We start from the raw sequence: 69,581 nt of genomic DNA, 5'->3' as shown, positions 1-69,581 counted from the left end.
GGCTGTTTGTTTCCATGATTGTTCTATTTCTTGATCGCTTCATATTGAAACAGAGTCACGACCTTGCTAGTAATTTACAATCTTGATATTTTCTCATGATTTACTGACTTCAAATTAGAGCTGAAAGTTTTCAATGTACGTGACAAAGTTGTAGCCTTCAGCAAAAAATTTCAATGAGTTTATCAAATAAGAGAAAACAACTTTGATACATTTATACCCCTTGACCTTTTTAGGATGAAAATGAACAAACTCAACAGCCTGATGGAAAAGACTACGGAGGGGAACACTTGATAGGTCTCAGTTGTCAGTTTATTCAATACACCTCTGAATTGAACAAGGGGAATGACAAAGTCATTCACAGACATCTGCAATTCCAGTTTCCAATTAAAGGACATATAGCAATTCTACAGATCACCTTGTTATCATGGAAGTAAACAGGAATTCATGCTAGAACCCACTAAACAGGAAAAAAGCAAGCAGACTGGCCAAGGCAGATATGGCTGTAACAATCCATTCAGGAACAGGTTTACTATCAATAAATGAAAAATGAATTATGCACGTAAATGAAAGAAATACTTACCTGTACCTGTTTGATACTAAAAAGCAGCTTTCACAATTTCATTGGAATTAATACAAAAAATTGTACATTCACAAAATTTTAATGGCACTTTTTTTTTTCCTTTTTTTTTTTTAATGTACAAACCTAGTAGTCAGATTTACAGTGTTAAATTTACTACTTGGTATTGAATTTGCATCTGCCACAAGTGAATTTTAAGGAGACCACAACTCGGAAAGCCTTTAGTTCTATAAATCAAGATTGCCAGGGCATCTTTCTCTCAGACCCTAAGTTAAGGAACCAATAACCTGGTATATTGCCTGGCATATATCCACCTCAGTTCAGATGTATTTAAATCACAACAAATAAAGACATAATAACATCTGACTTTGCCAACTTAGTTCATTTAAAAATAGTTTAAATAGTAGGGCTGGAGAAAATGTTTACCATGGTTACTATGTTCAAATTGGGAAAACTATGCAAAATAGTCAATACTTTTGACAGTGGTTTCACAGCACAGAAAGATAGTGCTCACAACAAACCTACTTCCCAGGTAAAGGCCAGGGTGTTAGGACTCATTGAAAAAAAAGAAGGTGGGGATGGATTCATTTAGCCAGAGAGTAAGAGGCTGAGATGGGCATAAGTCAAAAGTGAGAAGTGGTACACGTGTGTGGTATATCGAAAATAAGGACATTTGCAGCTCCTGTTGTACAAAGTGTTCCTATTACTGCTGTGGAATATAGTGTGGTGGTGATGAGGAAATCTATGCAAATGTGTGAGAAGAGAATCTGTTTAGAATTTTGGCTCCTAAAATGAAAGTCTCAGAGAGTCTGGGAGACTTCCCAGAGGCATTTGGGCCACAGAAAGCTGATGTTTCACATTTGCATCACAGGCTGTTTTGCCCTGAGAGCTTTCTGTGTTGTTTTTAATGAAGAGAACAGACAAAGGCAGCACTGTAAGTCAAATTCCCCTGAAGACAATGTAACTAGGCCAGCTGACACACCGAGACAAGTGTCTCTGCTGAACAGAGACAAGTGCTGCTCATCCCCCTGCACACTAAAAGCTGTGTCAAGTACCTAAAAGCTTTGTAATGCCCATGCAATCTTAATATAGATCATGTTTGTGCATACTGTGTACTTGTGCTTGATGAGATGGACACGTCAGAAGATCTAGCTGCTGAAAGATGATATCTACTTCATTTGCAAACTGGTTAGGTTTCCCTGAAAGCTGAAAACTTCATGATATTTGGTGCACTTTCAAAGACATAACTAGAACTACTTCTTCATACAAACTTGTCCTCCTGATCCTGCCTGCAAAATATCTAGTGCATGATCCTGACCATGAAGCTGCTAGCCCCCTTCCAAGGGATCTGGGGGCAAATGTTTGAGAACTTGAACAGTTGACAGTCTGCTAAGGCTTTTCTGTGTGTGTCCATGTGTTCTGCGCATATGTGGATTTCTGTTTCAGCTGTTCCAAACTGAGTAATGACTTTTCTCAGCTATCAGACAGAATTACTGCTTCAAGACTAAAGTTGCTGTTCAGTTCTGTAGAGAACAAAATCTGTTGCTGAGACTTACCAGAGTAAATGCAGCAGAGTACAGCAAGGAGTGCACCCCATTGAGTTCACTCTAGGCATTTGCTAAAAAACATATATTGTAAAAACAGAAATGTATTTTCAAGTCTCTTGGGTTCTGGTTAAATTCCTGAAGGGTAGGAACGGTGTTCCCATTGCATTTGCCATCAGCCTCTTTCAAGAACACATGTTTGATTCAGAGCAGAAATTCCAAACCTAACTCCTTAATTCAAAGTGCACAACTCTTATAGGGTTCATGGCAACACTTTGCATACCCTTAGTTGTTCAGTAGGTATGACTGTGAGCAAGGTGCTGATTTACAATTGTGTTATGTTTGCTATGAAATATAATGTAATCCAAAATGCTGAACTCTAGTTTTCACGGTCTGCCCTGTGATCATGAGTCCGTACCTGACCATAGCTCTACATTGTAGCAGTTTTGCTGACAACTGCAAAATCCGGTGTAACACAGTGATAGGACCACAGACAGAGGGTATGTCTAGATTAGATGTTTGGAAGACATTTTTCACTGTTAGTGTGGTGAGGCACTGGAATATGTTGCCCAGAGAAGTTGTGGATGCCCCATCCCTGGAAGTGTTAAAGGCCAGGTTGGATGGGCCTCTGAACAACCTGATCTAGTGGAAGGTGTCCCTGGTTGGAACAAGATGATCCTTAAGGTCCCTTCCAATTCAAACCATTCTATAAGTGTCCTGGTATAAAGCGTAAGCAAGAAAAGACAGTGAGTATAACCAATACAATGGGAAAAAGTGATTTGGTTCTGTGGCAGTGAACTAGAAGTGTGGTACAGAAATTAATCAAGTCTAAGATTCCACCTATCTGTTTACACACATACTATTGTATAGAGGATATGCTGTACTAACACTTGGAAGCAGTGAGCAAGGGATTTAAACTGCAAAAGGGAACAATATATATTCAAGATGTATATAAAATGAAATGGGAGAGTTTCTCCTAGAGGCCTTTCAACAGAGCATTAATATGAATAACATCAGCAGGTTAGAAGTATTTTAGAAACTAGATTATTGCTCTACTGTGCCTTAACCAAGCAACTTTAAACACTGTTGTTTGAGTTGGAAGGGACATTTAAAGGTCTGGAGCTGTTACTGTAATTAAGAATAGCTTTTTTCTTTTTTAATTGTTTTTGTAAGTTGTATGTAAGTGATCTATCAAGTTTGCTGGGTTTCACAACATACCCTTAATCTTCACCTTCTTATGCAAGCTACTAGTTATTTCCTTTTTCATTACGGTCTATTTTACAACCTTTGCTAAGTCTTCACTACAAGTCTTCACTTTTCTTCACTACCAGACTGATATCACAGAGCTTGTGTTCAAGTAGAGAAATTTAGCAGAGAAAAACAGCATTATTAACCTCTGACCAATGTGCAACTTTAGAATAACAAAGATATTTGTAATTGTATTAGTCTAATTTATTTTTACAGTAATGGAATTCTTAAATTTTCTCACTGACAGAGGGTAAGACCTATGTCAACATTTAGTCTGAGATTTTCAGAAAAATAGAAGATAACTTTAGGCTCTGATGTATCTTAAGACATTCCAATTCATACTGAATATTCGCAGCAGTCAAAAATAGCTCACTTGGAGTACAACAGGAGGAGCCCCACAGCAGCTGTCAATATTGCATAGCTTACATGGGCTTGGACGAGGTGACTGTTCATCACCTCCAGCTCTGCACATATTAAGATCCTTGGCATTGAAATACTTTTGATTTCACTAGGTGACAGCATGCCTCTGGTATATCAGCAGAAAAACACAAGTATTATATAGAGACCTTTCTCAGATTGGCATGGATTATATTTTGCACTAATAGGTAACTATTATTTTTAAAGAGATAAATTGCTGGAAATTACTCTTAGCAAAACAACTCAGAGTAAAAAAAGAATTAGAAAGGACAATAATTTGATCAGAAAGAGAAAATTACTGAAATTGGACATTTCCCTTTGACAGAATAATCACTGGGATGTGGGATAATGAGGTACATCAGTGTGCCTTCCAACAAGGCTGTGATACTTCCCTCCATGACAGTAGAAGAGCACAAGCATAAAATCACTACACCACTGAGCAGCAATACTGAAAGATGAGTTAGCAAGAGCACTCTGACAAAGCATGGTGATGCCTCAAGGGCAATGCCTCCGGGGTACATAGAGGCTGAGATTCTGTTCAGAATACTGATAAGCAGCACTGCTTAGATGAGAGTCTATAGTTATTTCAGCAATAAAGAAGTTCGTTGTGAAAACCTTAGCCTGCACCTCAAAGCAATACGAAATTCAGGAAGATTTGCAAAATTAAATGCTTAGATGAGGTAACTCACCCTCAGAAAGACAAGTTAATGAAGCTGTAGTACCACAGGAGAAAATTATGGTGATATTCGCAAATAAAAAATTAATATCATCCAACAATGTAATATTATTGCACAGAAAGAAGACTATTCGAAGATACGCTAACAGAGCTGTCATATAAAATACATGTCTGAAAATTTCAGAGATTGGAAAAAAATTACTTTTTTATAACAATGCTACTTTGTTTAGTACTGCAGTCGAAGAAGGGAGTAAGTCTTCTGTCCTGTGAAAACATGTGTTCCCCTGTTGTACAAGTGAACAAACATTACCCTGTATACTTAAAATTTATGGAAAAATGTACAGTACAAATAATCTGAATTTTTGCTCATGGGGAAATTCCTACTTTGTCAGGATACAACTTCAAGAGGTCCACTTATTTGCAGTATTTTCATGGGAGAAGCCACTCCATACAACAAGGACTGAACTATAGTACACAACAATCACTTTCCCAGAGGGATACATAGCAGCAATGTTTTTAATACCATATAGATCATCATCACAGTGCATTAAATAGCTAGTGACAGCCTGTTTTGTCAATAGAGAGATTGTTTGTAAATAGGACAGCTGGAAGCTGACTGTTATTGAGTCAGGAGTTACAGAAAACTTCATAGTGAAAGACAGAATTAGAGTCCTTGGCTCTTAATTTAGCCTTTATTCATTAATCACATCCTAAATTGCCTTAAAAATGGAATTTAAAAATCTAATGTGATTGCTAACAGGCATGTCATTTCAAGCTGCAAATAAACTACATCAGACTAAAGCAACAAGGTCGCAGTTTAGGTGCAGTGTGAAAAATAGGCCATGATACAGAAAGCCTGAAATTATCTTTAAATACTTTCAGATGACACAGATTGTTAATTGAATCAGTGTTTTGCTGCATGTAATTGACAGGGCTTTTTCAGAATAATAAAAATAAAGCATTGCAGAGGCCTGTGGAATGACCCCCTCTGGAGAACTGACCCAGCTTTTGAGAAATCTCTTTCGGTGTTCTTGATAATCAGTGGAAAGGGGATTTTAGGGAGTAAGTTCACTCTTTGTAGCCACTGACAGTGTAAATGTCATGGATGTTTCAGCAAAGTGTACAGAGAGTTGTGCTAGCATCTACCAGGCTTTCCTAATAAAAACTAAGCACCGGGATGAGGATTGTTTTGCTTTCTTAATGCTTGGGAGAGTAATTATTGCTCACTTGCTGGTCAGGATATAATCTTAAGTATTATCTCCTGCAAGTAATGACAACATAACCATTATAACTGGTATCTCCATAAATGACGTTCAGACAAGTCTTCTTTTGAATCAGGTCAGTTGTCTTTTAACAGACAAACCAGCACTCATGGGATATCTCACATGTAACTATGTACACAGTTGTCCATGAGCATTATTCAGTATCAGATAAATGAGATACTAGCTGAAGAAAGGGACAGTGATAAATGAATTGAGCCTGAGGGCTGACTCCCCTCACCAGATGAACAACAGGTGAAGAAATCCAAGAAATTTTCCCTATTCTTCATCAGTAGTAGGGGACAAAGTTTTCACTGTTTTGCTCGATTTGCATGCTGTTGGAAAGGAGAAGGTGATTTCCTAAACAAGAGATTAGATGAAGTTTCATGAAATGAAGTTCCTCTCTGCATTTAACAGGATTGGGAATCCCAGTGTCTCAGTGGCTGCAGTAAATGATGATGTGAGAAAAGACTCATGAATCTTTGTGAGATTTAAGGTACTTTTTAGTTTAGTACTCCTGTCTGATATCCATGTGGCCCTGCCCAAAAAACACAGGTATAATTTCCCACAATTACATATAATTCTGCTTCTCCTGTAGTGTAGGTACTTTGCCTAATCTGAAAAGATGGCTCACAAGTTTTAAGGGCAGTTAGTCCCTTAGAAGTATAAACTTTATAATATCTACAAAGTTGTGCTAGAGAAATGCATATTCCTTTTATTAAGTTTATGGTTTCTGTAGTGACTGTAAGCACCTAGTACAGCTGGAACAAGTACCTAATTTAAAATACACTTCCTGATTAGAGATTCTCATTAGTACACAGGAACCTTAAGTGTAGTGTATGCTGAAGCCAAGCAAGGTTGTTGTGGCTTTAAAAAAAAAAAAAAATATTTTAAACAAATCAGCTGTCATAGGGTCTGGTTTCTCTAAGGTTTATGAACTTCATTCCTACAACTAATTTTCACAACACTGCCCATGTTTGTGCCAAACAGATCCTAAATTATGCTGTATGCACAACTGAGGCTATTCCCATAGCAGTAGTCAGTCTACTGCCTACAGGTATCACAAACTAATTTGCAGTTTCTTCACAGTCAAAACACAGTATGGATATTCTTTATATATTTATACCTCAAAGAGAATGGTGAGGCTCTTTTTCTATTTGAAAACAACCAGTTATTAATATTTGCAGATTTTCCCATGCCTCATTCAGATGTCTCATGAAAGAGTACCATCTGCTTTTGCAAACGATATTTAACTCTGTGCCTAAATATGTGAAAAGAGGAGTGAAAGAGGGAGAGAAAGTCTCTTTTCCTCTCTCTCCCTTCCTTTCTCTCTCTCCCTCTCTCCCTCTCCTTTGTACTGCTTCCCAGTACATCAGGATTAGCAATGGTCTGATAATCAATGACAGTTCATACAGGTTACCAAAGGGAGAGCAATGGAAAGGAGCACAGGGGTATAAAATTTGCTATGTTTACAATACCCCGATAACTTCAAAAAAGCTGAAATAACAATTGAAGAAGGCAGCAGCATTTAAATGGGATGTCTTGTCAACAGCTTGTCCATAAACTACCAGTTGGTATGACCCACCTAATAAGATACTTAGCATATGCTGTCTTCCTCACACAGTTATATTAAACATATACTATCGGTTGTTTAAAATTTAAATTTTGTCCTTAGTAAAAGGCATTGAATGTCTCTACTATTCAGAAAGGGGGCCTGTGAGGCTGCTTTCTCTCCTCCAGATCTTCGTTGTTACAACCCTAAATAATGTGTCATGAGGAAAGAGAGGTTGCTGTCTCCTTGTTAGGCCTGCCTGCAGTGGTCAATGTTCTTGTCAAGCTTTTACCCATCCCTTTCCCTAGCTAGGCAGTGGCTCTGTTCAGCTTTGAAATCTTTTTATGTGCTGAGCAATGGGACATCAAGCCCATGGCATTAGTGTAAAGGATGTATGTCTTCTAGGAAAAATTAGATTTGATTGAACATCTAAGATGGGTAGATTGCCATGTATGTTGTTCCATTGATACTTACCTTTGCTGTTGACTGTTTAACTGTACCTAAAGTAAATTGGCCAGCTTTAGCTTCCTTCTGTTATATCCCTTTATACTTTTATCACTATCTGTGTCTTTATTTAAGTACACTAAACTTCCATCAGCTATCTTTCCTTGTATGCACTGGTTCATTGTGACCAAGTTATCACCTAAATGTTTTATGGTAAATTAAATAAATGAAAGTCAATTAGTATTTATTGGACATATCACCCCGCAGACTTCAACTTACTCCTCTGAATCCTGTTAAATTTACTGAAGTCCTTTTGAAATTGAAGACCACAGAACAGGATGCACTAATTCTTTGAATGGTTTCTGAAACCTTTCAAAAGTGTAATGTCATGTCTTCCTGATTAGGCATCCAATGATCAAGATTGAATCCATAAATTTGTATGCATGTAGTCTGTTAGTTTATAGTCTAAGTTATGCTTGTTTAGAGAAACACTGTTCTATGATTTGATGTGACGATGTACACAAGGCACACACAGGAATAACCAAACTAGTCTTAGTCTAGGGTGGGTAACAATGAGACTGTATAAAGAGTTGCATCTGCATAACCACATTTATTTGTCTTCTGAAACCATGACATGGCAGCTTCATGGCTTTTGCTAACTGAGCTGGATAGATCATATTTGACTCTTCCAATCTTACTTTATTTTGAACTTTACATTTGTGAGCTGCACCAGCTGTTAGAAATAATACTGCCACCAGCTAGTCTTTATGCACAGTAAGGTGCAGAAATATAGTGTCTCAAATCACTGTGTCTCTGTAATTGAGGGGTAGGCAGCTGAAGGATTGTAGAGATGTTTTACCTACACCTTAAAATGAGGCAAAAGTGTCCATAAAACCTTAACACTAACTGTAAAAATCTCATTTCTCAATCACAAAGTTTTAGTATGCATAAAGAAGCTCCCTGGAAAGAACTGAATCTTTCACCAAAGCTTTGACAAAATCAGTGACTAAAATCAATCAAATAATTCAATCACCATATGAATGGGATGATTACAATTGAGGGATGCTATAAGAACTTGAGGAACTACAAATAAAGCTTTTTAGCACTTGTCTCTTTTTTTTTTTTAAGTTCACTCCTCTTTACCTCATCTTCAATGGGGTTTTTTTGTTTTATTATCTCTTTGCAATGCACAGTCCTTTTGTGGTTAGTGTGAAAGATTGGTAGCTGCTACATGTAAGAGAGAAAAGAAAAAGCTACAAAATAAAGCACATTGTTAGAAGAAATTTGGATTTCAAAACTAAATCATCAGGGCAGAGATAGGTATTAATATCAATTATCTGATTCTATGTTGATTTTTTAATGACATATTCAGCTCTGGCCAAATCCCTTCTCGGCCTCCTTCATCACAAATTCTAATTAGTGAGAAATTTAACAGCCTAGTGAGAAAGATAATAAGGTTTGGTGATAGAGGGGACATGTGTAATACTTACCTGTCTAACACAATTCATGATTACCATATTGAAATGCTCTCTCCTCCCTACAGATCTTCTTCTTGGAAAGCTGAGGAAGCTTGACTGAGCTGCCTCACTTAATGACTATTTCCTTATTAAGTCTTTGCAGGCTCTGCAAAGCTTTGCCTGTGTTTGTATTTTCATTTATGGTAAATCTTTTGCATTAAAACATCAAAACTGGACCTTTGACGTGGTGTGTGGGGACATATCTGTGAGAAAGGGACTCAAGCTGGAGCAAGAATTGTGTACCCGTTTTATACATCTCAATGGAATTTACATCCTCAGCTGTTAAAGAGATTAAATGTTCCTGTTGTGTTTGAAAGGCAGAACTGAAAATGCCTTTGGTTGATTTTTGTTTTTTAAAAATACCTTAGGTCTCCAACTTTCAGATATGGGATGTTAGGACCCAAAGGAATGGCCTGAAGTTGTGTCAGGGGAGGTTTACGTTGGATATTAGAAACAGGTTCTTCACCCACAGAGGGTGGTTGGGCATTGGAACAGGCTCCCCAGGGAAGTGGTCACAGCACCAACCCTGACAGAGTTCAAGAAGCATTTGGATGACACTCTCAGGCACATGGTGTGACTCTTGTGGACAGTCCTGTGCAGGGCCAGGGATTGGACTCGATGATCCTTTTGTGTCCCTTCCAACTCAGCATATTCTGTGATTCTATTCTGTGATTCTGGGAGATATGCCTCCCTCACATCCTAGAATAAGGCTTTATGGTGAACAATATGCTCTAAATCCCTTCCCCAGGGACCTCATTTTGAGGCATACAGGAATTTAGGGAATGTAATTTATTTTGAGAAACTGGACTGTGACTGACAGGCACCTAAAAGGCCTATGTATGTAATAATGAGAAATTTGAGCCCCTTGCTTGACTCCAAGATTAATTTCTCCTTCTTTTAATGACTATGTAATTATTGATATACTACTCAGCAGAGTACTATAGGACAACTTTTGTCCTTCATGGACCCACAGAAATTAAGTATTTTTCTATTCTATAAGATACTGATTTCTGGAACAGGAGAATTTTGTTACTAAAACTCTAGTAAGTCCTGCTGTAAACATCAGATGATTCTGAAAAAGTGGTGTTACTGAAAATATTCTATTTATTTTTACACTGTATAGCACTATATAACACACTGTATTCAAAGTTGAGACAAAATGAAAATGAAATTAAAATTTGTCACTGCTCTGATAAATGTATATACATATGCTGTTATTAATTTTATAGCAATAAATACACACACTTTTCTTTAAAAAAAGATAATCACTTTCTTGGACACATAATTGTATCAATTTTTATTTCTAAATTCTGTGTTTCTAAAAAGAACCTAAACTTTCTTTTGACAAAAGTAAGAATGTTTCTTGAAATATGCTCCTTTTCTAATACACAGTGACCATCAATGACTTCATGAATGCTGCTAAATAAGTTTTTAATGTTATACCTTATGGAATGGTATTAGTGCCACATACTTCAGCTGACATCACTTCAAATTATACTGACATTTAATTAACTATAACTCATTCTTAGAATATGAAATACTTATGTAGTTCAAAATAATTTATATAGTACTTGAACAAAACAACTCCTTCCCCATACTGTTCAAATGAAGAATGCTGCAAATAACAAGAATCCGTAACAAAGATTCAGATATTAAAAAATGCTCTAATGAGATCAGAAGTTTAAAAGAAAGCTAAAGGAATTAATTTGTTATCAGGTAACTATGGATCACTTTGCACATTTCTCTTATTATACATATTGACAGGAAAAACTAAAAATTTCTGTGTTACACATCAGGAAATGTTACTATGTCAGTTTTTAGAGATGAATCCATCTAACTGACTGAAAAAAGTTTTGGAATTAAATGACCAAAAGTTGGGGGTTTTTACAAGAAAACTTTCAAACCTCATAAAAGTAAGCATCAGCAAATATAGGTATTTATATCTGATCTTCTAATTTCCCCCATTTTTGGCTTACCATATTATCTAAGATGAAAAACAGTTGGCAAGACTGTCATTTGTTGTGGATTGCAGTGGATAGATAAGATTAAAGATTAAAAAGTTTCTCCAGCACCACTGTTCATAGTTTACCAAGTTACCTGAGGATAGTCACAGTGTTTAGATGTTTAGGCTGTGCTATGTTCAGAATTTTTAAAAGATACCTTAGGGCCAAAGTATTAACTATGTTAGTCAAATGGTGTATCAGCTGAACACTTGATTCAGTCTTTCCCCTGCTTTTTCTTATGCTGCTCACAGCTTGCAGCTGGTTCATGATTTAGAGCAGATTTTGCAGCTGTGTTGTCCTGACAGGAACAATAGAAAGGTGCCTCAGTAAGGAAGAAGAGCGGAATAGCCCTCACCTGTACTCAGGATGGTACAGGTACTGGACCCCTTTGCTTACATCCAACAAATATGCAGATGCTACGTTTAAAATCCAGCTACTGAGCACAGTGTGTGTTCTTCAAATGTCCTTCAGTTTCTGATCAGATATTCATCAGTGAATAAACTATAGGACTTGAAAGATCTGAACGGCTGTAATGTCCCTGTGTATATATAGGTTGAGGAAACTACTAAGAATGTCATGGTAAGTGTAATCAGTTTCCTTCATAAGAAAATGCAAATTTTTGCATTCTTTGTTAAGGTAATTTTACATACTGCCATGTGCTTGTTTGTGGTAGCTCACTTCCTTCAAAAGATGTTGAAAGCAAGCAAGCTGATCTGAGTAAAGATCATCTCAACAAAAAGTTGCAGAGAGAAGCCATAGTTTTAACCATGGTTTTTATGATTGCACAGAGAGAGTTTGCACATGAAGGCACTCCACGGAGAGAAACCAGAGAAGAGATACTCAGTGACATGGAGTTGGCTGCCTGGGAGACCAGGGCTAGTGACCAGCAGAAATCATTAAATAAGGTCTGATTAGTAGCTTAAGAGATATGGCAAGCACAGGTAAGAGTATTTGCATGCCCATATTGGTTCCTTTGAATTAGCAGACCAAAGAATTAAGTGTGGTTTGGCCAAATAAATCTGACTTTACCTTATTGCAGACTGGTTTTGCCAGCTGATATTTAAAGGGAAGTACTAGCAGCTGGCTAACTCACAAGGCCTGCTGGTGTCATGTCTATTACTCATGGGGTAGATCAGTCTGATCCTTCCACTGCATCCCCAGAGCAAATGGATTTTCAGAGTGCATGTTACAAACAAAGTTGGAAAAGGTTCAATACACATGTGAACTGAACAAGCGGGTACCACAGTAAATCCTATAAACCTGCTGTGCACACAAACCTGGCTGTTACCACCTCTACATGTGCTGCATGGGGATGGGAAATGAGCACTCTTTTCTACCTGTGCATCAGGAACCGGCATGTGATTGCACTGCATCATTTATTGTCAATCGAAATGTCCATTTTCAGTTCCCAAAACAGCCTTGAAAGTAGTTAAGAATAACTGTGAAGATGGCATGTAAAAGTAGTCTGAAAATACTGGTCCTTTTTTATGACCCTCAATACATGCTACAGATTAAAGATCTGCTTGGGGGAAAAGATAGCACAGGGGAAAATACGTAACACTGTGTAACCCTATGCTCTGAAGCATTGTAGAATTTTCTTCAGATTTACCATAACTAGTAGCAAGTAGTTACATATACGAGTAAGCTCAAATATTTCAAAACAATTTCGAAATTAATGGATTTGAGATTGAACATAAAATATACACAACAAAATCTTTTTCTTCCTTTTTTTTTTTTTTTCCCCTGTAGGGTGAGAGGCATTTTGGAAAAATTCAGTTTTTACTTTTGAAGTTTTGATGAGATATTTTTCAAGAATAGAGTAATATAAGACCTACAACCCATATAAATAATTTTTATACCTGAGTTCTCATTTTCTATTGTGAAACCTTATTTAAGTTAGTTCATAGTTGTTTCTTATTTTGATGACAAACAAGATTGATTATTTTTAAGTAAGCTGAAATATGAAGTCTTCTTTGTTTCAAATTGAAGTAACTTCGTTTTTAGTGGTTTTTTTTTTTCTGCTAATAAAAATAAAACACATTACTTTTTAATGAAACTGCTTTCAATTTATTAGCAATGTTTCTGCAAGCAATTAGTATCGCTGCAACTAGAGGATCACTATAATGTATAGGAATTGAATTATATTATATTATATTAGAGTCAAGTTGTATTTCTCTTCCAGAGAACACAATACAGTCAGGTCAATTTTGTGATCCAGTCATCTCATGTTTATGTCAGTTAGCATTTTTTTGACATGTTCCTACCTTCTTACTGTCAAAGGTTAAAGTTGTTCTGCTAACCTTTCTGTGGGTATTTCAAATCGCAGAATTCAGACACACTTCATCCAAATAAAAAGAGTCTATAGTTCCATATAAGGTCAACCAAGGAAATAGAAACCCCATGAAAGCAATTCACTTTGAAAGCTTGAGCTTAGTTTACAAAAAAAGTCCTGCTTCTGCCCAGTTTATATGCCATGCTTGGAATAAGCCCTATTTTTTGGAGCAGTGTACAGTCTGAACCTAAGAGAAGGTCAAAACATTCAAAGTTGGCTTATTTTAACTGCACATCAATCAACACTTTAGCCAAGCAAACATATAACAAATAACTTATTAATTTTAATAATTGATCACTATAATAAATAAAAAAAAATATTGTTTTAAGAGTTAGTTCCATTGTTTTTAAATTAAAACACTAAAGAAACCCACAATGCTCTTACTGTAGGAATTTGTGAGGTAAAATTTGTAGAAGTAGGTTTAATGAAATTATTTGGCTTGCTGTTTGGCCTGGAAGAAATAGTGCAGCATTAGTTTTCACAATGATTGTTCCCTTCTGAATTCACCTGTATTTAAATGTGCCTCTGGGGCTTCTGAGACTGGGCTAATACCCAATCTAATGAACTAACTGGAGTCTGCACCTAGGATGAAATTTACCTCTAGGCAGAGTCAGCCAAAGGTCTCTCTACTGTTTAAAAGGAATTAAGAGTTTATTCTGACCCTCTGCACTGTATTAATCTTACCTTGAAAAAAAATCCTTCTGCAGTCTTCACATTTCAGAAGTGGGATGTATATTTCACTAAAAAACCCTCAGGTGAACTCTTTTAAGATTGTATTTCAGGATTTTGGTTTTCTTTTCAGATTAAAATAATTGATTAAGTTAAATGAAATTAAAACAACCAGAAAACTGGTTTTTGTCTTGCAAAATGTGCATTCAGTTAAAACAGATAAGACAATAATGAGTCATGTTTGCCAATATCTAGTAGATATTTGCCAATGTCTTTTCAATATCTGCTCCTTTGAATGAGAGTCCAGTGCTAGCCATACATCTGTTGAATGCCCCTATATTCATATGTCATACTCAGAAAAACACTTCCTTCATGGATATATTTATGTCTATAAGATGTCCTTTAAACTGCATAGCAAGGAAAAAAAAAATTCAACCAACCAACCAAAGAAGCCACTTTTCCAGTGTGTAAAAAAGATTTCAAGTGATGGCTCCCTTCACTGTCAAAGTGACAACTAATAAATAATGGAAATGGGTATTAATTGCTTTTGCATTTATTTGGTTTGTCTCAGCTTTCTAACATGTGAGAGCCTTCACTACTGCATTGAGCAATCCACCAAAGGCTTTGGTACAGCTGTTTCAAAGTGCTGCTCTATGCAGCAGACATTCTGCAGCCAAATGAAGGGGTCATCTTGGCTGTGGCCAACATCATGTTTGGCTGCTTGCTTGGCCCCTGGCTGAGGCACACATTTGCCGTTAAATTCCACTGACAGAACAAAAGGAGTAAAATAGTCTTTTTTTTCCCTTCATCCCCTGCAGCCTAGCTGAGGACATGACTCTACTTACTCAGCCATGTACACTTCAGCCTAGCATGGAATTGTCTCAGGTTGATGTCATTACTTTGCATGGGTTAATAAAACATCATATTGAGTTTGTAGCTTGAAAAACATGGTTGCATATCTAGAAATACTTTCAAATCCAATATAAACTATGTATTTTATTGAAACAGGGTTACAAAAAGTTCTACAGGACAGAAGAGATAACCAATACAGATAAAATACTGTATACTTGCCTAAATAAAATTTTGATGGTTTTCAACACTATACTTACTGTGCCACAGAGCAAACCTAGGAGTTATAGTCACTTGGTCCAAACCTAGCATCTGAATAATGCACTGCAAAAACCATGAGCCATTATATTATGTTTCATGTAGCTATAAGGAAAGGGAGAAAAAAAATTAGAGGTTAAGGAGTGGAAAGAAAGGAGAATCTGGAAGAAAATTATTTCACCATGAACTAGAGTAAAAGAGCCATTTCCAAAGCAAATATTGTTGCTGTTGAGGTAACAGGAACACTTGCCTTCCGTATTTATATTTAATCAAGCTCCTTGAGGTAGGCATCCTAAGAGGTAAAGAAATACACAAGAAGAGAATAAAAGGAACAGGTTTTCTTTGTGTCATGAGTGTACAATATTAAGGACACTGAAGTAAACTGGAGTAAAGGACGTTGGAGTAAATTTGTTTATCCAAAGGGAAAGCAAGCGAAAGTGAGCATGGAAAAAATCATGGCCTAAAGTTTTGTTACTCTTAAAGATGTCTTAACGTTGACATGTGCTTACATGAGTATGAGAAAAAAGGTGATAAAGAGAATATTAAAGGAAATAAAAGGGAATTGCAGTGGGCGTAAGCAAACACAGTTATAATGAAAAGTTCTTTGGAGATTTCAAAGGTAAGTATGTGAAAATCATGCATCTTGTCTTTTATATTCTAAAACATTTTGCCATGTAACAGATCTGATGGGCATCTGTTGTGACAAAGTGTTTGACAGCAGTCGAAAACAAGCTGACACTTTAACAAAAGGGCAAAATTATCACCTTCTCTTGCTGCTTGAGCTTGTACAAGCTTTTTTATTATGTTATGGACTGAAAATTCTTGTTTGCTTACTTGTTTGTTTTCTCAGTGAGAAATAGAGTGTGAAAAAATAGGTTAGAAGCAATGCCAAGTGCACAGGCTGTTCAGTCCTCACAGTCACATCTCATGTGGTTTCCAGGATTAGCTATACTTGCAGTGTACGAAAGACTACTAAGTACCACTAGATCACAGCACAATTCAGGCTGCCAGCTACCATAAAACTGTACTATGAAAGAGTGCTATTTACTTGTCACACCATTTTTGAAACAAGTTCTTTGGAATCGGTAGAAAAATAGTGATTTTAATGAGAACAGGATCAAATCTTACTGTAGTAGTTTTCATGACTAGCCCTGTGCATTTTGTATTTGAGAAGATGGGTGACACTGTGAAATGCTGAGGTGGTTTGGGTAGACAAGTATCATGTCTCTGACCTATCTAGTAAGTCATTTCCAGGAAGCTCTCACCCACTGAAATTCTCTAAGAATGGAACACAAAGGAACCATTTTAGCCCAATTTTTTGTTTAGCTTTGTGGTGGAACAAATATCATTAAGGCAGAGTATAAACTAAGTTTCTCCACATCCAACTACAGAGACAAAACAGGTCCGATCTTCCTTTTTTACATGAAAATAAATTGAAAAACTACACAGAAATAAAAGGAATCGTGGAAATGTAAAAGTTGTGTAGGGGAGGGGAGAATAAAAGCATTTAATTTTGATAGGGAACAGTTGCTTTGTTACTGCCCCAGTCTTCAAATTGAATGCACCTGCTGTACAACCAATTAAAATGACACACTCTGCTCGCCACTTTTTTTTGCTAGATGCCTCCAGGATATTTGTCTTCCTGAAGTTTTGCCATGCCACATGTTACCCAAACGTTTGAATGCATCATGTTTCTTACCCATGACAGTAACTTGCAACCTGCTAAGAAGGAATAAGCAGTCTCAGTTTTCAAGGTGGTACAAGTATGTCAGTTGGTTCCACTTCTGGAAAAGGTATGACAAAAATATCTTTGTGCCTCTCCTCTTTCTCCATTCAAGAAATGGAAATAGTCAAACTGCTAGGAATTTTCTCTGTGTTTTGTAAATATTCTAAATGTTTTCTTCTGGTACATCTTGCTATTTCATAAAAACAGATCTGTTTCATAAGTAATATAGATACATATTCTGGATATAGTTTTACTTGGGTCTAGAAAAACTTCATTCATTTATTCTTAATTTCTATTTTAATATCAAGAAAATTATTTAATCATCTAATTTCATAATGTACTTTCATTTGCTAAATACTCTGTAAATTATCTATTGTAAGCTTATTGCACCACCTGTCCTGCTGTAAGTCCTATATAGACATCAACTGTAATGTTATTTTATTTCTTTTCTTCTGTGAGATTTTCATTTTGTTAGTACAAGTGTGAGACTTTAAAAAAAGTAAATTCCTGGATATTTTTCATCCTTTATGGCCAATGTTGGGTAGTATCTTACAATTCATTGCTAAGAATAATAAAAATCCACAGGGAATTTTCTCCCCCTCAGATCTGCCAAAACCTAACCAGATTTTTTTTGCTAACAAATGATGTATTCCTCTTTGTTAGACTGGTAGAACCCCATAGATTTTTTTTTTTTTTGAAAAGTTATGGTAGTGTAACAAACTGGACAGCTTTTTTGGGGAGGGTGGGTTTATGTTATTACAACAAATATTTCTCGTGTCTTTTTCTTTGGTACTTGGTTCTGCTGTTGTATAGATGAACTATATTTGTATAAGAGCATGGTTGAGTCTATGAATCATTTTCTTTCAATTAGTTCACTGCTACTGCAGAGTGAAATATTCATGTTGTCCAATAGGAAAAATACTTTTTCACATCTCAAACTGAACAACATACACACTCAGAGGTATGTGTTAAAAATCGCTCCATGCAAAACATTAGCAAAGTTGTTTTATGAGAGCTGCTTCCTTTTATATTAAAACGGGAAGGTAACTAGTTCTAAAACTGAAAAGGGGAAAAAAAAGAAGTGTTACTCTGAAAGATGTCTGTTTCTTAATCTATATAGTTCTATATGCTTGGGCTTCATACAGTCTCTTTGTAATGAGTGGGCTAAATTAAGTAGGTATCCTTTGTAAACATGGTGTGGAATGTATGCATAAAAAGATTAAAATTTCCTACTAGTTGCATCATTATTTACTCATGTTCCTTTCTCACAGCACTTTCTGGCATTTAGTCATCCAAAGATGTCATATTTCTGTTGTTTACTCTTCCATGTGAGAATAATACTTCAACAACATTTGTGTTTTCAATGAACTGCTCTAGTTCCTCAAATCTTCTATCAAAATGTATAGAGAACCAATGTATTTCAATTTCCTGCAGAAATTTTCCCAGCATCTGAAGGCCATTTATTTGGTACCAACTGAGAAATTGCATGTCCACTTTAGTAGTACATATCTTCACCTCAAAATCAAAAAGGCTCAGATGGTGACTCACTCTCTAAAGTGATGCATTCTCTAAACTGATGCCAGCCATCTTCAATATGTTTTCTTTTCCAAGAGAAAACACTCAGTCCAGATGTCCTGGGTTTTTTTGGCATCAGGGTAGTGGTTACTGCCCTTGTCTGAATGTGCATGTGCCTCCCAGCAGCAGTGTCTGAGGGACACCATATATGTTGGATGCATTCTGCTCGGTCATTTAGCAGCTATGGACTTATCTGTTCTGGCATTCAAACTGGGAAGCATCAAACATACATCAACTTTATTAAGAAAAAAAATGTATTTGTTAGACAACACTTCACTCTATTTAATTCCAAACTGCAAACGAACAGTGTTCCTATTTCAGTCACACAATTTCTCCCTATCATGAGTTCACAGTGTCCATTTAAAATACTTGCCCTGTCATGTAGCTTTAGAAAAATATTTGATGTAATTCCCTCTGCTTTTTAGTCTGATTTAATATCAGTAACAATAGAGGAATAGCCATATAGTTTAAGCAGCCAGATATCTACAATCTATGATTGTCAGAGACCACAAACTGACAAACACTGCCCTGGGTTACTGTAACTAATTTTCAAGGTGAATTGCAATATTTTGTGATTGTCCTTTGATAGTGCATTTGAGAGAGAATGGTAATCCTTGGGCCAGCTGGCCTGTGCTCACACTTTTCAGTGAGAGCAGCCTGGAACTAGCTAGGTTTCACAATTCTTGGTCAAGGACTTCTGCAGGACCTTTCTGGCTCTTGGACACTGTATTTTCTGAATGGAGGTTGTGGGGTTTTTCAAGGTCAGAATTCACCAGATAATGATAAGGCAGTGTCACAGTCCTAACCACGGTGCTTTTATAGCCTGAGTGCTCAAGTAGGTGCTTCACTTTTGCATATGAGCGTGTAGTAGTAGGGGAAGCTGTGAGGATATGTTATTATTGAATTTACTGTTGGAAGGGTATCCCAACCAGAAAAAGACTAAACAATTTTACACTGCACTTATCCACAGTGTTTCTCTACAGAAGATCCTAGTAAGAAGTTAATTAACTTCAGTGCTGAATTTTGCTCTTTGCAGTTATTTTCAATACATGCATAAGAATCACACGCAATAACTATCTTAGACAAATGTGAGTTTTAAGTGGAGCAAATAACAATAAAAAAGTTTCTGAGAAGTCATTGTTAAAGTCTTCTGCCAGTATTTTTTCTTGTAGATACATGAAGCAAGACCTACAAACGCCAATCCATGTCACATTTCATTTAACAATATATTCCAAAGCTGTTAAAATCCATAAACTAAGGGAGTCTGAAGTTAGACTAGATCAAAACCACAGCCTCATGAAATTCCAGTTGCTAATATGTCAAAAATTATGCAGAGTAAACTTTCTTCATTGTGTTTCTGCTCATTCACAGGCATAAACAGATACAAAATCTTCCTAAGATTGCTTTCAAAAATCTACAAATCGGAAAATTAAAAGTTGGGGCACAAACTTACTATTTTTATCTTATATCAGTTGCTTTAACTGATTTCTGACATGATTTTTTAATGATGCTTCTAAGAGGCTGTTAAATGGTAGCTTCAGTGACATTATTAAATATTTAAACACAGTTGAAGAATTGGAAATCATCAAGAAATAACTGGAACTACAAAAAATAGCATTGCCCTGAGCAAAACACGATTCTTCATAATAAAATAGAAGTTATTTCAATTATGACATTTCTAGTCGATACTAGCAGTGAAAAAACGACCGAATGATTGTTAATAATTGTGCTTTGTTTCTCTTTATCAAAGACGATAAAACACATTAGCCACATTATTTCCATGGTTCAGATATAAAATGTTACAGAATTTATGGGGCAGAAAATTATGCAATAAAATGTTCTCAGAATTGTTGTTTTCTGTCTCCTGTGTTCAGATCTGGTACCAAGTTTTAGCTTTTAATAATCAATTAGGCTTGGAAACAGCCATTATTCATATTGCTCCCATTGCATTGTAGTTGATTTCTACAAATTTCTTTTCAAATAAATAAACTTGTTCTTACATCTATTCTCTTTAATGTTTTTTTTTTTTTTTTTGCTGTATTTTTATGATTCCAGGTGTACCTGAAACCTTGGTCATACTCCCAGGCTTTTTCCTAAGTTTGCAAGTCTTCTTTCTTGCAAGGAGTTCCAATCTGTTAGCCCAAAGTGACTTCCTCTGGTAGCAGAAATAATTTTTCATTCTCATTCACTCAATTATTTTCCTTCTAGTGTTTCCATTTGGGTTTGGCTTCTTTTCTGTCATTGATCTGAGAGAGAGGAGGAAATATCTGAGAAACTTTAATGCTTTAATCATACAAGCATGCCCTTTTTCACAAGGTTGACAATTTTGGCTCAGCTGGAGATATACATTTCATGAATGGATAATTAACAAAATAGCATTTGCCTCATGATGTCTTTAAGCAGCGGCAAATTGTATCAAATAAACTTAGAGAGCAACCCGTCTTCACATGTATACTGGAAAGCACCTGACAGAGAGCCAACAAAATGATAGGAGAAAAAGGTAATATCAGAACAATGTCTGTATTGCTTTGCCAGGGTTAGGGTTAAATATTCTCTTCATAATGTACAAAAATAGCTCCTCATTGAATTTATATGGTTCAAAATAAAAGCTGACCTGATTTCCTTATGGTCTGGTTTTGCTCCTCACAGAGGCCTGGTGTCACTAGAAACTGGGTTAGTTGGCAGAGCAGAAGAGATAGAAGAACCACAACATTATGACAGTATAAAATACATCTCCCACCTAGGAAACTCCCTGGTTGCTTGTACTGCCATGAAATGTACTTAGAAAAAGTTCATAATTCAATGATGTTGTCATTCAAGACAATATGGCAAGGAAATTTTCCATCTCCTAAGGACTGCTGTGGGTACCACCTGAAATAGGCTGCAAGAGTTGCAGTGGGGAAAGAAAAGCAGTTGTTCTGTGGGGAAAGAACAGCAATCCTATGAGGAAGTTAAGTCTTTGGCATTTAAGGCTGTAAAGCCATAACGCTCTGCAATTGAGGAAACAACTGCAGTACCCAAACAATACAGAAACAGCAATTTTTGTTTTGGTCTATTCCCCCTCAGTGTTTGGGAAAAGTTTTTTGTGCATTTTAAGCTATTCAGTCTGCAACGTCATTATGGTTCCAATAAGACAGAGCTATAATTGTCGCAATGTTATATCAGAGGTATCATATTGGTTGCCCAATTCTTCATTTCCTTCACTAAATGATTTTCAAATATAATGCAGTACAGCATGCATATATGTGGAAAAAGTTGTCAAATGACTGTATTCACCAAGGGGAAAAGTCCACCATAAAATTGCTCCGCAGGTTACTTTATTTGTAATATTTCTCCCTCTAAACATAGTAGCCTAAGACATTGAGGCAGCTGGAAGTAATGAAACATATTTTTCATACTCTTGCTTTTCATTTCAATGTATCAAGCAGCTCTTTAAACTGCTATTTTAAACTATTATGTCTTATTTTAGAAAGCCTTTATAATAATAGGAAATAATAAGAACCCAAAGTACTTGCTATTTGTAAATGAAAATAAATGCTTAGCCCTTCTTGCATTTAAAACATACATTTTAAAAAGCCATTAATTTTGGTTTGTACTACTGGTTTCTTTTATTTTACTAGAAATGTATTCCCATAATTCAAATTGGGGAAATCATTGAAACTACTAGTAGAGGTGGTGTTATGCAAAGAGGTTATATGTCTAAAAGAACTGGGATATAATTTTTCTACTCTACATTTTATTCTTACTTGCTAGTGGATAAGCAGAAAAAATGAAGGCCTTGATATGATCATTTCACTCTACCCTTAGTCCCTACTATCCATATACTTCTGGGTATTTGTAATGTCTTGGGGTGCAAGAAGTACCAAAGCTCACAGCCAAAACTAAAAAAAAATTAAGAAAGGCAATAAAATGTTGGTGTGAAAATAGTTCTTAGTAAAAAGTCATCAGAAGACAAATTATTCATTGCTAATTGAATAAATGTATGGAGATATTAAAGAATAGGTTTAAAATGTGTCATAGGCATAGCTCACCAAATAAGCACAGACACTGTCACAAGTAGTGGAAAAAGGCTTGACTCAGATCTGCCACATGAGGAATAAGTCAGCAGGAACATTATAAAGCCTCCAGCAGCATCCACTGGACACTGTTGAAGTCCTAGGACTTGTTCTCTGCCCTTGGGCTCAGTGCTGTTAGTTCTGGAAGCAGGCTTTCCTACACACAGAACTTGGAGACCTTTTTAACTTTTAAGTTCCCATTTATTATGGGACAGTCAAGCAACTGACATCATGGCCAAACACGTTGCTTTTATGAAGCAAAATTCTGAATACTTACTTTTGTCTTAGTGATTCCAGTGGACTGTACTAGCACAGCACTAACAATTTAGAGCTTCCAGGAGAAAGAACAGCATCACATCACAGTAGTGAGAAACTGAGCCACACTAAACCCTGTGTCTGAGCAAGCCCCTTGCATACAGCTGTGTTGCTTAAGAATGACTTTAATTTCTGAGGTCCTATCTCAGCCATAATCTCGGTGTTCCTGTGTGAGACATCTGCCTTTCAGATTGGCCTACATTCACTCCAGGAAACTACTGCCACTGTACAAGGTTGTTATTACCAGTATTTTTAAAGAAAAGTGGTACTACCCACCTCCAGTGTACAGTTTGGTCCTCCCCATCCAGACCAGGTGAATCAGGGTACAAAAATGAGACAGGTCTCACTTCTGCTTTTTTGACTGTCTGGCTGTAAACAATTTGGGGATATTTTCCTCTTCATCTTTTTTAAGATGTGTTTTTTAGTATAAGTTCTGTAATTATCATCTCTGCAAGAAAAAACAGAGCACATGTATAGTAACAGGAAACAATGACTAAGTGGTTGCTGTTGCCAGGGCACATTGGATACAGAAAATAGAGAGAACGCTGTGCTACACCTTATGCATTTGAACAGTGCAAATGTATCCTAGGACATACAGATAAAAACCTTAGCCACTCACAAGAAAATTTTGGAATATTTTCATTGGGTTTTAATAGACTTTTTCTCTTGCTTGTTATTCTGTTATTCCTAGTTCAAATGTTCCATTTGAAAGTGGACTCATGACACTTTAAACTGACAGATGAGGATTTTATTAATTTCTTTTTTTTTTTAATTAAGAAGCTTAGAAACACAAATGTCCTAGCAGCTACAAATTTCTCTATTCTGCGCATAACAACAGAAAATAATTGCAGCATCTTATATCTTTTATTATTATGCTTATATGCCATTTAATGTTATACTCATGCTTTAAAAAAATCCATGTTTCCTTAGACTAACATCTCTTTTATTACAATGAAAAATCACACATGTTTCTTTTTTATTCTAATATAAATATATTTATTTAGAAAGGACTGGTTTTCTGAGGCATAAAGTAATACAATATAAAGTTGCATTTGGTCTTGCTCATGTATTCTTCTACAGAATCAGAATCCTGGTGCCATGCAACAAGCTATAAGGATTATGAAAATAAAAAAAAGTTTTGGGTTTACAATTAAAGTAATTTTAAGGTATCTGTTAAAAAACCAGAGTTTGCAATAACAGCATATACAATTTATATGATACCTGCAGGGAAAAAATAATGCTAGATTTTTGTATTTTCCAAGTTTCTTTTCTTTAGGGAGTTTGTAAGATCATTGCTGAAGCAGAAAGTTTGTTCCAAGAACCAGTATAAGAAAGATTTTGCTACAGGAAAGAGTTATGAAGTAGTGTAGAAACAGTACAGTGGTAGAAATAAAGTTGTCACTGTAAGATTTATGGTTCTAGTTTAGGAGAAGTTAAGGCTTGTAAAACCCAAATTAAAATAAGCATCTATGTCTAGTGCAGCATTAGACATCTAGGTTCTCCAGGCGTAGAAAGGTAAGGCAGAATCCCTCTTCATCAGCTCTTCCTTCAGGGTATCTTTAGCATATTGGCTCCTGTGAATCCCTTCATTTTTCTGCACTATGAGGAGGTCAAATACCAAAAAGCGGTTTGTGTATTGCTTGTGGATATTTCTATGCCCATGGTTTGATGTGACAGCAGCCAATATTGCCATGCCTGAGTTCCACTGGTGACTCTAACACCTGCTTCTCACTTTCGTAGCTTTATTTGTTTGTTCACACAGCTGAATGAAAATAATCCTAAAGAAAAGATATGAGCATATATTTTCATCTTCAAAAAATCTTAAAGTGACTGTGCAGATAGGTTATCTTAGCTATTTGTTTTTTTCCTTAAAAGGAATTGTCTAGGTAGGTAGATAGGTTTCAAAGGAGGGAAAAAGAAACCTAAAAAACATGGTAGTTTGTAGTTCAATTCTGTACTCTTATGATGACAGTCTTTTCCTAAAGCAGAATAAGGATGGGATTTTTTTTTTCCTCCAGATGTACCTTACTGAGTGGAAAGCTCAGGTAAAGAGATTTACTTCTATGGGGTGGCAAAGACACACTCTAGCTTTACTTATGGTCTGACAGTACTTTAACTAGACATTAAAAGCATGGTTGTAATAAGAAACTGCTTTGCCTTTTATAATTCTAGCTATTGTATTTTAAAGGTACACCATAGTTTAGTTTTGCTAGTCTCCATAAAGACAAGGAAAGTACCAAAAAAAAAAATATAAAAAACACAGCTGTATGAAAATACATGACAAAGGCAAAAATCATAAATTCTAAAAATGAAAGTACACCTGGAGAAATTACCAGCAGCCAGTTCTGCAAAAAATAAGAGTGTACAGTCATTCCTCAGAACACTATTTTGAAAGCACATTTTGTTAATGGACATTTTAAAGGATTTGCAAATTGTTCAAGATTATGGGTAATAATCACAGTAGGAATTACTTGTGCATTTGGAAGTAATTTGTCTATGTCCTAAATTAGTCTCAGACTGAGAACTTTCTTTTATTTAACCAATTTTACACATTCATAGCAAGAAATGCGAAGTAAAAGTTAAAAAAATGGAATAGCTCAATCCCCTTTGTCCCCAAAATTATTGCCTTCTATATTTTCTAATAATGAAATGTATTATAGGCAAAGCATCAGGTAATATTAAGTTCAGCAATTCTACAATTCTAATCCTTGAAAGTTAAAAGACAATATAGATTTACAAGAGCGAGTACCATACAAATCACGTACAAGTTCACTTTCAGGTGTTGAACTGATATGGTTTAAATATTTCAGTATTGATTTAGATGAGTTGATTTGAAACCCTGTTTATGCATACATGAATGTATTTAAACATGATTTATACTTATTTAACATGCTGGTATTTATTTTTACAAATCTTAAGAAAACATTTAGAAATCTCACCTTTTTTTGGTTTTGTTTTTGTTTTGTTAAACCAGTGCAAATCACAGAATATGCTGAGTTGGAAGGAACCTACAACCATCACTGAGTCTAACCCTTAGCCATGCACAGGATCATACCTAAGAGTCACACCATGTGCCTGAGAGTGTCATCCAAATGCTTCTTGAACTCTGTCAGGCTTGGTGCTGTGACCACTTCCATGAGGAGCCTGTATCCCTTCCAGTCCTGCATCCAAGTCATTTATGAAGATGTTGAGGAGCACGGGGCCTAAGATGGAGCCCTGTGTAACCCCACTAGTGACAAGTTGCCAGTTTGATGTTCCCCCATTCGCTATCACCCTCTGTGCTCGACCCATGAGCCAATTGCTCACCCACCACATGATGTGTTTATCCATCTGTGTGCTGGACAGTTTCTCCAAAAGGATCCTGTGAGAGACAGTATCTAAAGCTTTACTGATCAGCTAGGTGGGTTACCTTATCATAAACAGAAATCAGGTTTGATAAGCAGGACTACCCTGCTGGTTGTGTCTTTCAGGTGTTTTTCAATACCTCCCAGAATAATCTACAATTTACCAGGCACTGGTAAATCTATAATTTACCAGGCACTGAAGGGAGACTGACAGGCCTGTAGGTTCTGAAGTCCTCCTTCTTGCCCTTATTGAAAATTGGTACAACATTTGCCAGCTTCCAGTCAACTGAGAACTTTCCAGATTCCCAAGACAACTCAAAAATTGAGAGAGGCTTTGCGATAACATCAGTCAGCTCTTTGAGGATTCTGGGATGAATCCCATCAGGCCCCATAGATTTGTAGGGATCCAGCTGGAGTAGCAGGTCTCGCACAAATTCAGGTCAACTGGGAGTTGATTATTCTTGCAGTCATGGTCCTCAAGCTCAGGGCGCTGAGATCCCCTTGATCTGTCATCCCTGTTGAAGACAAAGGCAAAGAAAGCCTTAAACACCTCTGCCTTGTCTCTGTCCCCGTTTGTGAGGTTACCATCCTCATCCTGTACCAGGCCAATGATATTTCTATCCTGCTTATTGCCATTAACATATTTGAAAAAACTCTTTTTATTGTCCCCTACATTTCTGGCCAGCTTCAGCTCCTGTTGATTTTCTGTCACACGAATTTTCTCACTACAGCTGCAAGCAGCATCTCTGTATTCTTCCCATGTCACTTGACCTTGCTTCCACTGGACATACACCTTCCTTTTTTCCTTGCCTCTGAGACAAGATCCCTGTTCAGCAAAGCTGGCCCTCTGCCTCACTGCTTGACTTCCAGCATTTGGGAATTGCCTGCTCATGTGGTGAACCTCGTAATCGCCCTTACGAGGTGATGTTTCAAAACTGGCCAGCACTGATGGACCCCAGCACCTGCAAAGATATGAGAATGCCTACCTGAAATAAGCATCATAAAAAGAGTAATGTCTTGGGGTTTTGTGCTATAACTTTTCTGTAGGTAGTTTTCCTTAAAGCAGCAAATTCGGGATTACTTGGTTACTTGGGTAGCGAATGCAGGCATGTACATAAAAGGCAAGACAAAAATATCCCATGATTGCTTATAAAATTTCAGAGATGTTAAGGTTTTGGAAAACACCGTAAAAGTATAAAATTAATTCCTCCTACATTTTCCTTAAACTTAGACCAATATTTTATCCTTCTTATGAAATTACTTTTTTCAGACTCTTCACGTAAATTTTAATTGGGCACTTATTCACAGTTTGCCATTACGGGTAAATGACAACTAAGCAGCTTCACTGCTTCAGAAACTTTCAGCCAGTGACAGTATTACACGTAAAAACTCTGCACAGAGAACATACTTATGTGTTACACAACTGGTATTATTACTATTGATACTACTAGCAGCATCCAATTTAACTCCCAAGATAGATCACATTACCATTTACTCCTCCATCTTAGATATATAGGCTAAGCCTAAAACTGACAAATCCAATTGTCTGTAATTTAATAAGGACTTCAGGACCTAAACCCATTAAGATTGTTAAAAATGGAAATGTCTCATAACCTTGCTGTGACATTGTAATGACTGATGCAGCTACACATCACTGTAATCAGACATTTTACATCCCTTTTTCTTCTGTCATTGAATTGCCAGCTATCTATTTTCGGTGGATGGGACCTGCTGTAGCTATGTCAAGAGATTTTGAATAATGTCCAAATGGTATAATTTAAATGTCAAGTAGTAGGGAATTCACAACTAATGCTACTATTCCTCCTGACTTTTGCCAGCAAATGTCTCATGATAAATACATGACATTCTTCAAAAATCATTGAGGTAAAGAATAGGATCATCTGGTTTCCAAGTTTCTGAGATTTGGGCATATATGTTAGGTAGGAAACTTCTTTTAAAAACTTTCTCAATGTATGTGTTGAAAAAGTTCATTAATGCTTTTTCTTGTTAAATTAAGTTAAATTCTACTTTCTTTAATCTATAGGCTTGGAGAGCATGTTATTGGTTCAAAGAATGAAATGGCAGTTTAAAAGTAAAGTAAACTAACATAAAAATAATATCAATTAAAAAAATAGGAAGAGTGAGTAAACACCCGCTTCACCTCTGCAAGAAATAAGACTTCTTACTTCTGGCAGGCTCTCCAACTATGTCAGTGTACTTTTTATAGGAAAGACATTACTTTTTGAAAGGTGCAAACGGTGGCAGGATAATCACCTTAACAATATTCCATTTTAAGATTGGGGGTACAAAAGAAAATGCAATGTTCATTTTTTTCTAAATCATTCCTAACTATATCTAGGGAGATCTGTTTTTAGAAAACAGATTTGACAGCCATTTCCCTTATTCTTATCTACTTTGATTTATAGTTATTAGTCATCAGTTCTGAAAGAAAACATCGACATATAACTGGGAATGCACTACTTTCGTATTGCTTTTATCGAATGAACTAAATAATTATTATTGTGATTCTGTGCAGAACAATAGCAAGAAACAAACCTGAAAGTTGTAAATTTCACTCATGGGAAGTGAAGTGAGAATGGCAGGATTTGGCTAGAGATTTAAGATGGCAGAAATGACACAAGAGAATCAAGACCAATTTCCCCCAAATCTCTCCTGTTTATTCCTCCTAATTAGACACTAGTAAATATTGAAATAAATTCCTTACCACTGGGGACTTTTCATCCATTTCAGGCAAGAAGACAACAAGGAACAAGAAATACAGCAGCAGATGACATACAGATAATGTGATGGAAAAATATAGGCAGAGTGTGCTGTTAAATACAAATTAACAAGGCAACTGTCTGTCTGCAAGACTGAGTAGCCAACAGGGTTATCCCAGTACTGCTGCTGTACAACACCTTCTTAGTCATGCTTCTATTTTGGGTTAGCATCAAAGATGTACTCTTACTCTATAGCCTTGGAACAATTGGGCAACCCCAGAGAATGGCCAAATCATTAAGTTCTGAAAGAAGGTCAAAATGAGACATATTTATATGCATGTGCTCACCTACAAGACCTTTTCAAACAAAACTAATTGCTTATAGTGAAGTAGGACTAGGGCTACCACGAAATGAGAGGCCAAGGACAGGTATGTCACATTTAAGTGTCTGACAACTGGAGGCAGGCACTGCAGTCTGGCCAGGCAGTCACTTCGAGGGCTCTCAGGCATTTTTCTGAAGTTAAAAGATCAGGGTTTCCCAGTGTATGGGAAGAAAAAGCATCTAAAACTTATGAGGTAGTGACAAAGATAAAGAGTCTTCCCCATCACCACAAACTTGCCTGACAGTATGTTTAGTGAGGAAACTGAGCATATGGGTGTTGGATAAATTTTGTCCAGGAAAGAGATGTCCCAAGAAATACTGTCCTTTACTTTCTCCCATCCTCCTTGTTCTCAGCCATACTAAGACCTTCACCCTTCTCCCTATGTCATTCTCACAAAATTATGTTATTTTGGGGCACTGCAAATCAGAGCACTCAGCTGATCCAAATAAATGTCTTTGGATTTGTTATTGTGGTTTTTAAGCAGGGATCATTTGAATTACACTTTATAGCACATTCCCTGAACAGTTGTTTTAGTACAACATACACATCAATATAATGTACAACAGCAGTTGAGAGAAGCAGCGACGGAACAGGTTGCTCAGAGAAGTGGTAGATGTTCCATCCCTGAAAACATTCCAGATCAGGTTGGATCTGGCTTTGAACAACCCAGTCTAGTTCATGGTGTCCCTAATCATTGCAGGGGGGTTGGACTAGATGATCTTTAAAGGTCCATTCCAACTCAAACCATTCTGTGATTCTATGATTCTGTGACAAATGCTTTCTATGCTGTAGGGTAGCTAGGGATGAAAAGGGAATTTTTTAATAGCTTCCAACATGGAACATATGCAGATGACTCCCAAGTACCCATGAATACCTGTGTATCAAACCTTTGAACTAACTGACCCAAATGAAGCAAACTGCAACAGAGCAACATTAGTGCTGAAATGCATCATGTTTAAATTTTTGTACCAAATGGAATACAGTTTGAGATTCCTTTCTCTTAATACATGATAGTTTACACAATATCCCATATTTTGCAGTAGGTTTTAAAAGTTAATCTCTTTATTAGGAGAAATTATTCAGAAAAAAATATGACATGCTACAAATAATTTCAGTCTGCCTCCAGTTAGTTTTTTTCTGGAATGAATTGTCATCATATGAAATAATTGCAGTATGTCGGCATAACTATGTGTTTAATTGAGAATTTTATAAACATAAATCATATTATCCACTATCAAATTGGACAATTTTTCTTTCTGTGGAAGACAGTGTTTACATTATTCTAACAAATTGTATTTGAATAGCTTTGACTTTACAGAACTGTACAATCAATTTGAGCTTATGAAATGAAAAATATATATTTAAAATAAATGCCATTCATTCAAAATAGATGGTGTGTTCATAGGGCAATGCAATAATATTTCCCAACCATACATGTAACCTGCCTAGGCAAATATTATTTAAAAAAAAAAAATATTTTTAAAAAATTCACTGAGAACTACAGTGTTGATGCAAAATATTACAAGAAAGAATCCTTACATGTAATGGTAGTTATATGCAATACAGTAGAACAGAAGTCTGGTACAAGGGTACAAGTAGTTATCACTACATTTTTCCTGTCAAAATCCTGATCTGTTTAGCACTTGTACTTTAATAATTTCTGCAAGCATGAGCAATAAAAGGGTGTATGAGCAATGCAATGGGTGTTTACAACTCATGCCATGGACACCAGTCTGCCCACAACTTCTCTCTAATGCCTCAGTACAGAAAGGAAATTATGTGGGGGACCACAAGATAACATCCTGCTTCTAGCTACATTTCATGCTTCACACTCAAAGGAGCCCTTCCCTATGTATGTGGTCTTTATCCCTGACAGGTACAAAAGAAATGAAAGTTCAGTGTTTTATTTGGCCAGGCTTTTTGTTTCAGGAATTATTGCCTCTGAAAAAATAACATTGATAAAACCTAATGATCTTTAGAAAAGAAAAAAGTCTGTGCCATGGCCCAAATAATTATGCTTTCTATCATCACTATTACTTCCAGTAGGAAGCCAGGTACCCAGACAGATTTTCCTATAACATATTTGCTGTGATTAAATATCATTCAAACAAAGAAAAAAGTTAAAAGAGTGATAGATGGAGTCACATCTATTATATGTAAATAGTCCAGCAGTTTCTAATATCTGCTAAAGGGATGAAATGTTCTCACTGTGAATGTCTGGTGCTATTTATTCTGAAATAAGCCAGAGTACTTGTACTTGGGTTCTCCATATATGTATTTAAGACTGAAAGCACAGAAAGCAGCAATAGATGGGACAGCAATTTCGTGCTTTTTGACTGATGACTTCAGTGCCCTGCTGTCTGCCTGCTTTATGGCTTTTTTAAGCACAGGAGGTTTTTCATAAGATTTTCAAGTCACTTTTCAATTCCAAAGTGTACTCCTAAGGGAAATATTTGCATGCTCCTCTATGAGTGAGCCTCAGTTTGCAGACTCCACATGAGACTATCAGGAAGGGCTGCTAACAGTGGATCATTCTTTGTGTTTATAATATTCATAACTGCATAGAAGATTTAGCAGAACATCTGTAGTTTTACTACAGCACAGAATTCATTTAGATGGCAATATTTTCAGTTATTCATTGCAGTCACAGTGTTGGATTCATTATTTAAACTCTGTGTATTGTTGCAGTTTCAAACCATGTAGGAGAGGAATGAAACACCTCTCCTATGAGCAAAGGCTGGGAGAGTTGAAGTTGTTCAACTTGGAGAAGAGAAGACTCCACGGAGACGGCCTTTCAGTACTTTGAGGGAACTTATAAAAAGATGGCAACAGACCTTTTAGTTATGCCTGTAGCAATAGGACAAGGGATATTTGTTTTAAACTGAAATATGGTAGGTTCAGGCTAGATAAGAAGAAGAAATTTTCTACCTTTTGGACTTTTTTTTTAAACAGAAGTCATTTGAATTACATTTTATAGCACAATTGCCCGAACAGTTGTACTAGTACAACATACACAGCAACATCAATGAACAACAGTAGTTGAGAAAAGAAATGATGGTTGCCCAGAGAGGTGGTAGATGCCCTATCCCTGGAAACATTCCAGGTCAGGTTGGACGGGGCTCTGAGCAACATGATCTTTTTGAAGATGTCCCTTCTTATTGGGGACATCTCCAAAATACGGACTAGGTGACCTTTAAAGGTCTCTTCCAAACCAAACTATTCTAATTCTATGTAGTTCAGTTCAATTCAGTAGGAGATGTGGCAAGATGTTGTTTATTTATCTCAATATATGTGTTGTGCTGTGAAAATTTTATTCAAGGAGTATTTGAGTAATTTTTTTTTAAGGGTGACATGTAGTAGGTACAGCTAGAAAAAAGCTCTTTGGAAAAAAACAAGAACTGTATGTACACTGCAAAATGGGAGAGGGAGACAGAGAGAGAGGGAGAAGAAATGCAAACTTCCATTCCAAAACCTTCCACCCTGTCAAATTGGATTAAACTAATGTGTATCTCACACCCTGACACCTTTGCTCAGTGATGACCAGTCAAGCCAACCAACTCCTTCCAGAAATCAACTGAATTTCAATTTTCTGCCTATGAAGCCAGTAACCTAACTGATATGTAAAGAGCAGAAATCTAAAAACTAATAATTACAATTCTGTTAAATGCCTGTGACCTGAATATTATCAAAAGATCAAGGTCACTCAGAGAACATGATGCCAAGGTCCTTGTCAGTCCTAGCTAGAAAATGATCACGGAGCTAAGGTAGCACATTGGGTCAGTGCTGGATACATAGAAAATTATAGGTATCGGCTTCCAGGGAACAATGGAGCTGAATTAAATGCTTCCTAAGGTGAGCTGGCCCCTTCATGGTTACTTTGTAACTTACTGAGGTCTTCAGAACAAGACTTTTTCCGCTTTCTGTAGTTGATGTCACCTGAACATCTTTAGGCCTCTATCACTGGGACACGATTTATGGCTTAAGAGAAATTGCCAGCTGTGTATATATTTTCCATTAATCCCTGAATTTTTTAATCTCTGAATTTCTTTAAAGACTTAGCAGGAGAGAATAGAGTAAACTACTGGCACTCATCCCTCTTGTAAAGAAGAGGTGATTCCCTGAGATTTTTGTCATGTGTTCTGTGGAAGCTAAAGAGAATTCAAGTGAAGACTTCCTAAAGACAGTATGACTAAGACAGACCTGCTTACCTCATGTTCAGTTCTGAGACTTGTTTAGAATTGTTCCAAGAAAGGTGTTTAGTTACTGTAAGCCTTTCAGGGTTTTTCTTTGCCAGAATCTGTAGGTCTTTTAATTTCTTCTCTTTATTTCACTTCTAAGAGTATGTATGAAGTCTAACCTGGGGGAAAGACCACTGTTTCTGGGCAGAGAAAAAAGAAGCACACAACTAGAAAAGGATCATAAAAGCTCACTGGTTGTGAGTAAAGCTTTTACTAAAGCAGTTCTCCACAGACATACACACTTTATTCCTTGAGGTCATAGATAACCTAACAGCTGACTAAAAATTAATTCAATAGGAATTTATTTAGCATTCACTGCACAAATCACACTAATGCCCTTCTTTAAACGAAACAGTAGACACTTCAGCATGTCATGTTCAGCTTTGCTTCAACAAAACTGGCCCTCACTGTAACCATCCTAATAGTTTATTATTGGAGACTTTAGTGCTCTGGTGAATCGCTGTGGCGGTCTGTACCACAGGAAGAATGCAGAGAGGGCATTCCGGGAAATGTACTCCACCATTGCACGTGCTCTGTGGAGTACTTGGAAGTGATTGGTTGAGGATGGTTTGTTACTGTTCAAACTGCATATATAAGATGCTGTTGTTCTCAGTAAACTTGATTCAGTTGCCTCGAACCCCAAATGACTGGGTCCGTGCCCTCAATGCCGTCAAATGGCATCTATTTTTCTAGGTGTCACTGACAATATTCAATGTGAAGTAGGTTTTTGGAAGAATATTTCCCAAATGTGTGTAAATACAGATAGTGTAAAATCAACCAAAGTGATTCCCACATTTTTCAAAAGTACCAGCTCCTTTTGCCTTGTCCATCTTTTCTATCCTCTGAATTCAAAGGTTGTTGTCCAAAAATGAGGGCATGTTCACGCTATCTTTTATATTCATGTCCTACTTGTAAAAAGTGAAATGTTGCCAGCAGTTTAAAGTAGGTATCAACTCTATTGCTGAAGCAAACATTATGACCACTGATTATAGGCAGAATCATTGTCTTATGCTCCAATAAGGCAGACCCAAATGCCTCATTTGGGATCTTCATATTGTAAAAAGATGTGGCATTTCGTGCACAGTCATTTCTTGAATGTGTACTATCTGGCTTATATGTGATCCTACTCATGTAACCATATAGAATCTCATTCTCAGATATTTATTCCTCTTCTAGCCATACGCCTAACTTGTAGATACAAAGTGCTGGAGAATATGCATGGAATAGCTCATATCTTGAAGGTAAAATATAGCTTTTTTAAAAAGTGATATATTTTTGAAAATTTCACACTATCAGAAATTGTACCAGAGACTTTGCAGATGTTGTGGATAATTGGTAAGAAAACTGTTTCCTGTCCTCATATTGTGATGTTCTGAGTTAAAAAATCCTTTCTATGATTCAGCTGCATACAGATAGAGATTTCCATCTCTAGAAACACTCTTGCCTCTCCATATCTAAACATTGTAATAACCTCAAATAATTCAGTGTAAGTGGCTTTTTTTTTTTGTTCATGTGGCTCTTGGTTCCCTGTGTTACTGTAAGAACACAGGTGGCACAAACCCTGTGAAAATCATAGGCCAGAACCTGGCACTATGGTTTAATAGGTATCTAATCTTTAGTAGTATAATAGTTACAGACAAGTAGGAACTGAGTAACAGGTGAGTAAGCCAATGAATTTATAGCTGTTTCACAGATTCTCAAAGGGTAATGATTTGTCAACCTTTCTGTCTTTTGCTTGAAATACCACAATAATTTGTTAGCAACGAGTATAGTCGGGAGAGTAGTTTTAAAGGAAATATTACTGTAGTTTGACTGTGTTATAGGTAGGAAACTAAGCTCTGCACTTGTGTGTACACTAAATTCAAATGCAATAAGCTAAAACCCAAAGCAGCTTAGTGGGTATTAGAGAATGACCTGAGGATGGGTTGCCAGTAAATTAAAGACAGCAATATATCCAGGTTGTGTAAAGCTTTGTCAAACTGTAGATTCTTTCAAGTCTTTTCTTCTAGCACAGAGGCAGAAAAGAAATGGTGAGAGATGCAATAACCCTATTATTTTTAAATGGCCACAATTTCAGTGCAGTCAGTATTGTATATGGTCTTGTTGAGTACTTTTGAGTAATTTTCTCAGATGAAGCTCTATTTTTTTATCACCACTCTTTAAATTCTGACTACATCTCTCACAACATTTATTTCACAGCTGAGGGAGTCTGTATGATTATATACTTTCATATTTCGAGAGCTATGAAATAATTGTCATGAATCTCTACCTTGACAGCCGAAGCCTGTCCTGATGCAGAAAGAAACTGTGATCTTTCCCAAAGCATCTTTTTCAAGCCATCTTCACTGAAGTCATGCGCAACATTAAGACATAGCAGAAAACAATATGCTCATAAAAGAAAACAATTGCATCTTCATGTTTTAAAGCAGCTTATAGACAATGACTATAACATTACAGTGCTGAAAGCGCTACTTATTGGTTTTTTACAGAAATAATGACAAAGGTTGACATATGTATTCTTCGACACAAATGTGATATACCAACAAAATATAAACAGATACAAGCAGAGATAATTTATAACAAATGTTAACCCATGTGTCGATGAAGAATTATCTTGAATACCAATCCACTTGCCTAGCATGTACATATCTATGTTGATTCACACTCAAAGCATGTAGATTTCTTAAGTCATCATATGATTACATTACTCATTATTAGGTAGTGATTGCACTACCCCATTTATTAGTCTCATACACTGTGTTCAGTGCTGTCAGTTCTATTTGGATCTTAACTACATTAGAGAACCATAGCAATGTTTTCTGAATGGACTTGGAGGGAAAAAGGTCAGATTTCCTCAGACTGTCAGAATGTTTTCCTTTACACTGATGACTATCTGCAATGACATCTAAATGTGACATCTTTTTGCATCACAAAGTCAAACAATCAATAAACGGAAAAACCATGTAGAGTATTACTGAGATGACAAGCTACATGAACACTTTAGATAATTAAGATTGCTTTTTATAATTTTAGACTTACATATAGATATATACTTAGATAGATCTGACATTACAAAACATATTCTGAGTTGAGCAAAGCTGCAGCCATACCATCCTGCTGTTTCCTACCCAGCAGTGAAGCCAGTGCACAGTAAGTCTGTTTGTGCCCTCCAGTACCATGTAGTCATATCTGAACTAGCCTTAGAGTAGTTGCTTGGGTGCAAGGAACAGTCTAGTCATGGCAATGTGAAGCTCGGGACAGCTGTGATGGCAGTGTAGTCAAGGGAGGTAAATTATTCATGCAGAGGTGTTATAATGCAGTGAGATCTGTTTCTCACATCCTTAGAATGCATTCTCTAATCTCCCTACCATGATTTACATTTTCTGATATAACTAAGTGGTAAACAGTGAAAGCATAGGGACAAGGAGTTTCTGTGAAAGAAAAAAGAATCAATGAACAGCATCCTCTGAAAAGTAACTTGGTAATTGAAGTAACTGAAGTAACTGAGAGATCTGTGAGACAGCTTTTCCTTTGCCCTTCACAATCCCTGATAATGCTTACATGGGCCAATTTGCAGAAAAGGCACACTACAAAGCTGTTTGGTCCTTCCTTAGTTATTTGAGTCTTTAAATAACAGGTAATGGCAGTGCCCATTCACCATTGTAGCTTTTCACTCTTTTTTTATAGATTGGTTTTAAGGGAAAACACTCATCATCTATTCCAAACCAGTTCTGGAATACATCCTTGAATTTCCAAACACTCAGAATAAACAAAAAAACTGACTTCTATCAGCAGCTGCCTCTTGTTTCACCTCAAAGTAACAAGCAATCCAGAGGGTGAAGAAAAGGCCAAAATCTATTTTTCTCAATATAGAACTCCCATTTCTAACAGTAGAAAAGAAAAAGTTAATGAAATGCCATCTTGTTATATATGCTGTCTGCTACTGATATCTTTGTAAAATGCCCCTAAATCTGTCTATAGTGCATTCTGCCATCAGCCACAAGTATATGTCCTGTGAGCCATTGAAGTCATTTAGGAAACACCCTGAATCACAAGTTTACAGCACACATAGAACATAGCTATCAGATTGTAAAGGAAAAAAAAATTGAAACTGTTCTGAATCTTTACCATCAAGAAGTCAGTTAACTCTGTTTTATGGGAGGAAATAGGAACTTTCTCAATATTCCTCTTACCCAGAGTCTCACATACCTGTGATACATTGGGTGGCATTCCTGCTGTGAAACTCCCTCAGACAACCTATATTGCAGCAGTAAATTCTAGATCTAGTCCACAACGTTGGAAAACATTCACGAACAGATGGTTGCATTCAATAAAACATCAAAGTACCATCGTAAATAATTCTGTTGAATTTTTTTGCCAGTCATTTTGCAGTGCCACATTAAACATTTCCAGACACAGCTGAAAGTGAAAGGGATAGAAACATTTGGCAGTGAACACAGTGCCATAGGGCTGTTTTGACTGGTAAGGTTGAGACCAGAAATAGAAATGAGTATCTGAGTGGCACTTCATGGGATGGTTTCTGACTTGTAAAGACCAGAGAGGTCTGGGCAGTTGGAGGTCATCTGTTCTTTCCCTGCCTCTTCCACACTGCAAAGAATTTTGGTGTCTCACTCTTGCCTGCTCTGATGACTTCTGTCTTTGTCTCTGAGTTTGGGGAAGAGAGACTTTAGGTGACATTTACTCACCTTGCTTGAGTGTCCCCTTATTTTTGAGCAAGCACGTTCTAATAGCATACCCTCAGGCAGTAGCAGAGTAAAGCTTTCTCCAAAATCAGTCAAATTCTTGCAGGTCCAAGCCAAGTATTACTGAAGTGGAGAGTGATTGTGGAATTAGATGGCTTTGCCCATAAGTCACAGGCTTCATATACAAAAAATAGAACAGATATCAGTATTTTGTGAATATATTCTATTTTAGGACAAGGACAGCAATTAGAACAAAATTACCTAGCCAGACAGGCAAGCAATTCACTGGCTTCAGTGATTTGCTACTAAAGTCATGAAGTAATTGATTGCATTAAGCCTCAGAGAAATTCTGAAGAGAAAAAAAAGTAAAACCTGTGCCTGGTTTTGTAGTATCCTGCTACTGAAAGAAAAGGATAGTTCCTTTTTACCTCTGAAAGTCCACTCTAGGAAGGATCACAGTTTTCAAATAATTCTGTGAATTAAAGATTAGTATGTATCTCTACAAGAGAATATTTCTTACTCTTTATATTGTTATAATGAGCACAGTACTGCATGGATTAAACATGCAAGCAATCTACCACTTGTAGGACTTCAAGCATAAAACACAAATCAGCAAATGCAAAACACAGTATCACTCCCTTGGAATTTTCTGAAGAAGATTTGAAATGTAAAACAACTTCCCATTAATATACAAGTCGAAGTCCCTCTCTCCTTTGTCTCATGGCACTGAAAAAAAAGTAGTCAGTTGCCAACAGCTACAGCTACAGCAGCATTCACAGCTCTATCAGATGTAGTATCCATGACTGACATTTTTTTCACTGTCATCTCCAAAAAATGCAATTCAGCTGCAGCCAGGCCTATGCAGTCCCATTTCCGCCTGAGCTGGTTCCCAGCAGTTCCTGCACTGGATGTGGACTCTCATTATATAACAGACTCAAGCAAGGGTGAAACAACTGCTTTTTACAGAACAGGCCATGTGTGAGTCAACATGAAAGGCAAACCTAGCTCAAAAGCAGAGACAAGGTGTGTCACTCTGCTACACAGCAGGGGATTCCCTAAAGCTCCATACACTGAGTGGCCTGGAAGCTGTAGCTCCACAGTAATGTGGTTTGCCTGCTTTCCCTCTCAACAGAACTACAATGGGCTAAAGATACAGAACTGTGATAAGAAATGAGTAGGCAAATGAAAGACAAGCATAAAAAAATGCAAAAAGTTCTTTAAGCATTCTGGCTGGATATCTCCGGGGAAAAAAAACAAAACAAAACAAAACAAAATAAACCCCCCAAAAAAACCAAAATGACAGAACCAGGTATAAACAAGACTTTTTTTCTTCTTTAGTCATGACACATTTTAATGAGGTTTGAAATGAGCATAGGAAGACAGAGCAAGATAACAAGGTTATCTCCAACTATGAATCTTCACACTATTTATGATGCTAAATTTGCAGTCTATGCTGCTCACTTACATTTCCACAAAGTAGCATAATAAAAGAACAACTAGATGGTGGCAATTTTTCCTCTAAACCAGCCTTTCTGAAAAAATATATACAGTCCTCTGGGTTCTGATATTCTTTTTACCTCTGCAGAATAATGTCCCTTTTGTATTTTATCCCTTCTTTGTTCAAAGATAAAGAGAATGTATGTACATCCAGACTCCTACTCCCCTAAGTGATATGACTCATTCACACAAGCATCTGTACCCCTTAAGAGACTGTCAGTGCTTTTTCCTCTTAACTCATTAATTTTACTTTTCTGTTATACTGAAGAACTGCTAATAAGGTAACTTTTCTCAATTGATATTCCATCTCCTCTATGTCCCTGCAGGCACCTCTTCCTCTTCAGGACTTAAAGTACGATGCGTTGAACTCTCCCCACAGTTGGCATGATGGAGGCATATATCTTCTAACAGTCACTCCATCTTCTTGAAATATTATCTGTTTTGCAGACTGCAAATTGGGACTAATGGCAGGCATCAGTGTCTGCAACAGTAAGAAGTTTTAAATACTCGCTACTATCATCCAACTTACACCTGCTGCTGCTGTAGTATAGCTATAAACTGGCTAACTACTTTCTAAGGGAATTTTTCCTTAAAGCTCTCAGCTCTAGTTACTTCATAAAATCATTTGACTTTTAAATAACTCTCCTCTGTGTTCCTGAGTTAATCTTAGGAGCAGCCTTTAAGCCATGGAAAACTAGAAAAATTTATTTTGCCAATTTCGTGATAGCATTAATATGTTAAAATAAAACCCAAAAAACCATGAAGACATAAAAAGGAGAGCTTCTTTTCAAGACACTTTCTTTCTCTGCTACTGTCACAAAGTCATTAACAATTAAGTTTTCTGGCCTTTTAATGTGAGGTTGAATACATTAACAGCAGAAGAGGGTTAAGTCCATCTTGTTTGAAAAAAGCTGGTATATTGACTGAGTTTACACTGGTATGAATTGTTATCCCTAAATCTTTTCTATGTTTATTAAAAATTTCAGCTTTTTTACAGGTGAGGAACAAGATAACTAACACAAATATTAGTTGATTTAACAATAAATGGAGCTTGCAATCAGTGACACACATACTTCAGAAGTTCCCTTGGCCGTTTCAGAGGAGGTGTAACGGTAGATAATATTATATTCCTCAAAACATGACACAAGTAATTGTAAGATTAATTGGAAACTTGAGTTCTCTAATCTCTGCTGAATGGAAAACATCCCATTTGCCTCACTAGTCTTTGATCAGTATGTCTGTGTTTGCAGAGACTCATAGGACAATGTAAAAGCAAGTAAAAGTTCCTATTTTAAGGAGTCTCTTTAGTATTTCTGACACTTGTGAAACAAAGGGAGTACTAAATATTGATAATCATGTCATTTTAAAGAGAAATAGGTAGGGTTTTTTATGTATTACTCACCTCAATTAATCAGGAGAGTAGCGCAGTGTGTAGTGATTCTTTTCTATTGAAAGTCATTTAAAGGTTTAACAACTAAAGGTTCAGAAACTACACATATAATAGCACAAATCATCTTAGCACAACTTTAAAATACTCCCTTCTTTGAAATCACAGTTTTCATTAAAAAATAAGGCTATAAGCTACTTACTGAATATTATGGGTATGAAAAAAAATGTAAACTGTGCTGATGGGATGTGTCTGTTTAATGAAAACTAGGTGAATATAGACTAATAGTTACTGCCTGTGTCGTTGTGGCACAATCCTGGTGAAGGATAAGCAGGGTAAGTGTCAGTAGTAGTTGAGACATGTTAGTGCAGACATGCTACATCCCATGTTAGAGCCCTATTCTTTTAGGGGCTCTAAAACATCAGTGGTAGTATCTCTCTCATGAAGGCTTTCCAGACCGCCAGCTGAGAAAAGAGGGATGTATTACTATATTTTTGGGAAAAAGAAGCATTTGAAGATGAAGGCTAAAATTCATTATTGGCCTCAGATCATATTTGCGATGAGGAAAGAATCCGGCAGAGATCCTTCCCCTATAGCAGTGCTGGTTCCCAACTGTAAGTGCTAGGGTCAGGAGAGGTCAAGTTCATTACCATCCATTGATGTGGCTCTTTTTCTTTTGGGTTCTCAGCAGGGGAAACTCATCCCACTCTTGCTGAGCCTAGATCTGGCTGATTTGGGCTGGGCAAGATCTCTGTCAGCTCCTCTGGTATTTGGGGAGGTTGAGAAAACATAAACAGATTGAAGAGACAGACAAGTCAGATATCAAAATATTACCTTACACAGACTCCCAAATCTTCGTTCGCGAAGCCTAGCCATGAATGATGACCTTACACAGACTACTGGTTGATGTAAAAGATACATTATTGGGCTTTTCATTGAGGAATTCCCAGGAAATTATTAAACACTAGCTTTTTATTTCCACTTCTAACTTGCACAAAGATATGCATCTTTTCTATATGTAGTACTTATGCTCTATACCACAGACCCGGGAATCTTAAAAAAATCACCATCACGTAGCTCACAAGAAAGAGAAGGTAATCTGACTTGACAGACACACAACGTATTGAATCTTCAATTTTGTAAATGTAGACCAAAAATTATATCAGCCCAGGTATGCTGGAGCCACTAATGAAAACTGAAGTTACAGCCAATTATCCCTTTTTTCTATCAGGAAGAATGACCAGTTTGGAACAAAAGCACGGGAGAGAAAAGAAAATGGAAAGAGAGAGTGAGTGTGCGTGTGTGTGTGTGTGTGTGTGTGTGTAAGAGTCTCCCAAACTCTCAAACTCTCTAGTGCCTTTACAGAGCATTACAGCTATCAGCAATTTACCCTCAGAAAAGGAGCTGTCAAGTAAATGCCTTCCTATTCACATCACGTGGTACGTAAAGATCCTGAGCTGATCCATACCTCATGACTGAGGTATTGCAGGTCTCTTCCCTGCAATCAGTGTCCATTAAAAACTGATTTTGTACTAGTGACAATCTGATGGTAGTAAAATAAAATCTCCTAGACCCCCTGGTAATGAAAAATTATCTACATGGAAGGAAGAAAGAGTACAAAAAGGATTTCAGACTCCCTTAAAATTGTAACAACTTTTTTTCTCCAGTAAGTCAGTAGTCATTCTTTTTATTTTTGCTTTCATTAAGCATACTTCAAAGCATTTTGACACGCTCTATCACAGTGGACCAGACTAGTTACTTCTGAATAAGTTAAAATGTCTTGTCACTGGAGTGTGGAATAGAAGACAGTCAAAATGAAATCAGGTTGAACTGTCATTCACCTTATTGAATCAAGTGCTAACAGAATACTGACAGAGTAAAATATCCTCTTCTATAACCTCTGACCTTTTTAGATTTTCATTTTGGGAAAGAGAACTGGAAAGATCCATATCTTCTGGGTAGCAAATATTCAGAGACATAGATGCTATTATGTGATGGTATCTGTACAGAAATATAAGAGATATTCTCTTGCTTGCTTTGGCCAGGACACAGCTGTTAAGACTTATGTTGTTCCATTGCCCTTGGTCTAGTGAAGATGTAGTACAAGCCTGGCTAGTAAAAGTTAGAGTCAGATAGTTCTTCCCTAATGTAGCTGTTTCTTAATAATTTTGCTGCATCAACCTATGAACAAAACATCTGTCAGTTTCTTACAATTATCACTTTCCTTACATTTGTAACTCTGCTCTAGTTTTCTATTTCCATGTTTTAAACTTTTATTCTGAGGTCCATTTAAACATGGAACAGTTAACTGAATTTACATAATCCCATCTTATCACATTTAAATTTCAAATTAATGATAATTACTGAGTAAAAGAGGTAGACTTTCTCCTCCTAAAAAATTAAAGAACCATGATTCCCTAAAAGCATCATGAACTTCAAAAGGAGAAAAAAAACAATAATAATTAAAAAATCCCATCTCCTTCTACTCCTTGTCTCAAGTATTTTAATGATGAAAGTACAGTTTCCCTCCAACTTAGAGCATCAGTGCTGGAGGAGTTGGAAATAATATCCTGCTTTCAGTTACCAGAGACTTGTTCTCAGATTTGGTTCATTTGATATCATTATAAATTGAAAATGTGGAAGCAAGTTGCTTGCAATCTGCCGAGAAACAAAACAGGGGCAAATTTTTAAGAACATAAAAGGCTTTTCACCTTATGTGAAGATCAGGAAGGTGCCGTGTGCTCAGTGGCAGAGGTAGGGGAGGCAGAAATCACATTGTTCACCCATGGGCAGCACACCTGAGGATTACAAACATAAGACATGAGCTGAGAGTTAAAAGGATGTTTGAATTTCAGCAAGTACTCTAGCTCAGGAGGTTAAACAGTGGATAGTGGAAAGTACAATTGATTTGTTTTTCAGGAAATAGCCAGTCTGATTCAAGGGATGAAGCCACCAGCAGCCAGTGCAGGAATTCATGCAGGAATTCAGGAAGATGCTGAGAATCTGTAAAACAAAGACATTTTAGCAATTGTGGGGAAATTTCTCCTGAGCTAAAATAGCCTTATGAATTTATTTCAGAAAAAAAAAAAGTTGCTGAGAGATACCCTGAATGAGATTTTAAATTTACTGAACAAAGGCACCCAGAGGCACCTATCTGGCAACATCTGGTTTAGTTCTGAAGGAAGGGAAGGCCATGCAGTGAGATGGGTATGCTATTTCGCTTTGCGCTAAATGCAACTGACCTTAGGCAGGGTGGATTGTGATTCAGAATAAGAGCCCTCAGTTTTAGAAGGATTCTGACCACTGCAGAAATCATTTAAATTCATACTCTTGCTGTCTTCACAAATTTGATGCCTTTGAAGCTTGAAAAATCTTGCTCCTTGTAGGTTAAAAATACAGGTGACAAACAGAAATCTCATGGAACTGGTATGGTCCATAGAGTAAATAAACTTCAACAAGGAAAAAGAAGTATCCAACTGGTATAAAAACCATGAACCAACATGATTAAACAGTAAAAACTGAGGAAACAAAGTACCTTTGACAAGTTCCATAATTCCATGCACCATGTCACCTTTCATTTCATTTAATGAATAACATGTAAACACAAAAATATCTTTTATGTCATTGGTGCAAGTCACTGTTATACTGCTTATATATAATTTTCTCTAGAAGACAGGAAATGTTAGCTCATTATCTCAAAAGTTATTCCACATTAAATCCCATAATACATAACTCCAAATTTGATGCCTGTATTACTTTAAAGAGTCTTTTGTACGTTCCTCACTGAGGCAAAACGCGTACATTTATCACTTTAAAACAAATGTCTTTGAGGTATATATCACTATAATTAGATAAATATATAAAATTTGAAATTTTGGAAGATGGCTGCCGATGTTGCAGCACTGCTTCTCAATTGCAGTGCCGGCACAGCATGGACTGCAGCCTGATCAAAATGCACTACACAAAGCAACCATTTCTTTTCAGATGTTTAGAAGCCAGGTTCTTTTTTAAACTTCTCTTCCTTTCTGAACCATCATCAGTTCACTGCCTTGTTTCTAAATAAGCACCCACCAGCTTATACATTCAGATACACAGTCGCAGATGGTTCAGAGACCAATCTGTAATTTACCATAAGAAAGCTGAGCTGATTTAATAATGACCACTACAAAATATAAGTACAACCCACACTGAGTGGATTAAGGAATGGCCAACTGACAGCCCTCAAAAGCATCTGTCAGTGAGGAAACAGTCACAGAACAAGGATTTTTTTCTTATACCTATATGTAGGCTTTTCAATGCATCTCTTAGAAAAAAAAATCACTCCTGGTATTATTTGGGAATATTTCAAAGCTGAAACCTGCGCCTAAAGAAGGTCTAAGGGGGTAGAACTGAAACGTTAAACCTAAATTATGATACAAAACCCTAATCTTACTAGGCTTAAAGAAAATCTCACCCTGGAGCTTTCCAAGTGGCATTTTAACTTCAAAGTTTCCAAGATTCAAAAAATCTACCCTTTTCCAAAATGGTTCCTTTCTAACTGCTCTGATATCTACTTTTTACTTCAGACTACTCAAGTTCTAGAAGTCAGCACAGTTAAGACACACAGAGCAACTACAAAAGGACACTCACAAAATGTAGTTACTGCTACCCATTTATGCAAAACTGATTAAAAATTGTTTAATGCTATATGCCAGAGTTGCTCAACACCATATGTAAAGAAAAATTTGAACTTTTAATGATTTGGTATAATAAATACCTGAGAGATTTGTCTAAGTCTATCTCAATGATTACTTGCAGCGTGACTTGTTTAGAGGTTTTCTTTAAGTAAGGTGACATTTTAGCATTACATGCTGGGTTTTATTTTTGATAGCTGTGCAGTTCTGTGATTTCTTATCCTATTTGTGGTTTTGGTTTTTTTTTTTTACTTCCAAAAGTATCTCATACGTACACTGGTAAAAGGTTGCAAAGTAATACTACCTAATTCCATGGTAGCAAAGCCTCAGATACATCTAATTTGTTTTCAGAGAAAATTTGCTTTACTCTTCTCCTCCATAAAGGACAAATGGTATCACATGCAAACTAATTCTGGGCACATTTTGCTGTTTATTATACTCCTGACCTTCAGAAATGGATGTTTGGTTTCATATAATTACTACATAAGGTTTTCTTTTTTTCCTATGATTATACTGAAGTTTTATTTGAAGTATCTGAATGTAAGCCATTGACAGAACACATTCTCTGTAATGATATATTCTTTTTCAATAAGCCTATATCTATATCTTCCCATTTTTTATTTTTGTGTCTGGTATCTCCCTTAAATAAGGAAAGGTTAACCAGTTATTGATATGTCTTTGCATCTTTCATATGAAAAAAACAGATATATAATATATAATTTTTATTTAAAACTGTTCTTCATCAAGGATGCAATAGAGATGTTAAAAGTTTGATTTACTGCTTATCATTAACCTAAGGATCATAGGTACTTGTGATTTTCCTCAGAAATTCTGAAACTGCAGTTAATAAGTATTTTAAGTTCAATTTTTTCATGATTAATAAAATTAAACAAAACTACCCCAAATCAGGATTAGAAGCAGAAATTAAGGCAGTGTTATTACTTATGTCAGGGAGAAAATAAACCCCAAATATATAGTGAAGAGGTCAGAGATAAGAAATCATACAATCGTAGAAATGTCAGGGTTGGAAGGGACCTTAAAGATAATCTAGTTCCAATACCCCTGCCATTTGCAGGAAAGCAATTGTCTAGATCAGGTTGCTCAAGGCCCTATCCAACCTGGCCTTGAACACTTCCAGGGACTGGGTGTCCACAGCTTCTAGATTGTCTGTCTTCCCTTGTCAACCGTTGACTTTGTTCCATCACAGAAGGTCACTAGATTTCTCAGACACAATTTGCCATTAGTAAAGCTGTGCTGGCTGCCTCAGATCATCTCCTTGTCTTTTATGTGCCTTAGCACATAAAAGATCCTCTTCTAGGAGGATCTGCTTTTCCCAGGCACAGAGGCAAAGTTCACTGATGTTCCTTTCTTCCCTTTTTAAAAATGGGAGTGATGTTACCCTGTAGAGCATAATGTTTATTAAGCATTTTACAAATGCTTCCCTTATAGCTGTTCTGTTCCATCAAGGACTATATATATCCTACCAAAAGTGTTGCATATGCTTTATATTGCATATATGTTAAATTTTTGCTGAATGGGTTAATGATTGCAATGTCTGTCTTCAGATTCTATATAACTATAAAACAAAAATAATAGAGCAAAAGTTTATAACAAAGGTAAGATAGAAATAATTTGTAATTCACTGTGTTAAAAGCAGCACAGACAGCAATACTGAGAGCAAGTTCTTACAGGATCTTGCAAATAGGTCACAGTTTGATACAACTAAAGTAATCTCTGTTCTGTGCCTGAGGCTGAACTCTGACTGATGGTTTAGTGTCTTATTCAAACTTGATGCCTACTACTTGGGAACTAGAAGCCTGAGATGGGACCAGAGCTGAAAGACTTTTGGTGTGTTCCACTAGTTTCTTCAGAATTCAGTGAAGAAATCTATTTTCTGACCAGATTTCTTCTAATTTGAAATGGCAATGTTTTTCCTTTATTGCCAGAAATAACATTGATTAGTTTCAAAAGTTTTGACAGATGCTTTTCAAGATTTCTTAACCTGTAGTAAATTGAAAAGGAGACAAGGGGAGTAATCAAAATATGTGCTTATTTTGCACCTGGTTCAATATGTGACGAGAGGATTTCATAGTTCCCCTACACTTAAGAGCAGTCAGTGCTTAGTTTTGGTGGCTGATTTATGCAAAAGAACTCTGCAACATGTGATGTTGCCATTCTTGCTGGCAAAGGGTAGAAAGCAGTCTAATCCTGTAAATCGCATTTGTCATTTATAGTGGTAGGATTATTCTGACCATACGTCAGACTTGAAATTGTTGTCCAAATCCTAGTTCTCTTTTGGCCCTATTTTGGGGAACAGGATGCCTCTAGCCATTAGCAACCGTGAGCTACAGATGACTCTATGGTTATTTCTAACTCACAAATGTTTCAGTGATGCATTTGGATACATGGTATCTCAGCTACTATAACAGACAAGCAAAGGACAGAGATGAGAGGCTCTCAGCTTCAGAGCAGGGAGTCCAAAGCTCTGAAATACTGTCTGCAATGCTATCAATATTAAAGCCTGCATTTTAATCACTTAAGCAGTGAATATGGCTCTCCAAGCTCTGCTTCAGGGAAGTACAGCCAAGTCCCAGTCTAGGAATGGTGCACATTTGTCAGACTCAAATATTTCCGCCAAGCATTTTTTTGTTTTGTTTTGTTCACAACAGCACCTAAGAAAAAGGGGTTGGGGTTCAGTTCACAGAGGATGATAAATAAACACAGATGATGATGTGAGCAGTGTCAAAACTCCAGTTACAATGAAGACTTACTCAGCACATTACTAGTGAAAAAAACCCCAGTATTTACTTCAGGGTGAATTGAGCTGTTCTCCTGACCATCTTGCCTAGATCTCCATCTCTTACCAAGGGAGTGTAGACACTTGGAGGCAGATAGCTAAGCTCAGATGTTTCAATCCTTCCCCTCCCAGTTTTCCCCATGAAACAGAGAGGAAACAGCTATAAAGAAGTGTCCATGGCACAAAACTACTGCAAGCCAGTCTGATGTCTCTGAGACAAGCTGCTCTCAACAGCAATAAAACTGCAATCCTCATCACTGCTCAGTCAGCAGGCCTCGTCCATAGCCCTAACCTTGGAGGGACTGACTCTGAGGAAGCAGTTTATTTTCCATCCTCTATTCTGTTGAGACTGTCAAACCCAGCCCAACTGTGAAATTGCCCTTATGATTCAGAAAATTTTCATGAAAAAGAACAAGGATTTATTGTGCTCATTTTGTTTTTGTTATCTTAAAAAATTGAAGAAACAATGAACTCCATCCAGCCCTGGCATAACTAAGTACAGCCTGCACAAAAATAGCTACTTGGCTTCTCTCTACAATTCAGTATGCATCCATTCATCAGTGCTTTGTCTGGTAGCCAGTTTGGAGCTTATGTGCTGGTGTTACAGTACAAACCAATTTTGATTAGTTGTTATTTTGTGAAATCAGTTGCTGTGAGACAACATGAACTAATTTACTGAAGTCTCAGTGTTCTACATATACTCTGGATATACTCACTAATTCTACAACCTTACTAAAAATCATAATAGAAAAGAAAAACCAACAAACCCAGATTGCCTAGAAAGCTGGGGGGGTTGTTTGTTTATTTTTTTTTAAATCAAACACTCCTGATAACTCAGTGGTGAGATTTTATTTTTAATATTTTCCATTATTTCAACCTGAAAAGAATGAAGAGCTATAAAATATAATATGCAGGAGCATTATTTCTTGTCTTTGTAAGGAGAAATGCCTTTCTTGTTTTTGTGTGTGTGCATGAATTTATAGTTTTCTGTGTATTTCCAAAAAGCAGCTCCATTAGTGCAGTAATATCTGTCCTCTTTCTATAAGATCTAGATATTAACAATCTCTGGGAATATTAGATTAATTGTAATTAGATCAAAATAATGTAAAAAAAAGGATCTGAAGCTGAAACTATTACTTCTCTTCACCCAAAAAGGTTTGACAGTAGCCACTGTTGCCAGTTTCAGTGTCCTTGATTTCCCTATAAGAGATCTAGTACCCTTGGTTCTGTAAATATATGTATATATGTTTGGTCACATATATCACTTGTTAAATTAAGTTAGAAGCAGTTGTTAGAAACAAGACTAGAATATTCTCATATTTCCCTTCATTGTTGAATTGTTTCCTTTCTGATTTGCCTTTTTCTATATTTACAAAACTTTTATTTATACGTTGCTAAAGGAACATTTCTGCCTCTTTTAAATACGAGTTCCTTGTTGGTGCTAAGCATGTATTCACTTGTAATTTCACACATTAAGTTGACATGCACGCTCTACCCTGGAGACCAGCAAAACCACCACAGATCTAAGCCTTGATTCTCCTTTAGTCAAGGATACAGACTGCACTCATCAATCAAACTGTTGACTTGCAGGATAAATCCTTAGGTAGGTAATGTATTAGTAGCCATTACACTTGTTCTGCTAAGCCAATGACTTTGGCAGACAAGCTGTTTGCAGGTGCATCATGAAGGTAAAAGGGTAGCAAGAAAAGTCATAACTACAATACCAAAACTTTCCAGGAAGACAGGATTTTCCACCATTCTATAGATAAAATGAAAGCAACTATGGGCAATAATAATAGTGCCAGTAATTACTGGCAAAAGACAGTGTCCTGTCTTCTTTAAACAAAACAATGTTAAATTTATGTTTTGGACAAGTAACATTTTATCAATTAAAGAAAATAAAAAAAAAAAAAAAAAAAAAAGCAAAGAGTGAGTTAAATTCTCCCCAGTTTTAATTTGCATCTATCTGTTCAGACATGGTTCAAGAATGAATTCAGGAATTAACTCAGAGTTTTAAAAAAAATTATAGTGGTTTACAGGCTGAACTTCACCTTCCTTTTCCTTCAAACAGAATGCACAATGGTGTTTGATAGATCCAGGTTCAGAGGGTGGATTAATAGCAATGGTCTGGAGTCAGCTAGTAGCAAACTCAGAGGGTAGGGGAGGACACATGAAAACACCTGCTTTTTTTTTTTTTTCAGTAGCTGCATGGGTGAAGGATCCATTACCTCTGCTAGAAGCAATTTTTCAAGTATCTGGAGGGAAAAACACTTACTTTTACACATCTGATTTGATCATATGAATTTCATGCCCTGCCCATATACTCAGATAGCAGTAGTAAAGAGCTGCTGAGCTCTTTGGGCTGGAAGTCAGTTTAAAGAAGACAGAAGTTCTCTATCAACCGGCACCTCAGGAAGTCTTCCATCATCCCCATATCACCATTGGCCAATCAGAGCTCAAATCAGTCCAGCAGTTTAATTACCTAGGCAGCCTCATCTCCTCAGATGGTAAGATTGACGGAGAGATAGACTACAGGTAGAGAGTAAGACAAAGGCATATAGTGCCTTCAGAAATCTTCATAGAAGAGTTTGGTGAAATAAACACTTGAAGAAAAGTACAAAGATCAGTGTTTACAGAGCCATAGTGCTGTCTACTCTCTTATACGGATCTGAATCATGGGTCATCTACCGCCACCACCTGTGACTCCTAGAACGCTTCCATCAACGCTGCCTCCGTACAATCCTAAACATCCACTGGTCAGATTATGTGACCAATACATCTATTCTTGAACAAGCAGCAGTCACAAGTATTGAGGCCATGTTGCTGAGAACACAGCTGCGATGGGCAGGGCACGTCTCAAGGATGAAGGACCACCACCTCCCTAAGATCTTGCTTTATGGTGAACTTGCTACCGGCTGCCGCAAGAGAGGAGCCCTGAAGAAAAGATACAAGGACTCCCTGAAACAACATCTCAGCCTTGGCCATACTGATCAACATAACTGGTCTACTCTGGCCTCCAATCGGGAGGTCTGGAGACACACCATCTATAATGCTGCTGATGCTTTTGAGAAAGCACACAGGATCGCCCTTGAGGAGAAAAGACAACACAGAAAGAATCGTGCCTTGCAGAATATTCCACTTAAGGAGTCTTTCTGCTGTGCCTTTTGCAACCGGACATGCCTGTCTCGTATTCGCCTTTTTAGCCACCAGTGTGCTTGTAACAAACATGGGTAGAGCCCTTCCCAAATCTTCGTTCTTCGAAGCCCAGCCATGATGATGAGTATGGTACCATTTATTACACATATATAAATGCATAAATACAAAACCACAGCTATATGTTAAATACAAGTTCTTAAATAAAGCTGATGTCTCCTGGAAAGTAATAAAATAATTAGCACAGTGCACCATAATACTAACCTTGGTAATGCTTGGGCTTTCAACCATGTCTTTCATTTAGATTATACACTGAGGGATTCTGATATTTGTGTTTATGTTTGGTTTTTTTTTAAAAGTTTCTGAAAATGAAAGCTGGAAAAATCAGTCTTTTAATGCTGTGGAAACCCAGAGTTGCATATGGAGGCATATTCTCACTGATGTCAGTCATCCCTCTGTGGAACATGGATTGAGTCTCAGTAGATTATTTATTCCACACATATATCTGCAACACCAAGAATCAACGTATTTCATGACAGTGATGATTAAATTCAGTCTCTAAAATCTGAGGATCAAAAATGCACATTTCATTAGTTTTTTAATGAGTTGATATTTTGGTAATGGTTGCATTAAAAAGCATTGCAGAAATACCTGATGAATGTCAAATATTAGATAAAATAATATGTAAGAAGAATCTATGTAATTTAAACTCTATCTGTTAACCAAGTTATATTAAGAACAAATCCATGCACAGTAATGATCTTGTATTTATCTATTAGGCTGTCCATGAATTTGTGTGGTACTTAGATTGCCTTTGATTTCACTGCACAGGACATTTTTCATTCATGAAGCAGTGGAATCTTATTACAAATTAATTCAGAAGCATGTTTAAAATTTAAACATATTTATGAATTAGGACTGCAATGATACAGTACTTAGAGAGCAAGTTTCGCTAAGATAGAAAAAACAGTTGAACATAAAGATCTCTGCTTCTACCTGTTCAGCTGTAAATATTTCTGATGACACTATCAGCAGACTAGCAGATCTCTTGAACTGAACAAATTAATGCTTTCCTGTTGCTCCTGCTGTGTTTGTCATGAACCATCTGTGCAGCAAAAAATGACTTTTTGTCACTTTCTCCACAAAACTTTGAGATTAGCTGGTTTTCCAGAAGTTATTTCTTTGGTATTAGTATAAGTAGGTAAGTTTAAAAAAAAAAACCCCAAAAACAAACTACAAAACCCCAACTCTCATTTCCACTACCAGTGGGCTTTTACCTTTTCTCCACCAGAAACCAGAAGGTTGAAAAGAAGCCAGAACAATGTCAAATTAACCTGAAAACCTTCCAGTTCTTTCTCATCCTGTGAAGAGATGATTTTCAAGTTTAGCTTGATTTGTTCAGAATGACCCACAACAACAGAGGGTGTTGCTTGAGCCAAGTTATTTCATTTGCAATTAGCTTGAAGTGAGCTGCCTAGACAAAAACAGGTTTTGGTTTTGAATTCTTATTACCTGACATGTAGGACTTTACATAATGTGACTTGCATAGAATATAGAATACTAAGCAGAATAAAAAAGATACAGCTTTTATTAGCTGCAATCAATGCCAAAATTTTAAATTACAACTAAGATATATAAATTTAACTGAGATGTATATATAACATGGTAGTTTCAGAAATCATACAAGTTAAATGATTCCTTGTAAGGAAAAAACATAAAGGCCATTCCAAACTGGAGGTTTGGGGCTAGATTTTGTCATTCTATGTATATTAAGAATTACATTAACTTTATACTATATTTATACTTTACATTACATTACATTAATTACATTAACTCACAAGATGACTTCTGCACGTCTACATGTGGCCCTTTAACAATACATGTTCAAAAGCATTCAAGCAAAATTATTATATGAAATCTGCATGATAATCATGTAAATGCAGATACGTGAGATTTTTGTTGCTGTCCATGTCAGGCTAGAATACAAGAAGAATGATCTCATTGTCAGGTTGAAGAAGATTAAAGGAGGGTGGGAAAATGAGAACAAAACCATCATGACAGTCTTATATTGGAATACTCAATTCAGAACTGTCTGAAAGAACTAATAATATCTCAAAATCCTGGGAAACGAGAATAAAATTCCAATTTTAATTCCTTATAAGAATGTAGGGAAAGAGATACACAGTGTCTTGCCTCTAGGCAACATATTTCAGTGATTAGAAGAAAATCTTTTCTGGTTTAATCAAACTTTTTCCCTAAAAAAGTATAATGGTTCCTAATGAAGGGTGGAACTTACATCACCGTGGCACATACTGGCTTAATTTAATAATAACATATTTTGAAATGCTCTTGTACGTATTTACAAATGAGAAATACCAAAACATGAGGTTTTTCTCCTCAGTGTCTTCCTACAACTATTTTTTTTGGGGGGGGGGTTATTTCTAAACGACAGAGAATAAGTCCTGGCCATAATGATCTCAGGTGACACCATGCCAAATCCTTTCCTGTTCTATCTGAGGTGACATGACAGTACAATACACAGTGAAGCAGAAGTTACCACCATTGTGACCTGATGAAACCTAAAAAGAATGCCTGAGCTTTTATTATATTTTTCTGACTTTTAGCCTTCTTTGAGATAAAAGTAGAATGCTTTGATCCAGCATTTTCATTTGCTGCTATCCAGAGAATAATAGGATTACAAAATTACTCTCTAGAATTTTTCCATAACCCCAACAGACAAAGGTATAAAAAACATACTTTGTGGGCATTTTGATGTACAAGACTTCTATTAAAGCATTTAAATGCACTAAAAAATAAAAGCATTTATATTTCAATTTTTGCATAAATCTATTGTAACTAGGAGAAGAAGTGAGTTTGTTTTAAATCAGAAAACTATAACGGTATTTTAATCTAATATGGACCTTTTTCAAAACCAACTCATATCAATTGAAGGTTGGGACCTTCAGACATTATCCACCACAGTGAACCTACAGGCTTTAATGGGATCATTTGGATAAGATGACCATTTCAAGGTGAACAGTGGTTAAAGGACTGGGTCTCAGATATACGCAATAAAGCTGAGGTACACAAACAGAAGAAATACTGTAGAATAATTTTGTCTTCCTAATATATATGAATATAAAACATTTTTATATTACCTGAAATGTTTTATTTTGCTTATCAATACAGTTGAATGAGAAAATATATTTAGAACCCTTTGTTTCTGACTTCCTTCATACTGTTTTCACACCAATGTAATTTCATATACTTTAACTGTATTACTTTTGTTTATCCTCTTCGCAAACAGTCAGACCTAAACTCTTAATATCCCTCAAAATAAATTGCTCATTATTTTAACACCTTCCTGCAGTCAGAGTTTCTCAGCATGTATCACATTTCTATTTCTTAAGTTACAAATGTAAAGCAGTTGGGGGTCTGGCTGATTTAATGTCCAGATTTGCTTAGAGGAAGCAAAGAGGATTTTATGTTTCTCTGTTCACTGATGATATGTGGTATCTGAACTTGTTCAATTATATTCAGAAGGACTTATCAGGCACCGTTACTGAGAAGAGAAACACAAACTAAGGCCAAGTCTCAAACAAGGTAATCACAGTTACGCTTGTCCTGCTGGAGGACTTTGACCACCCCGACATCTGCTAGGAAGGTAGCACAGAGAGCTGCAGGAGACAGACAATGCAGGAGACTTTCAGAATGCATGGAGGATAACTTCTTGAGCCAGGTAATAGACAGCTCTACCAGAGGGGATGCGATACCTGGTCTGATAGTCACTAGTGTAATTGAGCTAATTGGGAATGTCAAGATTGGAGGTAGCCTGCACTGAGGGGATTGTGCACTGGTGGAGCTTGCAGTCCTGAGGGGTATGGGTCAGGTAAGGAGTAAAGTCAGGCCCCTGAACTTTAGTAAAGCAAATTTCCAGCTCTTCAAGGAGATAGTCAGTAGGATCCCCTGGGAGACTGTCCTCAAGGACAAGGGAGTGGAACAGAGCTAGCAGATCTTTATGGAAGTCTTCCATACAGTGCAAGAACTAGCAATCCCCAGAAGCAAGAAATCAGGCAAGGAAGGTAAGAGACTGGCGTGGCTGAGTAGGGAACTGCTGGTAAAACTAAATGGAAAGAACTAAATGTGCAAGCAGTGGAAATGAGGACAGCAAACCTGAAAGAGTATAGAGATGAAATTTGGTTGTGTAGGGATGGGGTGAGGAAGGCCAAGGTGAAGTTGGAACTGAACCTGGTAAGGGTCACAAAGAATAACAGCAACAGCTTTTACAGGTATGTGAATCAGAAAAGGAAAGTCAAAGAAAGTGTACCCCACCCTAATAAAACAACACTGGTAAACTGGTAGCAATGGATGAGGAGAAGGTTGAGGTACTCAACAATTCTTTGCCTAAGTCTTCAATGGCAGTGCCCCTTCCCATACCTCTTGAGTGGAGGGATAGCAGGATGGGGACTGGGAAAGCAAAGTGCTTCCCATTGTAAGTAAAAATTTGGTTCATGACCAGAGTGTACTTAAGTCTATGGGACCCAATGAGATGCATTCCAGAATCCTGAGGGAACTGGCTAATACAGTTGCCAAGCCACTTTCCATGATATTTGAAAAGTCATGGCAGTCTGGTGAAGTCCCAGGTGACTGGAAAAAGGGAGACATTGTACTCTCTTTAAAAAGGATAAAAAGGAGGACCCTGGTAACTACACTCCTGTCATCCTCACCTCTGTGCCTGGAAGATTACGGAACAGATCCTCCTAGAAGCTACGATAAGGCAAATGGAAGACATGGGGGTGATTCAAGACAGCCAGCACAGCTTTACCAAGGGCAAGTCCTGCCTGACCAACATAGTGACCTTCTATGATGGAGTAACTACGCCAGCGGACAGGGAAAAGGCTACAGATGTCATTTATCTGGACTTCTGTAAAGACTTTCTGTAAAGCCCCCACAACATCTTTATCTCTAAAATGGAGAGATGGATTTGATGGGTGGACTGTTAGACGGATAAGGAAGTGGTTGGGCGGTCGCATCCAGAGGTTAGTGATCAACGGTTCAGAGTCCCAATGGACATCAGTGACAAGTGATATACCTTAGAAGAGGTCTGTACTGGGACCAGTGTTATTTAATGTTATCTTTTCTGACATAGTCAAAGGGATCGGGTGCACCCTCAGGAAATTTTCAGGGATCCTACAAGAAGCACAAAGAGAAATTTTTACAAGGACAGGGAAGAATGGCTTCAGACTGAAAGAGAGTAGGTTTAGATTAGACATTGGGAAGAGATTCTTTACTATGAGGGTGGTGAGGCACTGGAAAAGGTTGGCCAGAGAAGTTGTGGATGGTCCCCTCCCAGGATGTGTTCAAGGCTACACTCTGAGGAGACAGATCTAGTGGATGTCCATGACAGCAGGGTTGGAACTAGATGATCTTTACAGTCCCTTCTGATCCAAACCATTCTACAATTCTATGAAGTTTAAAAAACCCAAAACAACCAACACTCTCCTTTGCTGAACCAGAGCCAATGTGCTCCTGAGAGCAACTCTGAGGCAGCTGGACAGCTGCTCTCCTCAACATGGGCTTGAATACTACTACACAGGCTTGGATTTTAAAATTATGAGTGGGCAATCCAATCCCTGAAAACCGTTACGTGCATACTTAATTTGAGCAAAAGTAATCCTGCTGAATTACTGAATGTTTGGAAAGATGCTAAAACATTTTAATGTTTTAGAAGGTTGAAGGCAAGATGATGAACCACTCAGAAAATTCAGTATTTTATCACCTATTTACAAGATTTTAACAGTATCTTATTTCAAGAGTGAAAACTGAATTATAAATTAAAAAAACTACAGATGAAAAGGCAGGACGGGACATTTGGGGACAGGACAGGACAGGACATTCAGCTGTAAAAACTGAAAATCTCTGTTCTCAACCACTTCACTTGGAAACCTGAAAATAAAAAGCAAACATTTATCTATATCACCTGAAAAATAAGGCTTTTGCATAATTTTGGCATAACACAGCAATTTAACTGATTAAATATGTCACTTGTGTTACACCAAAATCCTGAGAAAGACAAGGCTATATTGTTTGATATTTGACCTGTAAGTTGCGTACTTCCTAATGCTGTAGACCTTCTGGGAAAAAAAAGGAATTATTTTGAATTTCTTAATACGTTTCCATGTGCACAATTCTTCTACAATAGCACCTTCAACTAAGCCAAATGTTTTCTGGATTAAATGAGAGTGAAATGCACCCTTTCTACAATTACAGATCCGTCTTCCTACCATCATGTTCCAAGTTGTCTTCACATGAGCTCAACTTGCTTTTCAGTCTCCTGTCTCCAGGGGCTAAATTAGGAGCCAGGGGAGAGACAGGCAAATATCACTGGAATGATGACATCATAATAATTTCCTTGCTTAGGAAATATAATGAAAAGACACATCCTGAGGTGTATCAGTTATATTTGAAACTGCCTTATTTCAATTTTTTATTTTACTTTATTTACAGAGGTGAGTTCAGTTTTGGGCTGTGTCATAGAATCACAAAATTAGGAGCTTTGCCATCTTTAATTCCCTCTAAGCTGTTAGGGAAAGATAAGCAATTTCACATGATAGCCAGGATTTAAATGATTACAAATGATTACAAATCCAAAACAAATGCAGAACTACCTGCAGCCAGGTAGGCTTAATCCAGGCCAGACATCCTACAAGAGGATCTATGATCAAATAATGGTGCTAGGACATATCCATAAATTCCAACTGTCACCAAAACTTCATGTAAAGTTCTTTCAGAAATAAATGAACTTTTAATAGAATAAATAATGGCTTCGGGATTTAGTTCTATATAGCAGCAACCATTTGAAGCAAGAGAAAAACGTAACAGAAATCTGGAAATCTGCATATTCTCTCCATGGATCTAAATACCATAGGGAAAGTATGTGTTGAAAATCTATGCTGATGTGAAATAATTAACAACACCTATAGCTTTTGAAACACATATAGGACCTTCTCCACATGCAGAATCTCTGCCAGAAGAATCAGTATACACTATGGAACAGAATCTAGTAAGTCTAACAAAGAAAAAAGATTACTGTGTCTGACCTGGTTTAAAAGGATTTTAAGTGCTCTTGCTGGTCACTTAATACTTTGGACTTAGTCTCCCACTGGTGCATTTTTGTCAGCCAAAGGTAGAATGGGAAGTGCATCAGTGTTTAATTCCATTTTGGCCTCTTTGTTCCATCCAAGAGCAGGTTAAGTGCAGCATTGCTTGTACAAGATATATCCATACTTTAGCAATACACCGATGCTATAGTAGATATGGCTGTATGCATAACAGATACACCCATAGTAAAGGAAGATTAGGGAATGATCTTGACTACTAGAATCAAAATCGACCCTACTGCCCAACTGTTGGTTTGCTCTCTGGCTTCTGCTTGGACTCTACACATGGCTCTCTCCAGACCAGTTCATTTAAAGACTCCTTGAAAAAGGAGATGTCACAGCATGAGTTTTGGATCCCTCTGTAGCGCATAAAAATTATCACAATTTCTACCTCATAGATCAGAACATCTTAAAGCGTAAAAACCACATTCACAAAACACCATGGCCAAAGACTGGATTCAAAGTTACTTGAATCAGTGTAGAAATCTTAGATTCCAATAAGCTTTGAAACCAGAAGCCAATCTTGTGTCATTATCTAAGCCTTCTCTAGCTTCTGAAATGGATCTGCGTGAGTGGTATAAACTAAAGGATAAATCATACCCTGCACTACTTGTGCACACTAGGAGAGGGTACCATAATAAAGTGGGAAACCAGTGGCTTTTCCAGAACACTTATCTATCTTCTCCAGTACCAATTCAGTGTGAAGTACGTGACTCCAGCATTGAGTAGAAAGCCATTCTGGAGACAAAATGAACCAGGCAGATAGTCCCAGGGGCATGATTTTAAACAAAGATAGGTTTTGCCAGCCAAACCAAGTGAAGCAAACAAATGAACTCAAACTGACAACCCTCATGACAGTAACTTCTAAGTTTTGAGAGTTAATCATGTTGCATTTTGACAGATTACTGATGAAATCTTTCAGATTTGCCTTGTCAGTCATTTATTAGCAGGCATCTAATGAATAGCATATAAAATAGACTTGTTAAGTATAGTGCCTGCTGACAGTTCAATTTAAAAGTGAAGGGTATAGAAAATTCACTACGGAGCAAGTGTCAGTTTTTCCACAGGAAAAGCCTACTTTGTGTTAACAGTCTGCACAGGTCTGGTAGGGCTATTCTCCATCTGTGTGACCCCAGCTGCCAAAGGGATACTACAACAGTTAGCAAGGAAATGGTCAAGCGCTCAGAGGAGAGACAGGCAAATATCACTGGAATGATGACATCATAATAATTTCCTTGCTTAGGAAATATAATGAAAAGACACATCCTGAGGTGTATCAGTTATATTTGAAACTGCCTTATTTCAATTTTTTATTTTACTTTATTTACAGAGGTGAGTTCAGTTTTGGGCTGTGTCACAGAATCACAAAATATTTTAATTTAGAGGGGACCCAAAAGATCATCAAGTCCAACCCTTAAGTGAATAGCCCATATGATTTACGATATGAATTATTATTCCCATTAATTTATCTTTCTGCCCAAAATAATATAGCATGTAAATAATATAATTTAGCATAAAATTTACAACACAAAATGCGTTTTTACAAAATGTTTCCTAGTGACTTTGGAAACGAAGTCTAACAAAAAACAAAAAGTCCTTGCTGAACATTCAAACCCTTAAGGGAACAGATTAAAGCAGATCCAAAGAAGACTCTATTGATATTTTTTATATTGAAATATTTATCTTCTCATACATAAAAATACAACTTTGCTAAAAAGAGTAAAATAAGACAAACTAACTGAAATGCTGCATAAGACAAAATGACTGAAATGCTGGAAGAGAAGAGCTTATTTTGAGAAATGGATAAAGCACCAATTTTTTTCTTTTTTTTTTTTTGGTGAAGGAACTTTACAGGTCTTCTTGCGCAGTCTTCTAATTTTTTATCTATGTTGATTTAAAAAATGGAAACTCAACTAGTTTTACAACTGTATGTCTCAAACAGGATATCACATTCAGGGACAAGTGAGATAAGAGTAGATAGAGTTTGCTGATGGGCAGGCTAACACTAAGGAACTTTCACCTCTCTGCACCTGGTCTTTTCTATACCTTTTGGTTGTTTACCTGTTACTTGATAAACTTATTATGGTTATGAACTGGGATTTATTGCTGTCCTCCATGATGGCATGAAAGCAGACTGGTGATAGAAGACTAGAAGTAGAATAAAAGTACCTCAACTAAAGTAGGCAAATGAAAAATACAGAAGGCATTTCAGCACAGCTTAACCTAGCCAGAAATACAATAGACCATAAGGAGATGCTCATAAAGAGACACAATCATCATAAAAGCACAATGATGGCCCTTTCATGGTGTTGAATATTTTATTTAATAATCAGCTATATTAAATAGTCTACAGTGGCTTCCTAAGAGGAAGAGCTGAATAGTTTTCAGAAAGTGATAGGAAGATGTGAAGAATACTAATTTTCTGGAAAGCATAATTTTTTGAGAGGTACCTCTTTCATATGAGAAAGAAATAAAGAAAGGAGAAACTTCCTTTCTTGAAGCTTGAGTGGATTCGAAACTACTGTTTCTAATGTCATGTTGGAAGGTTCAACACATGCCTTGATTCTAACAGTGATTCTAGTGGTGATTAGAAATTAATCATTATTAGAAAAATTAATATTAGAAATCTGTTAAAAGGTGCAATAGGTAAAAAAAGCTTCATACTCTGATGCTGTACATGTAGATGTACTCAGGAAACTCTAAATCCAAGTTTAAAAGAGGATTTCTGGCATAAGATGGACTAAAAGTGTATATTTGGCTGTAAATTATTAACCACATTACTTAGAAATAGTACCATTAGAGGAAAACAGCTACACATATGATTCTACATATGCCATTACTACTTCGTTGAGCAGTTCTACCTGGTGTCTGAAAATAATTAGCAGTTTCTTACCCATTCTCATACTGTAAGTAAAACCACTGAGGTGACTCAGGAGACTGAAGGCCTTTCTAGTGGTCTAGGATTCCTTTCTGAAGCTCAGTATGCTTACTAATAGTAGTTACATCCTATTACACATAACATTTTCAATATTGCTAAAATTTATGCATTTAATAAGTGTTAGAAGTAGCAGTGGGGAAGGATATTTTATGTAACTTTAGCCAGAAAGTTATATCTGAAGTTTTAATATAGATTTTTCACTGCAGACACAGGTATATGTTGCATGAAAAACAGACACTGAACAGTAAGGCAAGAAATACTATCTTATACAGAACAGAGAAGTTTCAGCTGTTTCTATGCCCACAGCAGACTAAAATGTGGTCCTCTGAAAAATTACAGATACTAGTACTCCATGACTTTGCAACCTCTACAACCATTATCACCGTGTAGACTGCTGCCAAATTACACTTCCATGTTTAAAATAAGAGTGGCATTTAATATTCACTGGGAAGGATATGACTGAAACATGGCAATTCAACATCATGGATGTTACAACCTCTTTAGATTTAAATATCTTTCTTATATCTCAAGCAGGATAAAAAACTTGGAGAAGTGAGACTGCAGATATTTATTTGTAAAGGACTTGGTGTGCTTCTGAGAATTAGAATTTGGTATCTCAGATCCTGAGGCTACTCTTTTTTCCCCACCCAATCTCTACCTATAGAAAGAGAAAAAAGGTCTTCCTTCATACATCTACAAAAACTAAATGAGGTCATAAGTGTGTCCAATGAAATATGAATTACTTTTAAGAGGTCCCTTAGCACAGAAGCTCATTAATTTAACAAAGGAACCTACAAAAAATCATCCTTCAAAAGGAAGATGTTGGCTCTGACTCTACCTTCAATTCAATGAACTCAGCAACACAACAGCTGCTCCACCAAAAGTCAGAGTGAATGCTGGCCACAGCAAGGTTTCCTGTGATAAACAGTCAAAAGAGTTTTCAGGGACATCTATCTGATGGCTTCGTGCATCTGTGTCTTCTCCAGGACTACCACCTCTGCCTATTGTCAAAAAAGGAAACAGGAAAAGCCCTGTAAAAATCAGTTATTTTCCTGTGAAAAATATCCAAGCCAAACAATCTAATACAAATAAAGTAAACTCTCCAGCATAACTTCAAGCTCATAGAGGCAATTGTTCATATTCTTCACAAACCTATAGGCTGAAAATGAGCAGTTAAGAGGGACATGTACTCAAAGGGGGGAAAAAAGTCCTTTTAAAATGTTTTTGAAAAAGAATACACAATTTAAAATAAAGAAAGAGTCATACCAACTTAATTGTGCATAGAACTATTTGAAACACTTTGGAAATTTCAATATTAAGCATTCACTGATAGCAAATGCTAGAATTATTTCTACCTGGAGGATTTTTTCTTATTAAAAATTAAAATCAGTTCTTTGTAAACTTTCACCATTTGCTTTTACAACCTGTAGACAACAAATTATGCAAATCTGCAGATTTACATCTAATTTAAGTAGTTGCGGTGTAATTTGATTTTAGGAGCTTTCTCTGATAGGTAATAGAATGAATGTGCTGAACTCAGTGTCAACATTGTTTTGGCTGAAAGCTGGACTCAGTGCCATTTCCAGAAAGTTATCTGTGGAGTTGCTGATCTTGGAGAGGATTAGAAGTATACAGAGAACTAAAAAGTAGCTGTATAAATTCCTCAAAAATTATAAAAAAATCCCAGCAAAAATTGCTGTGCTCACAGAGAGATAAAAAGCAAATTGAATGGACATCAGCAGCCAATCTCATATGTATCCAAACACTAATTTAAAAATCCACCAACTTCTCTGCCTGAAGAGGCTGCCAAAGCACGAAATCATTCATTAAAACAAATACTTTAGACAGTTTGATAGCCAGATCTGTCACAGCTTTGACAGTCCAATGACTAAAACAAAAAAGAACAAGAGATATTATATGGCATTTAATCAAACTTACCTAGAGTAAAACACACTTCCCTACTTTGCTACTTTAAAAGGACTACAGGACCCCCAAGATTTTTTACAGCAAACATATTTTTCATCCATAATTTTGTAATTCTGAGGGTCAGATTTTCTGTGAAGTCTTTCCTTCTGCAAATGTTTGTTATACCAGAAAGATCAGACTAAAACTGTCGATTGCTAATGCATTTCAGAAAAGCTAATGAGCTGATGTAGTTGGTGTGGAGGTGGCTGTACCCCATCTCTTCTGAATCAACAGCAGGTCTGAAACTTCTCAACAGACCAGACTGGAGGGTCAGTTAAACCTAGCATAACTTCAGGTTCATAATTTTATGATGGCTACCATTAAAAAAACCCCCATCATACTTCAAATCATTCAAACACATATAAAGATACAGATGTAGTGGAATAGCAGAGTAAATAATTTTTTCTTACTCTCAGTCTGGGATCCCATAGTTGGCAATAATGATAGTTACTGGATATTTTTCAAGACTTTGTCCCAACAGTCTGAAATCCATGTATGTGTGGCACTGAAACACTCCACTTCCCTTCATACTCTGCAAATCCTCTTCCTTACTCCTTCATTCTAGTGTGTATATAGTCACATTATGGTCACGATAGCTCTGTCAGATAGCAGGATTATTTAAGGAAAGTCATAACAGTGTGTCTGCTTTTGTTCAGATTTGTAATCCAGATTTATTTAATTTTTTAGACAAAATATACAAGTACCTAGTTCCCCATTCAGCAGCTTCAGTCATTTGTAGCCAATTGATTCGCTTGTGGATTATACCAAACCACTCAAACAAACAGGGCTTTATAATTTAAAGTATTTTATGTAGATATTACCAAGCAGATAAACACGATGCATTGTTTGTTTCTGGTTTTAGACTTGTCCCTGTCACCTTTCTGGTTTATATGTTTTCTTTCCAACAATGAATTTTAGCTACTATTACCATGTTGGCTGTTATTCATATTTGGTTACCCACGATAAATACTGCTCAACTATACTTCCATGAAGTATAGTTCAAACCCACCCCATGTGGGGTTTGCAACAAAAGCAAAAAATGTTCAGAGAAAAATGATTTAGTCACTACAGCTCCTGGAAGTTGGTCAGCCTTTGCCTGCTGAAAGATTAAAGGAAATGTATCTTGCTCTGAGTAAGGAGTGAGAAAGGAAGAATCTCTCTTAAAAGTCAAACGTTATGTAAACTATGGATCAGCTTGAATAGGGTTTCAAGATGCAGTTTATAGAAGGAACTTGATAGATTTCACATCATTGGCTGAATAATTTATTTTCTGCCAGCCAAAACAATGTTTGTAAACTGTACTGCCTGGTGACTGATGATGCCAAGGGCAAACAATGAACAAAGAATAAGAGAAGAGACAAAAAGAAGCTCTGCTGGCATAATGAGGAGAAACAGTCCTTCATCATCCTATCAGGGCTACGGCTCTGCAAGTTATAAATCACTGTCCTCTGCCTCACAGCCTGGGATAAGCATAGCACAACAAATTCATTAAAGTAAAGCATTCAGAGTGTTGCATGTACTTTTACGTGGTGACAGGTATGTTTTCCTGACAGCTTTACAGAAATACCTCTTTTGCTGGAATGTATCCACGCAGATATAAACTGAGCTGTGTTCATGATATACATTAGTATCTAAGCAACAATAAATGTGAAGCACACTTTATGTGATAGTGTAAATCAGTTTCAATACCATTTTGAACTAAACAGTGCTTTTTCATTGCCTTTATGGCAGACTTGGAAGACAGGAGCACTCTACTGGGTCTCATTTCCTTTTGAATAATTTAAACCAAATGAAGATTGTTTTATGATTTGCTGCAATTTGAATCTCTCAAAGTAAGTTTAATAAGAAAGTTACTGACTTAAATTGTCTGTTTGGCAATCAGGATATTATTAAAACTAAATATAAAAAGGGCTCTGGACTTTCGATTTTTGCTATTAGGAATTAATTTTTCTTTGATGAGATTCACATAACACCACCATTTTAGACAGATAGATAGATACATACATACATACATACATATATATATATACATATTTACACCTAGGACATTTAGTTTTCTCGTGCATGTATTTGATTTAGTCTGAAACAAAAGCCAGAAGAAACTCAGTGTGCAGTATCATAAATCAGTAACACTGATTACTAAATGTCTTCTGTCATTAAGCACTCATAGTAATATTTAAATTCAAATATAAAACTGACAACTCAATTCGTGCTTTCATACGAAAATACATAAATATATTATTTATAATATAGCAATTGAGAGAAAGTTGAGAATAGGTTGTTAAAAATCTCCTATTAAAACCCCAAAGCAATTGGCAAACATATTCTTAGATTTTGGTTTGGAATACAGTGTACTAATATTAACACTTTATACTATGGACATCTCGATAAATACCTGAAAAGCTCTGCTGACCCACTGGAACATGCAGTCATGTAGGCTTCAGGAGCACACACGACAAACTCTGCCAAATCACCCAAAGTTTTAGGAAGATTAGATGGAAAAGATTCAATATCTCATAAGCAATCAATTTTTTACTGCATACTGCATGTCCTTTGGGTAGCTACTTCTTTGTTTAGTTACTTCAATTTTACTTTGCTCTCTCTTTGTTTTAATTGAAATGGAAATAACATTGCTAGTAAACCACTAGCTCTGGGCTTCAGATTACCTGTGTTCCCAGAGGACTTTTGAAATTCAAATATGGGCACTTGTTCTGAAAATCTCTAAATATGGTGTACCAGGGGCCACAAGGTCTGGCACTGAGCTGTTCGCATAGAGAAGACTACAGGACCAAGGTTACATTACATGATGCAAGTGCTTGTGTTAAATGCTATTTCTGAAGGGAGGATGTAAGCCACCAAAATGTACTTACCTACTAAACACTTTTCCCCACTCTGATGAGCCCTCCTCTGAATGAATGGCAGCAACAAAGTGAAGCTTTAGTCCTCAAGTGCAATTAGGTCATAACTGACTAAAATCCTAACGCCTCTACAGACATTTGTTGTGCACAGAGCATAGAAGGGTGCTCTATAGTCAAGCAGAACAAAGAAGCATTAACTCAATCCCTTTCAAACAAAGAAGTAATTTCAGAAAGCAAGTTGGACTTTGTAATGAGTTACTACAAAGGGCAGAGCTCAAAATTCCCCTTGGTGCAATGAAGCCCCATAGGGTCAAATAGTGAGATGGCAAAAATCACTGGATGGGGAGTGGGCAAAAGTGGTGAACACTTACATGGTGAAGGGGGAAGGGAGGAGAGAGAAGAACATCTGTTATCTGCAGGTTCTAAGAAATCTAAACTGCTTAATCACAATCTCTAATATACATGATCACTGTGCTAACTAGTAATCAGAAGGAGGAGAACCGGCGTGGCTGTGTCTCTTTGAATAAACCAGATTTGATCTGGAGAGAAGGACTTAAAGGCACAAAAAACATGTGGAAAAGTTTCAAATGTGGGGAGACTGATGAGATGTTAGTGGTCATCTCACACAGGCTGAAGTAAAATATCCTTAGAGCTTCTGTGAGATAATGTCCAACAGCATAGGATATTTCTATATCACTGCCCCTCTAATCCAAGGATTAGAGACCGGAAATCATGAATTGATTGCAATCATTGCAGAGAAACAGACAACACTTTCATATATTTATGTAAAAAATATTTACTTCCTCAAGACTAGGAGGAGGAAAAACACTTGGAAAGGAAAATTTAAACAGAAAAATGTGTGTGAATCTCAATACAAGCTATTTAGCTTGGGGTATTGGGGTATTATTCTCATAGTTCCCCAAACAAGAAAGGATAAGTACAGCTGAAAGCTCTTCTGGCTCTGTAACAAAATAATGAACAGCAGTTAGAAATACAGTAATCATTTACTGTGAATTGAAAAGAAGAAAAATATTAAAATTAAGAGCAATTAACTATTCTAAAGCATAGAAAAACTGAGAAGGCATGGAAATAAAGGTATGAAAGGAAGCCTTATAAAAGCACTGAGAACCAAAGAAACCTCAACGGTGACTTAGAATTTTTGGAAAGGTGCTAATAATGACAGAGAGCATGATAAATAGTACCAAGTGTCTAAAGTTCAAGAAATGGGATGATAGCTGAAAGCCATATCAAATTTCCCAACCTTACAAGTCTTGTACTATGAAATACTCACCCATGGCCCAGAGCCAGGAGTGCCGTACCTCCTCGCTCTTCCCAGCACAGGAGTTGCAATCCTGTGTCCAGGTATGGGGTTCCCATCATCATGCAAAATCAAGAGGGCGTGGAGGGGTTGTGAGCCTAGTCAGCTGCAGTTTTCTCCCTCCAGGATCCTCTTTCCATGGCTGGAAAATAAAGAAGTGTTTGTGTGATGGAAACAAAACAAGGGGTTGCTTTGTGGTGAGTGGTTTTTGGGTTCATTGTGTTTCTGGTGTAATTTTAGAACAGGGAAAAAAACTTAGGCAATATTCTCATTTTATTAAGATGTTTACATAAATATTGAAGCAGCTCACTAAAGCCAATGGGTCTGTATTGGAATATAACTGCTGTGAGCAGAAAATCATATTAATGGCATGGAGACATCTGCTTATAGAGGTCGCATTAGAAAATTATATATTCGTATAATAAATACATGAGACTGGAGAGCATATTTGAAATACCTTGAAATTGGATAGACTGCTTTCTGCCTACATGAGTGGAATCTAAACTACCAAGCAATCTAGTTGGCCTTTAAGTTGTTGTAAACATCAAGACAGAGCAATACTCTTGCTCTTCAGTGAAAAAATAAAGCTGGCAGGCTAGGACACCACTACCTCATCTGGACTGACTAAGAAATTACTTTTGTAAATATTGTTACTCTTCTCATCTGGAAAAAATGTAAGGGGAGTAAAATATGGTATCTCATTATTCTGGATCATCCAAACATATTTTCATTAAGAATTACCCACATACTTCTTTAGTTTGTGAACAAAACCCTGTTTCAAGAAAGCTGTTTTTTCATTCTTCTCGCCACGGATGAGTTCATCCAGAAAAATTATATGTAATTTTCTGTCTAATAGCTTGCTTTCCAATTATATTTCTGACCCTTCACGGAAAACGATTTTCATTTTTCCTAATATCAAGCAAGTACGAAAGGAAGTGAGGTGATCTCCTTGCCATACAGGGGGTACAGAATTAATGTAACATTCGTTGATCACAAGGAGGATAATCACTAAGCAATACCATATGAACATTTTCACTACCTTTCCTCAAGTAACAATACCCAGTGTTTTACTTATTTTTAAGTATTTATTGTCAAGTTCTGTCTGTGCAAAAAATGATGAAAAAGTAGTATTTTGAAGGATGGATTTCTAATTCCATCAGACAGAAAACAGCAAGGCTTGGGTAAGAATCTGATATTTTCATGGTTTTCTCATAATTCAAGTATATTTAGACAGGAGACCGAAATTAAAGGCAGAGCATTTCATAATCAATATTAATTAAATTTATGAATGAATATTAATTAAAATTAAATACCTATCCACTAACATTAGGGCAACGCTATGATACAAATTGGAAGGTACATTTTTATGCAACAGAAAAAGAAAGAAAATTACTTTTTAAAAGGACTTTAAATACATTTTAAAAATAAATTA

At 36.7% G+C, this 69,581-nt stretch overlaps 1 long non-coding RNA gene across 3 annotated transcripts; it reads right to left on the bottom strand.

Annotated features, from left to right (window-relative positions):
• Positions 1-26,438: 26,438 nt before the first annotated feature.
• LOC108641060 lies at positions 26,439-68,248 on the bottom strand. 3 transcript variants are annotated; one of them, XR_001921735.2, is made up of 5 exons: positions 64,384-64,467; positions 62,847-63,009; positions 43,999-44,085; positions 38,407-38,526; positions 26,439-26,875 (listed from the first exon to the last, which is right to left on the bottom strand). It is a non-coding gene; the product is annotated as an uncharacterized LOC108641060 (long non-coding RNA). The 3 variants fall into 3 exon arrangements; XR_001921731.2 differs by lacking the exon at positions 38,407-38,526; XR_001921733.2 differs by lacking the exons at positions 38,407-38,526; positions 62,847-63,009; positions 64,384-64,467 and adding an exon at positions 68,123-68,248.
• Between the last annotated feature and the right edge of the window lie 1,333 nt (positions 68,249-69,581).

This window comes from Manacus vitellinus, unplaced genomic scaffold (genome assembly GCF_001715985.3).
Source record: "Manacus vitellinus isolate BGI_N305 unplaced genomic scaffold, ASM171598v3 scaffold_0_pilon, whole genome shotgun sequence".
Taxonomy (NCBI): Eukaryota; Metazoa; Chordata; class Aves; order Passeriformes; family Pipridae; genus Manacus; species Manacus vitellinus.
This window is presented reverse-complemented; position numbering and strand designations above follow the sequence as displayed.